Raw genomic sequence first — 67,753 nt, 5'->3', positions numbered from 1 at the left:
GTGTTGCATGTCTCTGCTTCTGTATAGGATTGTGTGTTGCTTGTCTCTGCTTCTGTGTGGATGGTGTGTTGCTTGTCTCTGCTTCTGTGGGATTGTGTGTTGCTTGTCTCTGCTTCTGTGGGATTGTGTGTTGCTTGTCTCTGCTTCTGTATAGGATTGTGTGTTGCATGTCTCTGCTTCTGTATAGGATTGTGTGTTGCTTGTCTCTGCTTCTGTATAGGATTGTGTGTTGCTTGTTTCTGCTTCTGTATAGGATTGTGTGTTGCTTGTCTCTGATTCTGTATATGATTGTGTGTTGCTTGTCACTGCTTCTGTATAGGATTGTGTGTTGTTTGTCTCTGCTTCTGTACAGGATTGGTGTTGCTTGTCTCTGCTTCTGTGGGATTGTGTGTTGTTTGTCTCTGCTTCTGTAGAAATGGGTACTACTTGTCCCTGCATTTGTAGAATTAAATACTGCTTGTCCCTGCATCTGTAAGATTGGCTACTGCTTGTCCCTATAGCTGTAAGATTAAACACTGCATGTCCCTGCATCTGTAAAATTGAATGCTGCTTATCTCTGCTTCAGAATCTGTAAAATAAACAAGAGGCCCATGGGCCTTATAGGTCACCTGAGCATTATGCAACAACTTTCCAGTGATTGAATTTGATTCGTGTTTTAAGCCAGATGCTATGGCATTCACAATTTTGAAAGAGGCATCATTGATCATCATAACTAAACACTTAGCAGTTGCTTAGTTTGGTTACTTAATACCCATAGACAAGGCAGAGGAACAAAAAATACATTTCAACTAATTATTCATATTCAGCAGTAATCAGTAATGCCCCTATCACACATGAACTCCTGACCCTTAGGCCTAGATCCACACATTGCACAATTTTTGAAAAGGTATCCTTATTTTTCAAAAATATTTGATTAATACTAAGAAGCAGAATTCAAACAATTCATTCATTTTCAGTCTATAAGTACAGCCCCCCCCCCCCCTCTATGGTACCCCTGACCCTGGGTCCTTAAAATTCACAAATCTGGAAGCTAACGGTCCTTGTTCGTAACTATATAGGTAATTCAACTGCTTAAAACCCAGGAGCAGAGAAGAAAATTTTCAAAGATTTTATGTATTTCACTATAATCAATAGAGCCCCCCCCTAACACCAGAACCCTGACCCTAGGGCCCTAAAATTCACAATTGTGGTAGAGGCACTCTTGCTCATTATAACTATATATTTAGTTAGTTTATTTAATACCTAGGAGCAGAGAAGAAGATTTTCAAAGAATTCATGAATTTTCACTACATAATCAATAGAGCCCCCCCCCCAACACAAGAACTCCTGACCCTGAGGTCCTAAAATTCACAATTTCGGCAGAGGCACTCATGCTCATTATAACTATGCACTTAGTTAGTTTATTTATTACCTAGAAGCAAAGAAGAAGATTTTCAAAGAATTCATGTATTTTCACTATATAATCAATAGCCCCCCCCCCCCCTGAACACAAGAACCTCTGACCCTGGGGCTGTAAAATTCACAATTTTGGTAGAGGCACTCTTGCTCATTATAACTATGCACTTCAATAGTTTATTTGATACCTAGGAGCAAAGAAGAAGATTTTCAAAGAATTCATGTATTTTCACTATATAATCAATAGAGCCCCCCCCCCACACACACACACCAGAACCCCTGACCTTGAGGTCCTAAAAATCACAATTTTGGTAAAGGAACTCTTACTCATCATAACTATGCACCTACTAAATCTATTGAATAACCGGGAGCAGAGAAGAAGATTTTCAAAGAATTCATGTATTTTTACTCTATAATCAATACACCCCCCCCCTAACACAAGAACCCCTGACCCTGGGGCTTTAAAATTCACAATTTTGGTAGAGGCACTCTTGCTCATTATAAATATGCACTTCGATAGTTTAATTAATTAATACCCAGGAGTAGAGAAGAAAACTTTCAAAGAATTCATGTATTTTAACTATATAATCAATTGAGCCCCCCCCCCCCCCCCCAACACCAGAACCCCTGACCCTGGGGCCATAAAACTCACAATTTTGGTAGAGGCACTTCGATAGTTTAATTAATTAATACCCAGGAGTAGAGAAGAAAACTTTCAAAGAATTCATGTATTTTCACTTTATAATCAATAGAGCCCCCCCCAACACCAGAACCCCTGACCCTGGGGCCATAAAATTCACAATTTTGGTAGAGGCACTCTTGCTCATCATAACTATGTGCTTAGTTAGTTTATTTAATGACCAGGAGCAGAGAAGAAGATTTTCAAAGAAATAATGCATTTTCACTATATACTTATTTAGCCCCGCCCTAGCACTAGAACCCCTGACCCCAGGGCCATGAATTTCACAATTTTGCTAGAAGACTCAATGCTGATTACAATCATGCAAACAGTTTGACTGCTTGATGTCCAGGAGTAAAGAAGAAGATTTTTAAAGATTGCATTAATTTTAGTGGTTTTGGCCCCACCCCTCAGGCCCCAGGGGTGCAGGGATCATGAAATTCACAATTTTTGTTCCCCTTCACCCATAGATGCTTTGTGCCAAATTTGGTTGAAATTGGTTGAGTAGTTGCAGAGAAGAAGCTTAAAATGTTCAAATGTTAACGCACAACGCACGACGCACGACGACGGACAAAAACAGATAGCAATAGGTCACCTGAGTTTACTCAGGTGACCTAAAAATGTTTGTCCCTGCATCCATAAGATAGCTTACTGCTTGTCCCTGCATCCCTAAGATTTCACACTGCCTGCCCCTGCTTCTGTAAGATTAAATAAAGCTTGTCCATAAAATTAAATACTGCTTATCCCTGCTTCTGTAAGATTAAATAAAGCTTGTCCGTTAGATTAAATACTGCTTGTCCCTACTTCTGTCAGATTTCTTCCTGCTTTTCCAAGTGCTTCTGCAAGATTAAATAAAGCTTGTTTGCTAGATTAAATACTCAGCTTGTCCCTGTTTCTGTCATATTTCTTACTGCTTCTTACTGCTTTTCCTAGTGCATCTGTAAGATTAAATAAAGCTTGTCCATTAAATTAAATACTGCTTATCCCTGCTTATCTGTCAGATTTCCTACTGCTTGTCCCTGCATCTGTAAGATTAAATAAAGCTTTTCCCTGCATCTGTAAGATTAAATAAATGTATATACATTAATATCTATACTGCCAAACCTCATAATCTCGAACTCATAGGGATAATGACATTTTTAAAAAATAAGTCGGGATTCCAAATACTAGCATTCAGGGAACAATACTTTAAGAATAGAGGTCATAAAGGACTTAATTCCAAATCACTTAAACTTATCCATGATATTCAAGATATTAATGTTCGAGATACCAAAGTTCAACTGCATATCTAATTTTTTTTGGTTTTTGTATTTTTTTTTTTTTTTTTTTTTTTTTTTTTTTTTTGTATTTTTTTTTTTTTTTTTTTGTATTTTTCCCCATATAAGATGAATCCCAACAGCATGATGCTATATATACACCTTAACATCAATGAGTTGGTGCCCATCTCAAAGGGCCTCGCTCTACCTAAAGGACATCAGGATGAGAGGGCATTGTAAAGGACCTTGACATTTGACTTGCACCTTTAATCCAAAGGCACCCTGGAAGATGTATGAGATGAAGCTCAAGGGAACACAAAATAATGACCATGATTTCACACGTCTCCTATGTCCTTGAAACCTGACCAAAGACTTGGTTTGTAGCTAAAGTACACTATTAACATATTGGAGTTCTATGGGTTACTGAGTAAATATAGGCTGAATAGAGCCATTAAGGCGTGGTTTAAAAAAACACAAACCTTAGGTTAAAAATTATATCCAACCATAAACCCTGGGAGGTTTTATAAGGTAAACATAAGTGTTGTTTACTGCTGACCTTTAGTTCAAGAACTCTGCAGAGGGGAGAGAAATATGCTCACAATGATAAAGATGACAAGACCTTGACTTCTGACCTAGAAGCTGTTCATTACTGCAAATCCTTTACCACTTGACACTATATATATCAAACATATAAAGATGACAAGACCTTGACTTCTGACCTAGAAGCTGTTCATTACTGCAAATCCTTTACCACTTGATGCTATATATATATATATATATCAGCAGAGGGGAGAGAAATATGCTCACAATGATAAAGATGATAAGACCTTGACTTTTGACCTAGAAGCTGTTCGTTACTGCACATCCTTTACCAATTAACGCTATATATAGGTGAAACAGAAGCCAGAAAGGGCTAAATGAAAGAAAATATGCACATTTAGTTCAAGGACTCTACACAGAGGAAAGAAATATGCTCAAGCTCACTAATGATCGATGAAGATGACAAGACCTTGACTTTTGAACTAGAAGCTGTTTGTTACTGCACATCCTATACCACTTGACACTATATATAGGGGAAACATAAGCCAGAAAGGGCTAATGAAAGAAAATATGCTCCAGATAAGGATTACATGCAGATGTGCTTTTTCCTTTGACCTTTTACTTAGAAAACTGGTTCATTGCAGGCAGCTGCAGTTTGAACCAGATTAAGCCAAGGGGAGATATTCTGGTAACCAAAATCAGACAGACGGACAAACTGATCATTATCAAAGCGAGGCCCCAAATATTGAAAACAAAACCACTCACTTTACATCTACGTCTGGACAGAGCTGCTGAGGCAAGGCGAAGGTTGTGGTGGACGAAAAAAACATAAATATGCATGTGTGCAGATGGGACATTCAAACATTATATTGAAAACAATAAACATTGAAAATCAGACATTGAACACAAAACAAATACATGCAAAATACAAAAAATGCACTTGACAGAGATGAAAAATACAAAAATTGTAGAACACTGTACATACATTCAAACAATGTATAGAGAATTCTTTTTATGTAAAAAGAAAAAAAAGCACCTAAACCTTATCTTTCTCCTGATAACACCTGAAATGTAGGTTAAATATAGTATTCAATGTATATGCAGCAGATGCAACATTGTAAGAGGTAGCATGAGAGCAGTCCAGGAGGCTGTGCCAGGAATAGGCAATACACTGTACAAGTGTAAAATGTAGGTCAGGTGCAGCATCCAACGTAAGCATCAGAGTCAACATCCTAAGATACACGATAAAGAACTAGATCAGTTTGGAACCAATCTAAATAATGAAAATAATCTGAGCTCTGAGCCAGAAAAACAAGAAATAATGGCATATAGCAAAAAATAAGCATCAGAGTCAAATCCTAAGATACAGCATCAGTTTAGAACTAATCTAAATAATGAAAATAATCTGAGCCAGTAAAGCTATAAATGTAGGTCAGGTGCAGCATTCAACTTAAGAATCAGAGTCAGCATCCAAAGAAGCATGGTAAAGAACTAGATCAGTTTGGAACCAATCTAAAAAATGAAAATAATCTGAGCTCTGAGCCAGTAAAGCTATAAATGTAGGTCAGGTGCAGCATCGAAAGTAAGCATTGGAGTCAGCATCCAAATATACACAATAAAGAACTAGATCAGTTTGGAACCAATCTAAATAATGAAAATAATCTGAGCTCTGAGCCAGTAAAGCAAGAAATAACGGGCATATGTAGCATCCAAAGCATCAGAGTCAGCATCCTAAGATACACGATAAAGAACTAGATCAGTTTGGAACCAATCTAAATAATGAAAATAATCTGAGCTCTGAGCCAGTAAAGCAAGAAATAATGGTCATATGTAGCATCCAAAGCATCAGAGTCAACATCCTAAGATACACGATAAAGAACTAGATCAGTTTGGAACCAATCTAATAATGAAAATATTCTGAGCTCTGAGCAAGTAAGGCAAGAAATGTAGGTCATATGCAGCATCAATAGTTTGTAACTAATCTAAATAATGAAAATAATCTGAGTCAATAAATCAAGACATGTAGGTCAGATACAGCATCAAAACATCAATAGAAGCATCAAGTACAAATTTGGTTTGATCATTGCTTGTGAGAAGCTGAGATAAATCAAAATTTAAGTTCATTAACCAAAGTCACTAAAGCATGAAATTACAGTTCATATATACATAAGCAAATGCATCAAATGAAGGATTGGTAAGGACTCAGACTCCACAGACAGACACAGTGATCATAATGTTACACATCAGGAATACATAAATACAAGTGTTGAACAATATGGAAATTTTCTGAATTGATCATCGCTTATAATCAGTAGATTTAAATTGATCAAGGATATGAAGCGTCAGAATTCATGGAAAATTCATGGCAAGCGAGCGCGATGCTGTGAGCAAATTGAAAGTACGAATTGTGTCTATTTTGGGAAAACAGGAACAAAACAACGCGTAAAGAAGTATTCATTATGCAAAGTATGGACACTAAATTTCGAATCAGTAAGCGCATGTCAATGGTCTAGCAAACAATTATCAGCGACAATCTTTACATAAATAATCAAAATTAACTCAATACAAAATACATCAACTACAATTAAATCAAAAGTGAAAAGAAATGGGACCCCATCTGCAATCATTAACATTTAAATTTATTTAACTTTTACAGTAACCTTACTCCTAATAAAAAGATTCTATAAGGGATATTTAATTATGAAATTTATTTTCTGAAATTTATTATTGATGTCTAATAGACTTATTTACACAAAGAAAAAAGAACTTTTTTAATTCCGTTGAGCTTTACTTAAATCATAGATAACAGTAAAGAGAGGGAAACTGAAACCTGTTTATATTTAAACAATGACAAAATACTTATAATTACTTAAATCTTACAAAAATAATTAATTATCTCATTTAAACAATAAGTTTCAAATTTGAACTGAACCTTGGGGATAAGAAAACTTTATAAACTATAAATTATATATGGAAAATATAATGAAGAAATTAAATTGAGTAAAAATTAGAAATTAGATTTAAATAACTTATAATTCTAAGATTTTAATTACTCTCACGAATGCATGTGGCTAAATAACGGTGTGTGCATGAGTTGAGATATTTAGCCACTAGCCTTCATGAGAAATTCGCGATAGAGAAAAGGGGCCTTATTTTTATCTTAATTAATTATAGATATCAAATCTAAAAAATTAAGGAACTGAAATAAGGAGAGGAAAAATCAGAATACTGCATGCATTTAAGAAATATGAAATTTTAATCTAATTATTTTCACAATTACAAGATCACAAGTCCTACTTAATAAACCAACAAAATACTTAGATTAACAGGGGATATACATAAAATGAATATACAGTACAAAATAACAAATTACAAAATGTCCACACAAAAAAATTGAACCCATCATGCACACACAGTTAGTAATGAAAACAGAAAAGAACGTACCTTCTTTGGAATGAGAACAGATTTTACCTCTTTATAATATTTAAAGAATTTTAATTTAACTTTTAAGAAGATTTGAATAATTTTAATAACTTTACCATCTGAAAAATTTTAATTAATGGAAATTTAACCCTATTTATCAATGAAAATAAGAAAGGGGGGGGCTTAATCTTAAAATCAATATAAGCTTTGTTATTTACTTTTATCTTTCAAGCAAATTTAAATGATTTTAATTATTAATAACTTTATGTTTACCCTCTGAAATATTGAAATTAATGGGAAATTAACCCTATTTATCAACTATTTAACAAGAAAGAGGGGAGACTTAGTCTTGAAATGAATATAAGTTTTGATATTTACTTTTATATTTTAAGAAAATTTAGATAATTTTAATTATTTACATTATTTTTAAATTACCATTTAAAAAAATGAAACTAATGGACATTTAATGTACCTATATTTATCAATGAAAACAAGAAAAAGGGGAGAGAATATAAGTTTTAATATTTACTTTATTTATTAAATGTCTTAATTTACAGGAAAATTTCAAACTAATCACTAGTTTCTATACTTTTAGTGAAAATCAAGCTTATCACTTAAATAATTAAATATTTTTGCTTAAGGCAAATTTTTAAACAAACTACTTAGTAATTGTAAGTTTAATTTAAACCTAGTAACTCTATCAGTCAAGGTCTTATCATCTATCAGTTTTTTAGTTGCAGAAAAATTTAAACTTTAATCACAAGTTATTGTAATTTAGGAAAACTCAAAATTTAATTAACCTCTCATTTAATTTTTATTATTTTTTTTAGTCTTATTTTTTAATTTTAGATTTGTTTATATTTTTACATAAGTTTTAGATTTGATTCGAATTAAAGTTTATAGAGAAATGAATTTGAAGCCCTCATCCCTATTTATATACCAGTACTAAATTAAACCTTAACATTTACTCTTAATTACTCTCTTGAATAACAACGTCTAAATAACGGTGTGTGCTTGCATTGAGATATTTAGACGAAGTATCCATGAGAAAATAAGGACAAATTTATTTAACTTATTTAAACTCTACTTAATATGGTTTTTAACAAAAGAAAATTGTAAAAAGTGTTTATATTTATGTTATTTACAAAATTCAGATTAACTTATTCCTTAATTATTATGTGTACCAAGATTCCTAGATGCATTAAATTACAATATGACTTAATTATCTAACAATATATTAAGTAATTAAGTTTTATTCAAGTTTTATCCTATAGAAATTGAACTGAAAGGGGATGAATGTTTACATTTATAGTAACAAAATTTAGGAAATTTAGAGATAAATTAATCCTATTTAAACTTTAGTTTTATATTCACAAGAAACTTAGAGAAAAGGGGGATTTAAATTAGAGAAGAGAAAATAGGGAAAATAATACCACCTACTAAAGTGGCCTCCACATTCCTAAACAAATGCCACACCACCCCTTCTCCTAACGCTGCAAAGCCTCGCCTCAGAGGGTCCCTCATAGGTGATGGCTGCCTCACAGGTGATGGCTGCGGTGATGGCTGCCTCACAGGTGATGGCTGCTCAGGAGGGATCTCTGCCACTGGTGACCCAACGCTAGAAAGCCGAGGATGCTCAACAACAACCTGAGGAGACGGTAGTTCCACCTCCTCAGTCTGTCCAGCCTCCTCCTCAACTAGAACCTGAGCAGGCTGAGGTGATGGCAGTGCCATCTCCACAGTCTGGTCAAATTCTGGCCAAGGAAGGGCTATGACAGGCTCAGGGGATGGCAGACACTCTTCCTCAAGCTGAACAAGCTCTACCTCTGGATTGGCCATCACAGGTTGAGGAGATGACACAGTCACCTCTTCAGCCTGCCTTAGCCTCTCCACAGGCAGCTCCTGTAAAGGCTCAGGAAGAGGCAGCACTGCCACCTTCTCAGGCTGCTGAGGAACATCATCAGCCTTCAACATCGGCTTCACCCTGGACTTTCGCACCTAAAAGAAAAAAAAAAGATCACATCAAAACCTACAATAGAAATGATAAATATTTTTGAGATTTTAATGACATTTTCTGGATGAGTAACTACCAGGTAGTTTGAGGTTTTTAGATTAGTCCATTCCAAAGTAACTGCAAGCCTTATTAGACCAAAATTGCCTAAATGTTGCATCTAGGGTGTAGAGAGTCTAGATCTCACAAATATTCAATGCGCCACAAAAGACATTTTTAAAATAAATAATGTCTTTCTAAATTCATGCAATACAATGCATTTAATTTTAAAACAAGAGGCCCAGGGGCCACAGCGCTCACCTGAGCACATCGGGCTTGAATTTAGTTTGAAAAACTAGAATCTACACTACCTGAGGATGATTCCATATAAATATCACTAATCATAGCTTTGAAGTACTTGAAAAGAAGATTTTAAAAGGTTTCCCTATATATCCCTATGTAAAACTTGGTACGCATTTTGGCCTCAAGCCCTGGGGGTCATGATTTGAACAAATTTGAATCTACACTACCTGAGGATGATTCCACATGAGTTTCATCTTTCCTGACCCAGTGGTTCTGGAGAAGGATTTTTAAAGATATTTCCCTTTATATTCCTATGTAAAACTCGGCCATTTTGGCCCCAATCATTTGAACAAACTTGAATCTACACTACCTGAGGATGATTCCACATTTTATCTTTCCTGGACCAGTGGTTCTGGAGAAGATTTTTAAAGAATTCCTTTATATAATGTAAAACTTGGGTGGCCATTTTGGCCCCACCCTTGCCCCGGGGGTCATCATTCATATTTGAATCTACACTACCTGTGATTCCACATGAGTTTCATCTTTCCTGGCCTAGTGGTTCTTGAGAAGAAGATTTTTAAAGATTTTTCTCATATATTCCTATGTAAAACTTGGGTCGGCCATTTTGGCCCCACCCTTGCCCCGGGGGTCATGATTTGAACAAATTTCAATCTACACTACTTGAGGATGATTCAAAATCTTTCCTGGAAGTGGTTCTGGTGAAAAAGATTTTTAAAGATTTTTCCTATATATTACTATGTAAAACTTGGGTCAGCCATTTTGGCCCCACCCTTGCCCCGGGGGTCATCATTTGAACAAACTTGAATCTACACTACCTGAGGATGATTTCACAAGAGTTTCATCTTTCCTGGCCATGTGGTTCTGGAGTAGAAGATTTTAAAAGATTTTTCCTATATTTATGTAAAACTTGGGTCGGCCATTTTGGCCCCGCCCTTGCCCCGGGGGTCATCATTTGAACAAAATTGAATCTACACTACCTGAGGATGATTCCACATGAGTTTCATCTTTCCTGGACCAGTGGTTCTGGAGAAGAAGATTTTTAAAGATTTTTCCAATATATTCCTATGTAAAACTTGGGTCGGCCATTTTGGCCCCAGTTGCCCCGGGGTCATGATTTGAACAAGCTTGAATCTACTACATGAGTTTCATTTTTAGTGGTAGTCCATTCCAATATATTCCTATGTAAAACTTGCGGCCTTATTTAACCAAAATTTGAACAAATTTGAATCTACACTACCTGAGCCTTAACGAGTTTCATCTTTCCTGGCCCAGTGGTGTCTTGAGATTTTTCCTATAATTCCTACGTATTGGGTCCATTTTGGCCCCACCCTTGCCCCGGGGGTCATGATTTGAACAAACTTTAATCCTCACTACCTGAGGATGATTCCACATGAGTTTCATCTTTCCTGGCCCAGCGGTTCTGGAGAAGAAGATTTTTTAAAAATGCATTAATTTTTAACAAATTCATGATTATCTCCCCTTGGAAAAGGACATTTTTTGAAAATAAATATACCCAAGGATACTTTGTACCAAGTTTGGTTGAAATAAGAAGAAGATGAAAATGTGAAAAGTTTACGACATGCAATACAATACGTATTTAATTTTTTAAAAAAGACAGAAAATCTAGATCTGAGAGATATTTAGAAGTGTGAAAATGGTGCAATCAGGTTGTCTTGTTTTCAGTAACATACCGGTAGTTAGTCAAGTAATTCTCCCTATATTTTAGGGCTTGCACAATAAAAATATTCCTAGATTCTCATCCCCGCCCACCCTGATTTATTTTGACAGTTAAAAAGACAGTTATTGCTGCAATATATATTAAACAAGGGTCATCGGTTGTGAAAGATTGGTGATGATGTGAAGTACGTAAGAGATAAATGGACCTCTACTATGACTTTTATTCAGGAATTATAGATAAATCTACACCAATTGACCAGGTCAATAAAAAATATGCTAAAATAGAAAAATATAAAATAAAAGCCGCCTGCCCGCCTTGATTTTTAAAAAAATTTGGATGAGAATCTAGGAATTTTTTATTATGGCCTAATCGGACATACATGTACATCATTCTTCAAAGTACACAATTAATTTTCCCTTAATTAATGTGTCTACAAGTTTTTCTAAAAACCCTCATACATTACACAAATTCTTTTGAATTTCTTTTATTCAGTTGAACTTGCAATGACATTATCTACATTATCTACAGTAGGTGAAGAGTAAAGGGAGACAACTTCTCTCAGTAGAATAAAAATAGGGTCCTGCTGTCAATCATGAGACCACTTCACCAAGTGGTCCAAAATTTGTATAGTACAGTCGAAAGAGAGTGTAATTATCACAAAATTCTATCTTGCTATAAAAAGTTTAAAGTAATTTTTTTCAGAGAGGGAGATGTAAATCAAAGAGCAGTTTTATCCCAGCCTCTATCTTTCTCCTTCCTTTCTTATAAAATTTGTTACAAGTGAATCTTTTATGACTTACAGGAAAGTCCACGACGTAGTCGGTGAACCACCGGGGGCGCTGTCGAACTCGTGTAGATCGTCTAGGCTCCATTCTATAATAATAAAAAAAAACTTTATTACAAATCAAAGTTAACTTCATTGAATTTCAAAATACAGTAAAACAATTTACCTTATTGCAAACTACCATATATTAAAATAAGTGGAAATTTTAGCGAGATACAAAGAACTATATGGGGTATATTGAATATCTTTGCCCCTACGAAAGTCAAATTTAGAAAAATTCGTGAAATGTGCTGAATTCTATAAATTTTATGAGAAATATAAATTAACAGAACATACTATAGTTTCCTAGTAGTTTATTGACAATTTTTTTGTTTTTATGACGTCACAAACTAGTCTGATTTTATGCCATTTTTTAGAATGACGACAAAATGGACAAAAATTCAACAATTTTAGCTTTAACATTTATAGAGCGCAAGTTTGCTCAGGAACAATATTTACATATTTCATCAATATTATCATTCTACAAATTATATCAAAATATTGAGTCTGATCAGACCTGCGCACTGTGACTTTTACTCAAAATATTGACAAATACATTTTTGTGTAGAAATCATGGAAATTTTAAATTTAAGTCATTTTCGTGACATCATTTCAAATATATGACGTCATTGCTTATATGAAAATATTCAGTACTTTGAAGTCAGCATATATTCCCCTGTTTAAGAACATACAATGAAGCGCATTGAAGTGGTAAAATTTTCCGTTTGGATGAAACTTTCTGAGTCATATTTTCAACGTCAATTATAACATAATGACACGCCCATTTCTTTAGGAACGAAAAAGAAATATTCGTCTTAATGTTTATAACGCACCATTCTTCGCAACAAGCAACATGAGTTACACCAAAACTGAGATTTATATAAGTTATAAGAAAGAGAGTTAGAGAGTACCGCTTCTGTAAAACACGTATTGCAACGAATTTGTCCATAATTATGAATTTATCATGTTTATTGGAGTTACCATAACACATATATCGGTCGAACACGTGCTTGCTCTGTGTTTATGTAGACCGTCAATTTGATTGGCTATTTTATTTTTAGAATACCTGTTCTACGGGTATTCCAGTGAACCATTTAACCGATTTTTCTTTTCTAAAGAAATGGGCGTGTCATTGTATGACAATCATCATTCTAAAGATAGCTCAAAACGTTCCAGTCAAACAGAAAATTTTACCACTTCAATGCGCTTCATTGTAATTAAATATTTCTCTGTCATAGTTTGATTTGGGGGGCAAATATTGGTTATTACCGTAAAGTTTAGCAATTTGTCCTTAAAAATTGGTATTTTATTTTTAGCGAGTTGAATTTTAGCAATTTAAAAAAAAATCACTAAAGAAGCTATTACAATTAAAGAGCAATCAATTTTTATTATTAGTGATATTCAATTTTAGCGATCTTGGCACCCTCGCTAATAACATGCCAAAATTAAATCCTCGCTAAAAATTCTGCTTATACGGTAAAAACAATGAATTGATGTTTACAAGTTCTTATTCCCCACTGCTTTGAAATGTTTTTTTTTGTCCCCCGCTTTCACGAAAGCAAGGGGACATTAAATCTCATTTGTCTGTCCATCACAAAAATTTAACCTTGCCCATAACTTTTGATTTAGTGAAGCTATCACTTTCATATTTCACATGTGTATTCCTTGTGATATGACCTTTTCTTGGGTACCACCAAATTTGACCTTTTGACCTTGACCTTGGAGTTTGACCCACTTTTACAAAAAAATTCCAGACTTTTACTTTGGCCTTAACTTTTGAATGGAAGATACTAGGACTTTCATATTTCACACATATATTCTTTGTGATAAGACCTTTCATTGGATACCAACAACTTTGACCTTTTGACCTTGACCATGGAGATTTCCGTACTTATGAAAAAACTTTAACCTTGACCATAACTTTTGTAAGGTAAGGGCTGGGGCTTTCATACTTCTTGTAATTCTCGTGAGACCTTTCATTGCATACCAAGAACTTTGACCCTTTGACCTTGACCTTTGAATTTGACCTACTTTTCAAAAAATTTTACCTTGGCCACAACTCTTGAACAGTAGATACTAGGACTTTCATATTTCACACATGTATTCTTTGTGGCAAGACCTTTCATTTGATATCAACAACCTTGACCTTTTGACCTTGACCTTTCAGATTTTTTGTACTTATAAAAAACTTTAACCTTGGCCATAACTTTTGAATGGTAAGGGCTAGGGCTCTCATACTTCACATATGTAATCTTTGTGAGAAGACTTTTCATTGGGTACCAAAAAACTTTAACTCTTTGACCTTGACCTTGAAGTTCAGTGATAATTTCTAAATAAATGACATATGATAGGGTGTTCATATTACACACAATATGTCATAAAAAATGACATCTCCGTACCCACAAAGACACCGAAAGCGGGGGACCACAATTCCTTGAATTTGCTTGTTCAACTTAAGGCTACAATGAAGCCTTATACATTTATAATGAAGGGAAATCTGCCTTAGTACTTGGACTCATTATAAGCCTGTCTTGTTGCATATCTGAGGTGATTTTCTTTGATCTTTCTGTGGTGATATATCCCATATCACATATGCTATATATAATACTTTCCACGCTCCTTCATATATCCCTGCAGGAGGCAGAAATCATGTCAACACTTTTTTATTGAATTTTGACACTCTGAATGAAATCTATGTCATCAGACATGCAACAAGTTGCTTATATCATAGTTTGCCTCATACTATTGATTATATTGTTTTCATGGGGCGTGGAAATCGAGGGAGCGGAGCTCCATCGATTTCCACGCCCCACGAAAACGATATAAACAATACTACTCGGCATCTATGATTTAACCTATACTAATACCACATGTATATATATATTGCAACATCAAACTTATACATGTATATACAAAGTTTTACCCTTGACTCCACACTTTTAGTGAAAGAACACAGATATAGCAATGTCATGAACGTTAAGTAACCTTTTTTTGCAGCATTGTTAACTTGACCTTTGACCTACATTTCAAAGAATCCTGTTGTCCCTTAACTGGTTTCTGAAGCTTGAGGTGCAGAGCCTATATATATTACACATAAAATCCATATCATGACTATAGATCTTTACTTTACACAGTATGATTACAGTTACCATAAAATGAACTTTAAATACTTTGAAAATGTATATACAAAAATTGGAGCTCTTTCAAAAAAGTTGTAAAAGATATTTGACTGAAGTAAAGGCTGTAATTTAAAGTCTCCTTTTGAACAGCTATATGCATAAGAAAAGTTAATTATATCAATATCAGGTAAAAAGAAAGGTCGAGATCAAAAAATATTATTGTTGAGTGCACATGGCTATATTATCATCAATTTGACAATATATATGTATCAGTATATGATGTTTGTCAGACACACCTTTTTTTCTAAGCATAACCATTTACTAGCTGTTAAACATGTATTTGAAAAAGCTGGTTACTTCCCTTCCTCACTTTCTGTAGCAGTATTTTAAGTCAATTAATGCTCAGAGGGCAATTTTGATTGCAATTTTCAAGATTACTCTTCTTTTCTTATGCCCTGTTCACACGGAGAGTTTAATTCGCAGTAAATTAATGCGAAGTAAACTAATGCGAATTAAAATAACGCGAATTAAATTGCGTTCACATGACAGCTAGAGCGAAGTAAACTAATGCGAATTAAGGTGGCTCATTACATCCACAGTTTATTTTAGATTTCATTACAGCACCACTTATTATGTAGATGTCAAATATCCAGAACGAGGTATTGATATCATAAATATTTTTTAGAGAATTTTTTAGCTTTTGTCTAATTTTAGTGAAATGTTTTATTTCAAGTTTATTGTTACCAGAATTTCAGAACTTTCAGTGTCAAATGATGGGCATCTTCTTAAGACAAGTAGAAACAGTGAAAATATCTCATAATACCTAATATTAATTTTATTAGAAAAAATAATTTTCTCCTAAAAAACAATATCATTATCTTTTTAATCTGTGCACAAAACATGAAGAAAATGAGTTCTGAAGAGACAAGGAATGTATTTCAATGAATTAAATGTGACAAATTGAATGAAAAATGTTTAAACGAAATGAAAATGCCAATTTAAAAAATATTTGGTATAAAAAGTCCGCTTTCAAGAGTTATCTTTCCTAATAAGCCAAGACCCAAAACACTAAGGAAGTAAAGGAACGTTTGTACATTACATCTAAAATTCAGAAAAAAGCTTTAAATTGCCAGAGTATATATTTAAATCAATAAAGCAAATATATAAATTAACACCAACACAGTAAATAGTGCAAGTAAATAACTTTTTTAATTTCAGTAAGGTTGTAGATTTAAACTCGAATTTCCTCCATGCAAATTAACATGTCATTGATATATAGCTCACTGCATGCATCGCTATGAAATTGCACAATACTTGTTTGGCGAATATTTGGCTGTTGATTTCTTTTGTTTCTGCTTAAAAGCAATCCTTCTTTGTCCATGCATAATGAATCCGTTACTTTGTTTTCACTGTTTATAACACCGCTTGTTTCATCTATTTTTAAAGCGCTTTAAAGGTCAGGGTCATATTATAGAGGTACCTGTACAAATCGTCCCCAGAGGGAAACGGTCGAAACAATGGAGGTTTATTTTTTTGTGTAGTACGTCATCAAAAAGTGGTGTAATGAGCCTCCTTAAAATTTTATTTCTACAAAAAGACTTTTCAGTAAGACTACAGGTGACTCTCGATGGCTCGAACTCCGATCTCTCGAAGTTCTCGATCTCTCGAAGTTAACCTCCGGTCCCGTTTTTTTCCTCTATATAACTAAGCAAATTTACTCCTGATCTCTCGAACTTCTATTTCTCGAAGTTCTCTATCTCTCGAACCAAAACCTGGGTCCCGTTACACATATTTCATTGAATTTTACTCTCTATCTCTCGAAGTTTTGATTGCGCATGTATACACGCCGATCAAGCGTGAAATTGAGCCTGGACTTACCTGGAAAAACAGTTAACGCCTGGGCTGGCGTGGAGGTGTTAATTGGGTGTTTACATAGATGACACTACACCTGTGGGTCGTCCGTGTATTGATATAATTCATTGGTTATTATTGGTAAATTATAAACGAACTCAGAACTTATTTTGACTTGAAACCGAGATGACATTTTTTAGAAAAAAATAAATTGATAGACGTTCGTTTCAATGAATTCCCATAGACTATGAACTTTTATTAGTGTCTACATAATCCCAGTATGGCAAATATTGCACAAGAAATTCCTTTCTCAAGGACTGAATACCGATTAAGAAAAATCTGTTGAACACTGGTGAATGACCCAATCAAGCCGCGGAATAGCCAAACCGACAATTGCTTGTATTCGGGTTTCATGTTATCATGAAATAAGAACAAATAAATATTGAAACTTCAGGAATTCGTTATATTTATTCGAAATACGATCAGTGTTGTAGATAACAAGTATATTACCTGTAAAATACGATTGAAAACGTGCAATAACTTTATTTACATATACTTCCGGTATCTATAATAGTAGAACATCGATGATCGGAACGGAAAATTCCGGATTTTGTTAACATTCTATCTCTCGAACCCCTCGATCTCTCGAACTTTTTTTGCGGTCCCTTGAACTTCGAGAGATCGAGATTCACCTGTATTATGACGTCATTTGTAAATCACGTCATGTATGCAGATCGAGCCATCTACTTGATATATAATAATCACAGTGGCTACAGGTATACATTTAGTGCATAATTACCATACTTTTCCTTGATTTTTAAACCAAACATACCACGGATACCTAAATCTAACCACCAACATGTGTCCTGTGACTTAATTTTCGCCTTACGATACAATATAGCTAGGGAATCAAATTTTATATACATTGAAATCTTTGAAAATCTCCTTAAGAACCACTAGGGACAGAAAAAATATGTGGATATCTATGGCAAACCAAATTTTATTGCGATTTGATGAAAGCAAACAACATGCATATTTATAATATAGAGTCATAATGCAACAATATTGGAAATTTTCACCGCATTCCAATTACCAATAAGGTTACACGAGCCTTCTGAAAATGGATAGCTGTGAAACCCGGGGGAGACTTCGACGTAACGTCAAGCTAGATATGTCACATCACGTTATAGAAGCATCTCACCCTAATGTTAGATACTAAATACATGTATATGTATAAAAATGCTGCCCTCTTCACCATTTTTTTTCTCAAGAAAAGCCTGGGTATCTTCTCGCACCAAATTTTCTTCATTTTATCACTCAGGCCATTCCAAGTTTTTTCTCTGTTTAGCGTCCACTCTTCTTTCAAAAACTATACCTACCTATTCGCAAAAAACACACAAGCCAAAACATAAAACATAAGCTTAAAAGTCATAAAAATGATGTCCTTCAAATGATTTGATCTAACTAAACTGCTTTAATAGAAGAAATGTCTATTAATTCGTAAGCAAAAACAACGGATTAAATGCGTACAATACACCCAATAGATTAACTTAATTACTGTACAGAATTACTTGAAGAAATTAGCAAAATTCAAAAATTTCAATTGAATTGATCAATTTCAGGACTTCTGTTATTGTCTGTTGTTTCTCATAAGGGGCGTCAAAAACCAAGGCACACGCGGACGCTAAACATAGAAAAAACTTGGAATGGCCTCATATTTCAAAATACTCCTCGCCTTGCCATATGATGTACGCGTACGTTCCAAAATTAGTAGCAATGTCAAGAACAGTTTGTCAGCTGACACTTCCATTAACACTTTTCATTTGTCTAGGGAGATAAACACTTAAAACAAAGCCTCCAAAAGGTAGCCATGCACACCTTTAATCAACGTCTATGGAAGTTCTATTTTTCTTAAATTTCTAAGGCCACTGAAAAACTAGTAATTAACTTAATTAAAGCATTTTCCCCCAGCTAATGTCAGTAATATATGCATTTCAGATAGAGTGATCCCGGGATTTTCACAAAACTTTTCACTTGACCGAAATTTGACTTTGTCTAACAGCTTAAAGATGAATAATAAATCATCAACTAATAAACTATAAATATACAGTAAATCAGTAAAACTCTCACACAAAGGTTTATAAAAGATCAAGCAATCGTAATAATGACATAATTTTCATTTTATATACCACATAGGGCCGTTGTATTCTCATTTTGCATATTAAGAATTAAAATGATGATAAACGCATTAATGTCTCCCCCGCATTCCCAAACAACCGTTTCTATGGCAACTGCCATAGAGTTACTATCATAAATATTTGAAACTTTTTTTTATTAAAAATATTCAAAAAGTGTCTATATATTCTCATTTGTAATTTTCAACCGTTTTCACCTATAAATAAATAAAATATGAAGAAATTCCATGAACTTTTGGATCAACCCTCGTATATATAAAATTTCGTATGGGATTTAATTTCATTGATAATTGTTAACAATGAAATAATCGAAATTTATTCCCCCCATATTTTTGCTTTTACAGTAGTATAGTACAGATTCTAAATTGTTCACATTAAAAAATATTAATGCCATATTGATGATGTCTTTTTTTGTGGAAAAAAGGATTTCATGAATGTTTTTTTTTTTTTTTGAAAACTGAGATTTAAAAAAAAAATAAGAAAAGTAGGGTCAAAGGAAAAGCACTAATTTGAATTGCTTCTTTAAAGCTGAACTAAACACTAATTTGAGAATAGTGAGGTCAAGGTAAAAGGAAAGGTCAAGGTAAAAAAATGTTGATACAGTTGCAAATTTACATCAGTATGCACCAGGATTTAAAGTTGGATTACACAACCTTGAATTGTTTCTTTAAAAAACTGAACTAAACACTAGTTTAAGAAAAAAGAGGTCAAGGTCAAATAAAATGTCAAGGTCAAAATATTGATTCAGTTGAGTAGTTCTATTAAGTATCTATCAGCATAGGAAGCATGATAAAAATATTTTGAATAGTTTCTTTGAAACTAAGCTTTGAAATAAGCTAAACACAAAGGACAAGGAAGGACAGACAGAGGGACAGAAGACAATGGGTGCGTTCACAGTTCTACCATTAGTACCAACTCTCAATATACCATTGGTGCAATAATTTGACAATGGTACCAACTGTACCAATAAACCCTGAACGGATATTGGCATACAAATGTTACGATTTTACCAATGTTACCAATGGGAGTCCAATGGAAACATTGGTAATACTGAATTGCAGATTTCTTTGTCTTCTAAGTTATTGGCACATACCAGAATCGCAAGAAAATCATAGCAGCCTCATAGCCGAGAAACAAACCACATCAGGATCACACTTCTTTAGTTGCAATATCTATGAGTTAAATATAATCCATTTAATTGATCATGTCTAAATCGTACTTTAAAAACGTGAATTTAAGTGTTTGATATGATTTTTATGTGATTTTGGCATGATTTGTTAAAAAGGCTTGGAGGAAAAATCTTTAATATCATTGTGAACCCGGGATCCAAGTCTTTCTAGCTTGTTGCCATGTCGATAACTAGCTGTGACGTCATTTACCAACATTAACCACACTCTAGACTGTCTGCAGAAAAATATACCATTGGCAAAAAACATTGGTACCAGTGGCATGCCAATGGTAATTAATTTTACAAAAGGCAACTTTTGTCTACCAACGACAGAACTGTGAACGCACCCAATGACAAACTCTGTATGCCCTGGTCATTTCATGGCTGCATGGGCATAAAATTTTTCTTCTCTAGAACCACTGGGACAGAAAAGATGTAACTTATGGAGTAGCATCCTGGGGTAGTTTAGATTCTAAATTGTTGAAATCATGGCTCCAAGGGGTACATGTAAGATAGGGCCAAAAGAGGGGGGGGGGGTCTGTTGAAGAACAGCAGGATCAAAGTACACAGATAAGCATTGTGGTACATAGGCCTCTTTTATTTATTCATATGTTTATTTTTCTGTAGAATTACTGTTGTTTTTTACTTTTTATCAAGAAAGTTTTCTCTATTTTTTTTTCTTGCCCCCATCCTTTTCCACGATAATCTTCATAAGTTCATATCCCCCAGGCCCCATGGGCATGCGCAGTCAAAATTATGAACATTTCCCGCTATAATTGCACCTTTATTTAAACTGTATAAATAACAAACTTACAAATATTTAACAATGTAAACAGATATTTCATATACCAATCTAGTGACCTGAAATGGCGGCAAGAACGAGTACTCACCGATGTTCAGGTTTTCAACAAAAACGTATAAAGTAAAAAAAAAAAAAACAAACAAACAAATACAACAAAAATGAACTTACCTCAGTCTGATGTAGTCTTCTTCTGTATCTTTGGTGATGAAAGAACGCTTTGATAGATCGTTTGGAAGGCTTTGCAAGAGCAATGCGAAAACACTGCTATTCGATGGAAATCAAATATCAGTGTGGTGAATTCTCATCAAGGGTCAGGTCACGTGATCATTCTGGTCGACAGAGCATGAAAACTGTGGAGAGAGAGAGAGAGAAAGAGAGAGAGAGAGAGAGAGAGAGAGAGGGTAAATTGTTTTTAATAATTACTGTATTATATATTGCAAACTTAAAAAAGAGCAAATTTTTAATTCTTTGAAATATAATGAGGGGTTGGACATGTTGGAGACAAAGTTTTTGGAGACACGCCTTTATCCATAGAGCTCAGTATTAAACTAAACTCAACTAATCTAAAACACTTCTTACTTTTAAAAAATATCATCATGAACTCAGCATCCCTGTAAACTTCGAACGGAAAGAAAAAGAGGACCGTCCGACGGGAACAAAGAATTCAAATAAACAATGTGAAAATAAAGGAAAGGGGTATTGTATTGTTTATTACCAAGAACCATACAGGTTTAACGTATATACATAAATCAGTTCGTACAATATACATGTTTGTACAATTGCAAACTATTCATTCTAAGTTCATAAAACTTACAAACTATTCATTCTAAGTTCATAAAACAGGCAAAGCATCGTAATTTAAATTTGGTAATATGGTAGTAGTGAGGATAAATTCGTTATATCAATGTCAATTAACTTCAAAAATAAAAATGTAAAAGAATAGGGAGGAAGTATGCAAATATTTTATAAGTAGGTCTAGATCTATATTGAATTTATCCCCAAACCGATTTCATGAGTCATTTGAAAACCACTTGGAAGCAAATCATAGAAGTGTACGGAGATGGCCGGGGGGGGGGGGTAACTTCGTTAATGAGTGTACCAATTTGTTAGTTTTTTTTTTTTTTAATTTAAGCACTTGTGCGGAGTTTAAAAAACGTCTATGGTTATCTATTATTGTCCATATGAGTATTTTCTGTATGGACAGAGTGGTAGATCTGTACCAGAGGTGCGTGCTTAAACAGTCACTCTACCGCTCGTACAGAAAGTAGGATTAGGACTGGAAACTTTTTTCACCACAAACTTCTTTCAGTATCGAAATTTTTTCATACAATTGCTACATCACCCTTATATCACTTTACTTTAGCCAAAGGGGGGGGCACTCTTTCAATGAATATTTCAATAGTAGAAGTTATGCTTGAAAAAAAGTTGCTGTTGCTCCGTGCCTGCACATACATATATAAATTAATTATAGTTTGTTATTCTTTCAATCTTATTCATAAGTATAAAGAGATAATAAATTTATATTCAGACGAACGAAATACGGAGGGATATAATAGTATATTTTTCTGTCCCTTCTTTGCAAGATATTTTTCTAGAAAATATTAGAAAATAATGTGTACATACAACAAAAATGTGTCATCATGAAACATACCTAGTTTGGCATGCAAGATAAATATAATCAATAGAAAAAAAGAGAAAACTTGTCCAAAATTAGTTTGCCCATACATGACTTCCAAAATATTAGATGCAACATACTGTGTTTACAAGTTGTTGACATACAACTTTATTTTGACATGCTAAATAAATATGTTGACAAGCACTTTGTCTGCATGAACTTGCAATTAACTTATCCATATGGACATGCATTTTATTTGTGTTGACATACAAGATAATGCATAATTGTGCACATACCGGTATATAACACAAACTTTAGTACCAGTAGATGCACAGTTTGTCTTCGGATATGAATTTTGTGTCAGAACATCCCGTACTCTTCAGTATCAGATTCCTTTAATACAATAAGAAAAGTCAAAGATTCGGGTGTATAGTTTTTACCCTGTCTGTCCGTCTATCTGTCTGTTTGTCCGCAAATTAAAACTTTTAACTTAGGCAATAACTTTTGAGTGGCTAGGGCGCTATGGCTTTCATATTTCAAAGATGTATTCCTTGCGTTGTAGTAAAAGAGTGTAAATAATTTTAAATCTGTAGTCAAAAGAATGTATTTAGATAAGTTTTGTTTATTCTGGCTTGTTCAGTTTGTTTTTTTTTTTTTAAATGATTTTATATACATATAAGCCCACCCACCCCCTTTTTAAGAGTACCTTTGCCCATAGACCTGGTTGTGGCCAACAATTATGACGACCATTCGAAAATAAAACGAATTAATCTTTCAATGCTACACATGCACTTAATTTAATTTAATTTAATCAATATATTATTATGTAAAATTACATAATTGGATTGGACATCAGGCATGGCCTATATAAGTCCTCTCCAAGGTCAAGGTTACACATGCACTTCAGGAAAAAGCACAGGCGAGCTAAAATTACACGAATCCAAGGTAAACTTCACCACAGGCACGTAGTATTGCCGGGGGCGAGGGGCACACTTTTTGTTACAGTAAGGTCAAATAAGGGCAATGTAGTTAGTCTCGTTCAACCAGACCCTCGGCTGTCTCCGCAAATCTACGACCAGCCAGAGGTGGAGTTTACAGACAGCCGAGCGTCTGGTTGAACGAGAGTACAACCTCATCTACTGAACAATTTCAATCGGGTTCGACCTACTTAAAATTAATTCAAAGATTGCACAAATCTTGAAATAACAGTTTGCCTTGTTTTTAAAATTATTTTATAAGTTTTATTTTAATTGTAAAGCAGAAAAGGATGAAATTAAGACATCCAATTATTGATCAGTGAAATAACAGGTAAATTTGAATTGATTTAAATCACCTAACGACAACACATAATCTTATAGCAGAGGGCCTGTATCATGAGTGTATGCAAAGGATTTCCCCGCTTTTATTTTACTTTCAATTTCATTAAATAGGCTAATCTGTCTTTTTTTAAGGAGAAAATTCCAGTACTTACAAAAAGGCAAGGAATTGGTAAGATAATCTACATGAAATATTGCCTGATGCAGTGAAGTAAGAAGAAAATGACACTGCGTCAACAAAAATTTGCAGAGGATGTCAATAGTGCTATTGCACTCTGTGAGAAATATAAGTGGCCATTTACAGGTAATGTATCAAGAGTTCTCATAATTTTTATGGCTACATAATAATTATTCAGTGAAGTCCTAAAACTTCACAAAGATATAAAATATTTAAATGATGATATTAATCAGCAGTGAAAAAAAAGATAAAATTTCCAACTGCTTGAAATTCTGCATTTCTTCTTCTGCCATTGGAATTTAACTCTAGGTAGAGCGTTATACTTGCATTTGGCCTACCCATTGGCTTGCAAGTTTTCAAGAAAAATATTAACCTCAATTCATATCACTGAAGTCTTGAAAATTATCTAAAAGGATGGAATTTACCATTTAAATTTTGTTTGCAAATATGAAATTATTGAGAATGGGGAGATCATTGTGTGTGTGTTTTTTTTAATGATAATTGTACTTCCAACATTTTATATTCAAAAATAGGAGAGACTGATAAGGTTTGTGTTCCTTTCTTTGCAGACTTTCATCAGACAGATAATTCCTTGTCATTTGTTCAGATAAAAAACAACTGTAAACAACCAGTCACCATCTGCATTTCTGAAGACTATCCAGGTTATGACCATTTAACTTTTTCTGATTCATTTATCAGAGATAGAAACATTGTAGCTTGTTTGTAAGCGTTTGTTCTTTTTTTTATTCTTGAACAGAAAACACTTTAATAACAAGACCAGATAACCCGGACCATTCCGAGCATAGTAATGACACTGTTAAAAACATCATTATGGCCCTAAACAGAGGTACGAAACAAATAAGAGTCCTTCGTGAAACATATTTACGACTCTAAACAGAAGATAAACATATCTTCAGTGTCATTTTCTCTTTTATGTTACTAAGAGATTAGTGATTATAGGTTTGTAAACATTTCAGTTTTAAACAATAATTTGGAGAGATCAGAGAGCATTGAAACAGATGATTCTTGCTATGAAGATTGTCAGGCCGAGCTTAACTCTGACTGCGATGATGATGATGATGAAGATGCCATAGATGATTACTATCAGTTGTTGGAGGTACTGAAGCAATTTAAGGTTCAGTTAACATCTGAGAAGAGAGATAACTGTCACTGTTACAAATATCTATAATTATTCTTTTTCAGTCAAATTTTTACAATGTATGCTAAAATTGTGTACATTATAATTATGAAATACATGTTTATATAGATTTGTATTGGAAATCATTAGCTCTTAGTAAAGTTAGTTTTATGTAAATAGATAGAGGGACAAAGAAACTTAATACAAATGATACACAACTCACTCCTCTTACATTCCAACTCCTTGGAATGCCATTTAATCCCTTCCTGCTTTTTGTATTTTCGTAATTACATTTTATTGTCTTTTATAATTTAATTCTGAAGTTTTTCCTTACAGGACAGAAATGAAGATGTGGAGATAAACCCTGTGCTTGCTCTAGATATGGAAAAACTGACAGGATGTTATGGTGATCATGTGATGGACTACAGGTTTGTACAAAAAAACTCCTCAGAAGTGGTGTAGAAACTACAGTCTGATGCAATGCCAATTTTTTGATTATATTTTTCAGAGTACATGTAAGGAAAAAAATGTTTCCTGGAGGTTAAAAATTCAGGTTAAAAAAAGGAAGTTTTGTCAGATCATTTTTAACCAATCAATTGGCAGGGCTCGACATTAACAATTGTCTGCTTGTCTGCTTGTCCGCTTGTCCCGTACCAATGAAAAAAAAATACGGACAAGTGAATATTGCTGGGCACTTGTCCGATTGGACAAGTGATTACTCTATGTAAAGAAGTCTTCAAATAATAATAATGAAAAAAAAGTTTATCGAATAAAAATGGAAGCAGTACACAAACCTGAATTTTGATCCCGATATCAATCGCTATGTAAGTTCACACTTGATCGGGATTGATGTTCACTAATTGCAGCCATACTATTGCATGGCGTGGATCTTACGACGTTTGCGGGTTTGAAATATATTTGATTGTTATTACAAATTCAGTTGCGAACATTTATGTTGTTGTCAGGACAGGAAGTCTAGATAAAATTTTATTTTATAGGTGTTTGTCTTATTTATCAATAACAACACTAATAAATCAAGCACGTGTAATTTTTTAAGTATTTATTTTCAAGTTGACAGAAGAATTAAGATAATCATATTCATTGAAAAATTTTTGGACAAGTGAAGTTGAAGTTCGGACAAGTAAATATCTTGGTCACTTGTCCGAATGGACGAGTAGGAAAAAAAGTTAATGTCGAGCCCTGATTGGGACAGGACAACCAAACAATTTTTTTTTTTAAAAAGGCCTGGAATATTATACATTTATTGTATGATAGTGAGGGAAATATGAAGACTTATTCAGCCAAGAAAAATCATATTCCCCGAGGGCTTCGCCCGAGGGGAATATGATATTTCTTGGCTGAATAAGTCTTCATGTTTCCCTCACTATCATGCAATGAATTGTTTATTATACCGAAACAAGTAAAACCTTTGCAATAAACTTAAACTTTCAAATTCGGCACCACTCTCAAATTCACTTTCATTTTTAACGTAAAGTTACTAAAACCCTTTGGTCATTTTTGTGACGTAAACCAGGCTATTGTGACGTCTACTTCTCTCGGGAGTTTTATTTAAATGAACGATAATTATTGCGGGAAATGCAGTATCCGAAGAGGTGGAATATGATGAAAAGCATGCCGACGGCCGTGAAATATGAAGTTTTACGGCCCGATCACATGATAAGCTAGAACAAATCAGATAACATGTTGTGTAGAATATTTATAATAAGTTATAATAATATTTTGTGGAAGTGGGATATTATTTTGTTAGCTCCCTCATAGAATGAGCTCACAAAACTTTAGTTTGTATTGGGGACAGTGGGATTTATAATTGAGATTGACTTCATTTTCCTTTTTAGAACCTTTGAATCCATAAATGAGATAGACATTGAAATAAAAATTTGCCTTACTTCATTATTAGAGGTAAGATAAAAGGGTTTTCCATTCTGTAGATAAAAAGTGTGTTTTACAATATTTTATAATATTCTTGGTCACTCAGACAACTTTGCATCAGTCATAAATTTTTGAACATTTTTGGAAAGTCTATCAGGTAAATTATTTCAAAGTGCTGATGATCTGAATACTTGTTTATAGTTTGTTTTATGTTACAGAGAGAAGTTATAGATGCCTGGAATTTGGATTGTTCGCAGCCCTTGGTAATTAGGTTAAACCTGTCAATGTCAGCCTACCTGGACGTACCCAGTATGTTATTGTCTGAGATAAACCAAATTTCTTACCTGGTGAAGTTTTGTTAGAACAGAGAAATTGTCAAAGTTTCATGAATTAAAAGTCAATAACCCACATCAAATATAAAAACAATGTTGGATTGAAAAATGTTGTGGCTAAAAACAATTGTTTACCATGTTTCAATTAAACTTACCTTTGTAGAAAGTAATTGCTTTTAATGTTAAATGAATTACGAAAAATCCAAAGTACCAGTACATATACATTGCTTTTCTGATTATTGCATTTAACATTTGAGGCACAGGAAATGTTTTTGTGTTTTTCATTGAATTCTTTTATTCTTTTAATTCACTTATACATCTACAGTTTCATTACTTAAGGCACTAGGTACATTAAAAAAAGTACCATAATTAAATGGCAATTTATTTACTAGAATGTGTTCAATTTTTTTGTTTGTCCACTGATTTCCTCTGCAATCCTATAAAAAAGAGTTTCAGAATATTGATATTTGTCAGAATCTGCTGAATATTTAGACTCTATAACACCACTAAGAAAATATTTAAATTATATATGTATTATATTTTTATTTGTTGAACTTTATATAGATTTGCTCAATTTTCAGGCCCTCCAAAATTACAGGTGTTGCATTCATCAAAAAGTGGCATCGTGAGCCAGTTGCAGAAGTAAGTTTCCCTCTCACTAAAATTGTTGAGATTGACATTAATGTGAAGTTTATAAGTCATGTATACAGAGAGATTGGTGTACACATATATACTGACCATTGCTGATTTGTAGGATCTTGACAAGCTTTGTCAATGAGCAGTGGCCCAGAGTCAGTAATGCCTTATTACAACAGATGTTTGAGGAGGCAGAGCAAAAATCACAAGCCACAAGGTACAATCTACAGTCTGTAAGGCATTCAAAAGCTATCTATCACAATTTACAGCCACTACATCACTACTATTTGAAAGAGGGGGATGGGTAACTCTCTTTCACCTGATAAATTTTAAGGTAAGTAGATTTACATAGAAAAGTACAATCAAAATGATTTTTGATACACTGACTGCATGAATGTGCATCAAGGCAAATGTTTTATTGTCCAAAAGAAAAACTTAAAACAGAGCACATACATATTAATTACATGGTTATCTCAAATCTGATGGAACCAAGGAAAAAAATTGAGATTTGAAATATTGAATGTACATCCATTTGACATATCCGTAGTATTCAAGATATCAGCATTCAAGATACAGAAGTTCATCTATATCTTTGGGCATGTTGTTTGACTCCTAATTGAGCGGATTTTTTCTGCCAGAAATAAAGTTACTTAAAATCAATGTCATGATTTTTTTAGTTTGAAAGTTTTTTATAAATGAAAGAATGTTATTTGTGAAGATACCAGTACTTACATGTACAGTAAAACATGTTTAGTACGAACACGGATATAGTGAATTCACGGATATAACAAAGTGTTTCTGGGTCCCCGGCAAAATTCTTAACAAATCTTTGTAAAATTTTACGGTTATAACGAATTCTGATATAACGAATTTACGGATATAGCGAACTGATTTTGAGTCCCGTTGAGGTTAAATATAATGAATTTTACATCTTTTATAACGAACTTTCAAAGATTTCAAAATTTGAATAATTGAATTGACTTTATTTTCTCTCAGCATTTGTATATAAAATTCAATTCATAATAAAACCTTAGTTATCGAAGGTATGTTTTGTAATATTTGCTTCCCTAACATATTTGATAGTAACACTTGAAGGAAAACATGCATATTGCGAATTCGCTATATATGGTTATACGAATTCGTTATACGGATATAACGAATTACGGATATAGCGAATTAAATTAACAGGTCCCCAGGACTTCGCTATAACCGTGTTTTACTGTACTTACATACATATAAAGTAATTATATAATTATAAGGTTCTCTGTTCTGCCTTCAGTGCTGACAATTTAGCGGTGACAAGCAATGATAAGAACATTGCCCGTCTGATGGAGATGGGGTTTAATGCTGACCAGGCCAGCATGTCTCTACTACACAATAACGGGGACATTGTACGGGCACTAGAGTTCCTAATGGACAACAAAGGCAGAGTTGATGGGTAAGAAAAAAGGTTCTGGTTCCAGGATGTGTGTATTTATAAATGTGTTTAAGACTGTATTAGCGAAGTACTGTAAAGACGATTCTTTAAACTTTTTATGTCATTTATTATTCAGGTTTAATATAGACTGTTCAGGTTTAGTATAGACAGCACTATAAACATTTTGATCTCATTTATCGTACATTTTATTATTTTGTTTAGACAATGCTATAAACATGTTGATGCTATTTTCTATCGTACAGATTGACAAATCAGGCTCCAGGGGATGAGTGTTCCACATTTTCAGCTTCAAGTAAAAATCTTCTCTACAATCGTCAGGCATCAGTCCCTCTCAGCAAAAAACGCATTAAAAAGTTCAGTCGACTGCACTCCGTGGAGTCCAGAAGCTTGACCAGTAGTGACCAAGAAGTCATCGATCTGACTGAGGATGAAGATGGCCTAACCCAAGTGGCCACGTCCTCTTGGTTTGGGAAAAACTCCAAAAGAATTCCTAGTCCAAATCTGGGTTTTCTAATCCAGGTAAGAGGAAAAAAATATACCTCCTGCAAACAAAATTTGGAGATGTGAAGCAATCACATTGTCTGTCTGTCTTTTTGAGAAGTTATGTTCTTGCCATTACTTTGAATTAGAGAAAAATATTTTTTGGTGTCTTGTTTATAAATTTGTAAGAGAGAAGCTCTGGGAACTTTGAATTCAACTCTGAACAAATATTTGGGGACATTGTTGTTCTACCTATTTTTCCAATCTGAGAGAATCTTAATGAAACTACTCGGTAAAAATAAGCACCTTCTGAGTTAGACATGTACCATACCCCAGTGGATATTGAGGAAGCTAGGTCTAATAAATTTGAAGACTTCTTACATGTCTAATACTTTCGGAGCAAAGAATACATGTTAAAACATATAAAGTATAAGTAGGACTGATCAAATCTAATGTTAATAAATTTGTTGAAAAGACTGGTTCAATTTACATACTTGTATTACATTTACATACCGGTAAGTAATTACTGTTATACAGTCATGTAAAAAAAAAAACAAAACAAAAAAAAATGCAGGTTACATGTAAATGGATTTTTTTTCAGGTCTATCAGTATGCCAGGCAGAGATTACCGACATTAAATGAGTTCTGTGTTGTTTGTGATGATGCGCATGTCTTTCAGAATGGAGCAATGTTAAAGGTTAGTAGAATGGGACATTTTTCTAGTACAGGTAACTCAACTACTAAAACAGGTCGTCAATTTCTCTGCAAATTGCAATCTCTAACAGTATCTCCTACTTCAATGACATTGTATCATTTTTAATATCTTAGCTATTCATGATAAAGCGGTGAAGCCTGAATGTCAAATTTGTGTTTGGAGAATCTTATTCTGCCATTTCTTCTTTCAGCCATCCGTATGTTCACGGGAGCTCTGTGTTTTTGCATTCCAAACGCTGGGTGTCATGGCTGATGCTGCAGAATCTGTAGCAACTGGGGCACAAGTAGATATTTAAAGCATTGAATGACATTTAAATTCTCCATTTTAACCTTGTGTTAGGTATTTTTATTTGTGGATTCTTCTTATAATTTAGGTAGTAGATTTGCTGATTGCCATGACCCGAGCTGCATGTAATTCTCCAAGAAAAAATGCTATATTCAGTCCATATCCAACAGTGGTAGACCCCACCCGCTCCACTGAGTTAGCCCTCAATCCAAAGGTAAGATTAGGACGACACTGCTTGTTCACTTATTCAGCAGAAAAGCATTTACACTACTTCATAATTCTCAACCCCTGAAGGCTTTGATAAGACTAAGTAAAGAGCAAAAGCAACTTTTTATTTTGATTTATAGAGTAAATAAAATCCTGTTCCCATAATTAGGGTCATGCATGAAATGCTGTATTTATATAAGAATCAAACAAATTCCATCTCAGTATTTTTAGCTCACCTGAGCTGAAAAGTTAAGTAAGTTTTTCTGAACACATTTTGTCTGTCATCTGTCTGTCCATGTGTCTATGTTTTACAGTATATCTCTGCGTATATTTAGTGGGACATAATTGAAAACAAGTTTTCAGTTTAACATATTTATACACATCTTTTTATTTTGTGATCAGATTTTTTGTGTGAATGTTTGTCCATTGTATAGATAGATATTGGTAATTTTAACACATGCTATACTGCATGGTATAAATATTGTTAAATACACTAAACTGGAACACATCATTGTTTAGCTGCAGAAATGTAACCCCTCTCCTTTTTTTTTTGGGGGGGGGGGGGGGGGGGGGGAGAAATATCAGATTTAAAAAAAATCGGAGAGGGCTACATTATTGCAGCTAATCATTGTTTTAGTCCAAGGATTATGATATGGTGAAGAGGATCTTGGATTGCATCCCTCCCACTGAACAACTAGTTAGAACTGACTCCTCTAATATAAAGAAGGGCCTGGATGTTCAAAACAAACTGGCCTATCCTTTACTCCAGTGGTAAGTCCTTTCTCTCTGTGTATCTTTTGTAGTAAAGCTAATACCTACATGTATCTTCAGTTATAATACAAGTCTTCAGTGGTAAGACTAGTGGTATGGTACTTATATTAAGACAAATTACAGCTTACTCCACTAATATTGAAATCGCTTATTTTGAAATTCCACTTATTTTGAAATAAAAATAAATCCCCAGTTTCAGCCTCTCATATTCTTTGCATTAAAATAACGGTTATATTGAAATCGGCTATATTGAAATATCGCTTATATGGAAGCCACTGATCAGTCCCGAAAGGTGATTATGAGTTGTTTTCATAACGGTTATATTGAAGTACTCCCTGGCGGCTGTCGTTGCGGTTGGTGGCAGTACTCGTAATTATACCTGACTGACTGACTGATATACAAAGGTGTGAATTAATAAGTTTCACCTAACTTGTTTTTATACTGCCTTTACAAAATAAAATTAATCACTGTTAAATTCTTTGTTTTTCATGTATGCCAATATATTGAGGTTTTAAAACATAATCGAAGAACCCCACAGAAAAAGAAAAACTTAAACTTTAAAACTTATTGTACAAACTAGTTATGGCTATTGAAGAGCCTAAATTCGAAAAGCTAAGAATTTTGAGATTAACTTGAGTACACATTCGATGATATACAGGCAGCATACAGCAGTAATTGATCCGTTTGAGTCCAGTGATTTTTCTCCAAAACGCAAAAGAATGCGATCAGGGAATTTTATAATGATGTTGAAGCTTGTCTTGTCAATGCAACAGAAAGAAATAATTTTATCAAAAACTAATATTCCATGTAATCTGCATTTTGTTCACTATTATAGATAAGCGATGACCATCATGTATTATTTTGTTTGGTTGACCAAATTAATTATTTTGGGTTTGTTATTTTTATTTTAACAGCTGTAAACTAATTTCTTCTAAAACGTTCACAATGAATAATAGCTTGAATTAAATCCATTGTATCTTCAATTAATACTACTACAAAACAACGATATTATGTTTAATTTTTACGCAAGAAAAACGTTATGGTTGTTGCAATGATTTCGAGAGGGTGTGTCGAATATATTGAATTTTTGGGACCGATGAATGTAATACAAACAATCTTAAATACGGTAAAGTGATTACAAAATAAACACGAATACAACAAGACTATAAAGATTGAATTTCTTAATCTTAGCTTTATTTTCAATATATCCGACGAAATTGAGTAGTAATGCCAGTATTACTATATATTTGTTTACTGCGCCCTATCGTAAGTCGATCGTATAACATTAGGTCATGGTTGTAATTAAGTACTATACAAAGAACAATATCAAAATGGCAGTTAATTAAAATAATTTATGAAACCCTTTATCCTCATTTCTGACGAGTGTTATATATCAGGCCTTTGTATTTCTGTTAAGACTATTTTTTAAAAATTTTATTATTATGTTACTGGAGTCACTCACTTGACCTCTATTTTGTTGTTTTTCTTGTTCGATCTTTGGAGAGATAACTTTTCAAAATGGCTACTGTATATTGAAATAATTTGCATGTTTTGAATGATATATTAACTATGGTTAATGTATAAAGATTATCAAAAGATTTTCTTGATCCTCAGTGTTATATAACCTTTGGTGTCTATTTTGCTCTTCATGTAGTTGGAAAATAGCTCTTCAGATCTAATGTTCTTTGTTGATGTACCCGACTTTAAATAAATATTATCTTATCTTATCCTGATCTTATGATAGATATTATGATTTACCGGTATTTGAAAAACTGATTAACCAGAAGTCTACTTTACAGGATAATTTCAAGTAACAGATCACACATTGTAAAGCTTCCAAAAGAAAGGGTAAGATAGATCAGTAGAATGAGAAATAATGAAAATAGATAAAGCTTCCAAAAGAAAGGGTAAGATAGATCAGTGGAATGAGAAATAATGAAAATAGATAAAGCTTCCAAAAGAAAGGGTAAGATAGATCAGTGGAATGAGAAATAATAAAAGTAGATATCATTATATATACTCACATCCATTGACTTACGGTTGAGGACCTTTTAATTTGATCAAATGTATTGCCTAGTTTTATATTTATATGTATTTAAATATGTATAGTTTATTCCATGATTTCCCATTCTGTTTGTATTGCTTTATTGATTACTTCTATGATAAAGTGAACATTTAGACAGATTGCTTAATTTTGATTTGCGTTTGACAGTGCCTGGAATTCATGAAAACCCCTCATCAGTATCTGCTGTTAAACAGTCCTCCAGCCAAGGAAAAGGTCTTCAGAGAGCTAAAGAAGAATCATGGCAGTACATTTGCTTTCCAGTGAGTTGTATACACATCCCCTTAAAATCATATGTACACCATTGGTCTAATGTACTCACTATATTTACATTGAATTGAGTAATAAGATATCTCATTTGGATCATTTCAGTGGGTCAAGTATAGAAAATTGGCACTCCATCATCAGAGAGGGCCTGATAGTGGCATCAGGAACAAGGCTTCAGGTATTAAAATACACATGTATCTTTAAAATAACAATAGCATTATGAACAAGGCTACAGGTGGATTTAGGTAATACACATGTATCTTGATAACAGCTTCAGAAACAAAGCTATGGACCCTAGAACTACATGCATCTTGATACATAATCCTTACATCCAAAACTGTGTTCGGAATCACTTTCAATTTGATGATTAATTTCATTGATTTGGGATAATTGATTAAAATTTAAATCATTTTCAGGCATTTATTTTTAAGTATAAGAGAGTTCATCACGACAATAATTTGGATCTCTATACTTATGACAATATTTGATCAGTTTTGTTATGTTAGAAATAATTATTCTGCATTTATTTTGGCTTTTAAGTTGATCCTAGTTGAGAATGAATAGATTTGCCCAAGCCCAGAAGTGGGTCATGAGAGTGTCAAGTAATAATCTGGGTAGACACAATACCATAGTGTAGGATGCCTTTCCTTGTAAGTGGAAATCAAGAATAACCAATTCCCAGAGATGTAATTTCATGGGCAACTTTATATATAGAAGATTTAATCAGAGCAACATGTATATACAGAAGATTTTTAATCAGGCAATACATTAACAAAACTATTGTCTGTAGGGATGCTAATTTGTTGTTAAGGATGACCCCGTTAAAGAACATTATGACGTCATGAAATGTGTCAATTTACTCATACTCTGAAAAAGTCTACAAAAAAGGCCCATTTTTAAAGCTATTTTACGATATTTGATATAGAGCGCAACCTCTGATCTAAAATATGCAACTACTAAATGATAGAACTGTTTCTGGGGATTAAAAGACATGTTTTATTTTTTAGATCAGAGAGTGCGCTGATATTACCGGTAATTTCTTCACTGAAAGTACTCAATTATTTCTGTTTACATTAAAATTCAAGAACATTGCAATTTCAGAAAACCAGTTCTCCAAGACCTTACTTTTAGGAGAAAATTTTTAATAGGAAATCAAAGTACTAAGTCTCTATTTTTTTATTTTAATCCTTCAAATCAAAAATCAACTGTTAATCAATCAATTGGTATATCTACAGAGCCGTTTTATGCATAAAGTGAACCATTAATTGGTCTCCCAGGAACAATCTTGATTCAGGATATTCAGTTGAGCCTTGTACAGTGAATTCTCTATAAACCGCCACCTTTTGTAATTTAGAAATCATGGCGGTATAACGAATTTGGCGATGAATTGAATTTCCCATCGTTTAGGAAACCAGAAGTAGAGTTACCGTTCTTAGAAATACAATTTAGCGTTTCTATTCTCATTATTACATGTACATGTACATATTAAAACATATTTCTAAGTTTTAAAATACTTTCAAGTAATTTTTTATGTACAATTTCGCTAAAACAAAATGTGCAGATATGAAATAAAGACAAGCACATGTGGATGAATGTAAATCTGCACGACTGATATTGAAAAAAAAATGCTGGGTCGATCGTCGTGATGTATTGCCGATAATATGTAAAATGAATTCTTGAATAAATTCATTGTTTAAGGCATCATTGTTAATAAAACGTTCACAATTTATACCGTATAATTATTTTTTAAGCAAATTTTGCATTGTTTAACGCAGAGATCATCAAAATAATATCGTTATCTGTGTTCTTAAACAACGACCGCCTTCGTGGCAAAGCCGTCACTAAATGATATTTATTAAACAGAAAACAAAATTATCATAACAGTTCATGTTAAAATCATTGTTTATTTAATTCTTATTTAATTATTTAATTGCATGTACCTTGCCTGGCTTTGCATGCTTTACAACAGGGATAGCGTCAACCAATTAGCCGCGCTTCACTGACCACATGCACCTGAGGCGGTATATCGAGATAATTGACACTTAAAAATGGACGTTTGTTGTGAAAACAGGGTGGCGGATGGCGGTATGCGAATTTGGCGTTATAAAGAGAATTTTATATAGCAGGAAAAACGTTCTTGGCAAATCATGGCGGTATAGCGAAAATGGCGATGAATCGAATGGCGATAATTCGAGAATTGACTGTACATATGTTTATCTTTGTTTAACCTTTAGGTGAATGGAGCTGCCTATGGAAAGGGGATTTATCTGAGCCCACACTCCAGTACCTCTTTTGGTTATTCAAGAATGGGCTATGGCTACCAAAAAACCAAGTCATCAGTGGTGAGTTATTCCTCTTTGTCCATTGTGTACAGTTTTACTCATGCTAGAATGCAGCATTAACAGGCTTTCCTAGCAGAGCTTCAGTTGAATATAGGTGTGTAAATGTACATGTATTATTATTAGACAGCATTACAGATAGACTTATTCAGTACATTGTGTCATGTAGCAATGATGAGACTGGTAAGAATAGGACAGATTTTTTATGCCCCCTTCGAAGGAGGTAGCGCATATTGCTTTGATGCTGTCTGTCTGTTGGTCGGTCGGTTTGTCTGTCGGTCCACCATCAGTTTCCGTTCATTTTCTTTGCAAAGGTTGCATATATTGAGATGAAATTTGGTATACAGATTTATCATAACAATATCTAAGTCAAGTTCTGTTTTAGGTACGACCAGACCATTTTGGACAGAGTTATGTCCCTTGGTTTTAGAAAATTCCAATTATTTGAAGTTTTCGTTCATTTTCTTTGCAGGGGTTGCACATATTGAAATGAAATTTGGTATACAGATTTATCATAACAATATCTAGGTCTAGATTTGTTTTTGGTACGATCAGACCATTTTGGACAGAGTTATGTCCCTTGGACTTAGAAAATTCCAATTATTTGGGGGGGAGGGGGGTATAAGTGTTTTACAAACATCTCATGTTTTATCTGTATTTTACTAGTTATACATGTATATGTATTAGTATTGCAGAATTTTGAGGAACAAAATCATGTTTAATAAAATTTCATATTGTTTTACATGTATTTCATAATTGTTATTAGTCTGGGGGTTTTTCTGCCAAGATGTTTTTTTTTTATATTAAGTTATTTACATGTACAATGTCTATATACAGTTACAATTTGTTTCATTATATGAATTTGTGAATTAAGCATTTTTAGCTCTACTGGTCAGAGACCAGGAGAGCTTATGCGATAGTAATTCGTCCGGCGTCCGTCCGTCTGTCTATAAAACAATTTTTCAAAATGCTACTCCTCCTACAGTTTTGGTCTAATTTCAATATAACTTGGCACACAAGTAGACTACACTAAGATATATAATTCTGTGTATCGGTTTTTGATTTCGATGAACGGTGTTGTCGTGGTTACTAAAAATAGAAATTTCTGTGAAATTCTTTCAAAATGCTACTCCTCCTACAGTTTTGGTCTGATTTCAGTATAACTTGGCACACAAGTAGAATACACTAAGATACATAATTCTGTATATCGGTTTTAGATTTCGATGAACGGTGTTGCTGTGGTTACTAAAAATAGAAATTTCTGTGAAATTCTTTCAAAATGCTACTCCTCCTACAGTTTTGGTCTGATTTCAGTATAACTTGGCACACAAGTAGACTACACTAAGATACATATTTCTGTATATCGGTTTTTGATTTCGATGAACGGTGTTGCCGTGGTTACTAAAAATAGAAATTTCTGTGAATTTTTTTCAAAATGCTACTCCTCCTACAGTTTTGGTCTGATTTCAGTATAACTTGGCAAACAAGTACAATACACTAAGATACATAATTCTGTATATCGGTTTTTGATTTCGATGAACGGTGTTGCCGTGGTTACTAAAAATAGAAATTTCTGTGAAATTCTTTCAAAATGCTACTCCTTCTACACTTTTGGTCTGATTTCAGTATAACTTGGCACACAAGTAGACTACACTCAGATACATAATTCTGTTTATCGGTTTTTGATTTCGATGAACGGTGTTGCCGTGGTTGCTAAAAATAGAAATATCTGTAAAATTGTTTCAAAATGCTACTCCTCCTACAGTTTTGGTCTGATTTCAGTATAACTTGGCACACAAGTAGAATACACTAAGATACATAATTCTGTATATTGGTTTTTGATTTCGATGAACGGTGTTGCCTTGGTTACTAAAAATAGAAATGTCTGTAAAATTGTTTCAAAATGCTACTCCCCCTACAGTTTTGGTCTGATTTCAGTATAACTTGGCACACAAGTAGACTACACTAAGAACATAAAGAGACTTTATCAACGATCATTATTCTATTTAGTTTCAAATCCCAGCTGCTTAAGTACTTTTCTCTTCCTTTGCTATAAGTTCAAACCAGTAGAGCTTCAGTCTCGACAGAGACTTCTGGTTTATCTTTCTTGCACTCTAGAAATGAAGGAGAAAATATAAGAAACTTAAGTACATATTCACTTATCATGCCATATGGTCATTCTTTTCCTGCTATACATGCTCAAGATGTTATTTCTGAACATGTCAGCATGTAACATGTGGCATATTTGGAAACTTTCCTTTTTCCTTTGTGACTGATGGGTTTGCATTTTACACCATTCACAAGGTTACAAACCAAAGAAAATATAAGGATCCCATGTTCATGGGCATGTTTATACATTTGGAATATCCCTTAATAAGAGTTGACCAGACAGTACAACTGATTGATACAACATGATAGGCCAGTTAGTCTAATTATGAAATGTCTGATATCTTGTATTTTCATTTTAATGGTGTAATAAAGTCCACTTTTGTATCAATATAAAACCATAATGATCCATTGTTTTATGTGGTAATACACAATACACTATACTTTTATTTTAATCCACATGCAAGCTTTATTAAATCCTGGAGATTAATTGACAGTGCATTCAGTGTGATTCTGTAGGCCTGTTAGAGATTAGACCATACTGGCCTCATGTTCATTCTTGATAAAGTTTCCATTTGTGTCTACTTATGAGAAATGTACTTGTTAATATTTTGCAGTCCCAGTCCCGTTTTCTGGACCATGGAGTGAGCATGACTTGTATTGCATTGTGTGAAGGTAAATTCATGCATATTGTTCAGGCCATAATAAGACAAATCCTTTTTGAGTAAACTTGTTAGTACATATGCCAGTAAACACTTTATATTTCTTGATGATGTTATTGTAAACTTCATTTTCACCAAATTTGTTCAGTTCTGATTTTTAGCTCACCTGAGCCGAAGGCTCAAGTGAGCGTTTCTGATCAAAATTTGTCCGTCGTCTGTCGTTGTCGTTGTTGTCGTTGTTGTCGTAAACTTTTCACATTTTCATCTTCTTATATTACTGGGCCAATTTCAACCAAACTTGCTACAAATCATCCTTGGGTAAAGGGGATTCAAGCTTATTCAAATGAAGGGCCACGCCCTTTTACAAGGGGAGATAATTATGAATAAATGAAAAATTAATGGCATTTTAAAAAAATCTTATATTCAAGAACCTCGGGGCCAGGATAGATGAAACTCATGTGAAATCATCCTCAGGTAGTGTAGATTCAAGTTTGTTCAAATCATGACCCCTGGGGCTAGGGTGGGGCCAAAATGGCCGATCAAAGTTTTACATAGGAAAAATCTTTAAAAATCTTCTTCTCAAGAACCACTGGGCCAGGAAAGATGAAACTCATGTGGAATCATCCTCAGGTAGTGTAAATTCAAGTTTGTCCAAATTTTGACCCCCGGGGGTAGGGTGGGGCCAAAATGGCTGATCAAACTTTTACATAGGAATATGTAGGAAACATCTTTAAAAATCTTTTTCTCAAGAACCACTGGGCCAGGAAAGATGAAACTCATGTGGAATAATCCTCAGGTAGTGTAGATTCAAGTTTGTTCAAGTCATGACCCCAGGGGGTAGGGTGGGGACAAAATGGCCGTTCAAAGTTTTATATAGGAATATATAGGAAAACTCTTTAAAAATCTTCTTCTCAAGAACCACTGGGCCAGGAAAGATGAAACTCATGTGGAATCATCCTCAGGTAGTGTAGATTCAAGTTTGTCCAAATTATGACCCGGGGAGGTAGGGTGGGGCCAAAATGGCCGATTAAACTTTTACATAGGAATATGTAGGAAAAATCTTTAAAAATCTTCTTCTCAAGAACCACTGGGCCAGGAAAGATGAAACTCATGTGGAATCACCCTCAGGTAGTGTAGATTCAAGTTTGTTCAAATCATGACCCCCGGGGGTAGGGTGGGGACAAAATGGCCGATCAAAGTTTTACATAGGAGTGTATAGGAAAAGTCTTCTCAAGAACCATTGAGACAGGAAAGATGAAACTCATGTGGAATCAACGGATTTAACCTTGCCCATATTTTTTAAGTGGATTGGGCTATACACATGTCTTCAGGTAGTGTAGATTCAAGTTTGTTCAAATCATGACCCCCAGGGGTAGGGTGGGGCCAAAATGGCCAATCAAAGTTTTACATAGGAATATATAGGAAAAATATTCTTCTCAAGAACCATTGAGACAGGAAAGATGAAACTCATGTGGAATCATCCCCAGGTAGTGCAGATTCGACTTTGTTCAAATCATGACCCCCGGGGGTAGGGTGGGGCCAAATGGCCGATAAAAGTTTTATATAGGAATATATAGGGAAACCTCTTAAAATCTTCTTTTCAAGCACTTCAAAGCCATGCTTAGTGATATTTATAGGGAATCATCCTCAGGTAGTGTAGATTCTAGTTTGTTCAAATCATGACCCACTGGTGGGTTAAAATTCAAGCCCCCTTTCCCCCCCCCCCAGTGAAACTTTCAGTTCTGATCTGATATGTGCTTTTTCCTAGATAATTGCTCAGGTGAGCGATGTGGCCCCTGGGCCTCTTGTTTTCTTTTCAATTTGATTTTTGTAGTGATCACACATCCCTCTCTGAAGAGGTCTGGATCTATCTGGGTATCCCCTGAGTCGGACTATGTCTGTACACGCTTCTTTTTTGTGTAAGTATTCTATGTACATGTTTATATCCCGTAGTCTGACTATGTCTGTACATGCTTCTTTTTTGCGTAAGTATTCAAGTTTTTTAGAAATTACTTTTAGCTTTTATTATCATTTATTTATGTTTTAATTTACCTGAGCTCCAAGATACATGATCAGCAATATGATCAGTGTGCAATATTTTGCTCTATTTCAGATTTGCATTATTTTGCTGTAGTTTAAGCGTATAGTGTTATGTTCTTGTTTAAGTTTGCAGCAATTTTCTCTAGTTTGTGTAGTATTTTGCTCTATTTTAAGTGGGCTGTATTTTGCATATGGCCCATTTAAAAAAAAAAAAACAATCTCAATCGAAAACTCTGAATAAATTGTTATTTTTCTCTGTAAGGTATGAGTCTGGTCAGAAAGGAGAAGATATTGACACTCAGAAGAAGGAATACATGGGTCTCATTATGGCAGCCGTAAACTACAGAGCATGAAGTGTACAATGGAGAATAGAGGTGTCTGATGTATACAGATTACGGACATCAAAGTTGATAGGCTGAGTCTACCATTGCGGACCACTGCATGTACTACAACAGAGAGGACATTTAGAACAAATTCTCCTGTAGTGTACTTGACTGATGCAGTCCTGTTATCATTTTAAGAATTTTCCAGTCAGTTTTTAAAATTTTATTTTGGGACTCAAGTGGATTTAATATGCTTATACTTATACTAATGTTTTGCCAGGTGATTATATTACATTTTGAATTGAGTTTTATCAATAAAACATATGTTATCTCTTTGAAAATAATAATGCATGATATTTTAGAGCATACAGGTTTGATATATGTCAGTAATGAATAAGGACCACATACTTTAATGATACATTCCAGTAATGAATAATTAACATACATGCACTGGTATGTTTACTGTGAAATCACAAATTTTCGTGGGGGTTTAATTTTCGTTGTTTTCGTGGTATGACGAGACCCACGAATTTATGTCCACCACGAAATGTAAAATTTCACACACATAAGTACTCAATAATTCTTGATCCACGAAATCAAATCCCCACGAACCAACAAATTTTCCTCAAACCACGAAAATTTGACCCCACGAAATTATGTGATTTTACAGTATATATCTTGTTTTTTATTAAAAAAAACACACATTTGTATTTTCACCCAATATTCATTTATATACATGTACTTGTACATGTAAGTGATTGGGGGAAAATATTACAGGCAAAAATAGTCGCGTATACAGTAAAACAACAAATTCAATGAGCATTAATTGATGGTATCCAAAAATACCAGCCATTAAAACTTCAATAAAACATGCATTCCACTTTCATTTATTTTATCATAATGTTCATCACAATCATTTTTAAAGTATTTTAGATGAGTTTTTTACTGTACGAGCACGTAGAATTAATTTGTAAAACACCATTATTGTCATCGTAGCAAGCCATGGGTTTTGTGTCCATTCTATTCCCACCAGGCTTGCGACAATGCATTATTAGATACTGTATAATTTATATTACCTGATTTTCTAGTATTGCCTGTTTTGAACAGCATTCTCTTGTTTTGACTTTTAAATACAGTTTTGGCATTTTTTTTTGACTGGTGATCAATTGCCTGGCAAGCAGTTGTTTAAACCAATGATGTCATACCAATGTCAGTAGCATGCTGACATCATAGGAATTCACCTTATTATCACGGCATTAAATCTTACTTCAAATACTGCTGGTAGTTCATAACTTTATAAATATCCTTTCATATTTTGTTTGTAAAACTGTTATACACTGTATATAGAGAATAATACATACCCTTTTCCATATCACATCCTGTATCAGCCCGAGACACCAATATCAGCCAGAGGGCCGAAGGCCCGAGGGCTGATATTGGTCGAGGGCTGATACAGGATGTGATGTGGAAAAAGGTATGTATTAATATATTTATTACATACTTAGTAATAAAATACAGCATACATTAAGTTGAGAAGAAAATATTAAGTAAATAATCATGCATGAACTTCTTACATACATGTACATGGTCTGTTGTCTTATACGATATGGGTTTGTTTCTACATATATTTCAATGCACTCGATCCGTAATTTGAAAATAACCTATTACAAGTATTTGTTGATTAAGATTAACCTTATTTTCAAAAAGTTAAAATTAAGAGAATATGAACCCACCAAAAGTTGTGTATGATCAAAAGTACTGTTTTTGTGGTTTAATTTACTAAGGGTGTGATATTGATGTCACAATAGCCGTATCAGCCCTGCAGGGCTGATATGGATTTGCGGGGCTGATATAGGTTATCAGCCCCGCAAATCCATATCAGCCCTGCAGGGCTGATACGGCTATTGTGACGTCAGCCATATCGCATATGCAAAAAACCCGTATTTATTACTAAGTATGTAATAAAAGGCAATAAAACAGTTATCTATGCCTAATCAAGCATAAAATTTCAATATATTTCCCTGACAGACATATTGTGTGCCAATGTGATGCACTTTTTTGGTTCGCTTACAACATTGATGGTACATTGTGTTACGTAGTTAATTATACTTGAATACCCTAAATATTTTGTGAGTGTTTCATGGAGTCATGATGACTCTATAGTTTTGAAGAATTTTTGTAATTGGATAAAAAGGTTCCATGATTTGTTTTTCTTAGTCACTGGCTTTAACATTTAAATTTTTGGGGCAAGCCTTTGTGTTTTTCATGGACAAAAAGCTAAGGAGCAGGAGTTTGAAAAAAAAAAAAAAGAAACTGGACACAGGTAACAAACATGGACTACTGGTAGTTATGGAACCTGTATATTTACACACTTCAGCAGTGCAGAGATAGTATTTTTGAGTGGAATAAAAGTGTAAACTTTGTTATATATATGATAAAAATTGGTATACATGTATTTGCAAAATTTCTCCTATGTATAATATGTATAATAATTATTTATATATGTATATGTAGATATAGTGGTAGGGAGATGCACATAGATTTTTATTTGTAAACTTTCCAATTAAATTTTAATTGTTAATTTGAAATATTTAACAGGCTCACTCTGCAAAATCTGAATATGTTCATGTATACATTTTATACAAGTAGTACATTGTGATGTTCATTAAGACTTGTAGCTTACATAAATTTCTTTTTCATTTAACTATTGCTCAGTTTTATTGTTATAGTTCATTGCAGTGATGAACCATGTTTATGTTTGAAAGTTGAACTGCTGGATCAGATTTTTTTTTTTTTTTTTTACAAATGAAATTTATTAATTTAAAAAAAAATGGTTTAATGTTTTCTATTTAGTTCACCTAAGCTGGTGTACTGGTACTGTATTAACTTTGAAGGTCACGTTGCTATGGGGGGTGGGGGGTTGAAGGTCAACTGGCTATGCAGCAGTGCATCCAGGAATTTCATCATGGGAGGGGGCAGTAGAAGGTCAGGGATCTGGGGGCTGCATGGAAGCCCCTAGTGGGTCCAGTGCAAAGCCTTGTTGGGTGTCCGGGGGCAAAGCCCTTGAAAAAAATGAGGAAATTCTAACAAATAATAGGTTGTTTTTTGTTTTCCTCTTCAATGTTAAGATAGTACAAGCAAAATTTCTAAAAAAAAAAAAATAAATTCAAACGGGAGCTGGGTTCCTGTCTGTCGAAGTGTTCACTAAATCTTTTCTGATATTTATAAACAAATATAATCTCATCTGCAACCAAGTTTGTCCTGAAAAAATCAACAAATACCCCCGGTATTGCGAATTTCAAAAAAAAAAAAAAAAAGAAGAAAACTTTTATCCTCTGGATGCCCTAATGCTAGAAGGAAATTTAAGGTCAGATAACTCAGATTTGAAATTAATCATCCTTAGACATATCTTTAACACTATTAACATAAAACAAATGAAACGGTTTTAAACACACCACACCCACAAACAAAGTGGGGGGGGGGGGTATATATTGCAATCACCATGTCTTTATTGATGTTTTTCATACTTATTGTTAGGCCATTAATATTTATATAAATTACGTGTATTGTCAACAGATTTTAATTTTCATCACTTCCTGATCTTGACAATTAAGGAATTAACACATAGTGGGTGTGACTGGTTGGCAGGGGATGCTTACTCCTCCAATGGCACCTGATCAAACCTCATATGTTTTAGAGGTCTGTGTTTGCTCTGCTCCTGATTTGTATTGATTGAATGGACTTTTGTTAAATTTAAGAAAAATATATTAAAAGCCACGGTTAGCCATTTTTTTCAGTTTTTATAAAGGAAGCATCCTAAAGTTAATGATTATAGATTATTCTGCAAATTATGCCTCTGTCCTGTCTGTCGTAGGGGAGATTCAGTTTCTGTAGAGAGTTGGAGTCATTATCATGATTATAGGGTGCTGTATAACATTTACAATGCTCTAAAATGTTATGATAAGAATATGTATAGATTATTAAAACTTGGAACAATTCAGATATAACTTCTTCAGTCTCACACTAATGAGGAATTTCTTATTAATATGTACGGGTTCTTTCTATTTTGTTACGTGTTTTAATGAAGTAACACGAATCATTTCACGTACAAGTTATCAAGATACCCAATGAATTCCGGGTACGTAGCACGGACTTCCGCAACACGTCGCAACAAGAAAAACACCAACCTAGGCTAGCGTGTTGACGGGACACACGTTCTAAACACTTATGGCTGCAAACGCTAGAGGGACCATGAGACCACAGTCGAGATCACCCCCATTTCTGATTACGGGTCTCGTTGTCGCACTGGTTATTCTGGGGGCAAATTACTGGAACCTGTCATCCAGCAATGCCTCGCTTTCAGCTGAAGTGGCAGACCTGCAGGACCAGATACGGATTCTCTCCTCCAAAAAAATTAACTCGGAGAGAAAGAATGAAAATGCTATGCTCCGAATCAGAGATTTTGAGAAGAATATTAACTCGAAAGAGCAAGAGTTGACGAAACTAAAAACAGACCTTGGTGAATTAGGCACGTCAAAGGAGGCATGCATCAGCAAACTGGTTAGTATATCACGATTCAAAACGCACATATTATAAATATTACATTGTTTTTTAAGTAAAGAAATTACGAATAGGTACATTTCATTCTATGCAGCGATATCAGGTGGTATGTTTCTGCACAGGCCTTGGACTTTCTACATTAAAAGTTAAACTAAACCATATTCTATGAGCAGGTCCAGTCCAAAGACTATTTCTACCTACGTAGCTATTGGTATAGCTATGTAGGTATTTAAACCTACCCAAAGTAGCTATTATTACCTACTTTTTGTATTATCTACAATTTGTGGCCAACTGAACGGGGCAACATGGTGAATACCATATTTTTTTATACTGTCACACTAATGTCTTAAGATGAATACGACAAAATTTTGGCCAAATAATGATTACTTCCGGAATCTGCAATTTTACATTAGTTTCTATGCAAAACTGATTATATACGAAGTTATCATTTCTTGGCCAAATTTTTGTCATATCCATCATCAGTGTGACTGTATCAAGAAATTCATTGATCACCACGTTACGCCATTCCTGCGTTAAGCCGCAAAATGCAAGTAAAGCAGAAAGTAGGTAAAAATAGCTACTTTGGGTAGATTTAAATACCTATGTAGCTATTAATAGCTACGTAGGTAGAAATAGTCTTTGGACTGGACCTGATGAGGACAATAGCAAATTTATAATCCCCCAAGACAGCAACTATTTCTCGAGGCACAGGCCGCACAGCTGAGGGAAGTAGTTGCTGTTGAGGAGGCAATAAACTTGCTATTGTCCAGACAAAAGTAAAGTCAGCTTCGGTATAATAAAATAATACTCTCCCTATACCCCAGTATATTGATATATCAAGTTTATTTATATAGAGGGGGACAGGAGTAAATACTGTGATCAGTCATGTAATATGCTTATTTATGGAAATTCAGAGGCCTGTGGTTCATGTCTGAAATGAAAAAGGTGAAGATAATGAAGAAGGATCAATCGTGTAAAATCAACGAACAATATAAATCTGTGAACAAATTAAAACATTGTACCGCACAGCAATGTTATTAAGAAACTTGACCAATCTGTTGTTTTAGTTGTTACTTTAATAGTCTTTGCTTTTTGGTTTTTTTTTAATCTAAGTGAATGCTCAACAATTTCTTGTGAAAAGCTAGATATAGATGAAATGTAATTTGTGATTTTTTTTTTTTAAATTTTGTATGTATTGTTTTTGTTGCTCACAGAAACAAAGTGAAGACAATATGAATGGCATTCAGCAAGAACTAACAACATACAAAGGTAAGGCTATAATAAAAACAAAAATTACATCATTCCGATAGCAAGTTTATTGTCCCCCTAAATTTGAACCACATTCACAAGAATTGTCTGTTTGTCTGTTAAACTTTTCATGGCAGTTTTCTCAACAACTACTCATTATAGATGCTTGAAATTTTAACATACTCTCTGTGTAGGCATGCCATATAGTGAGATTCAATTTTGTATTGCTCGGATGCCAAATTCCTGTTTATCTGTGCATCTGTTTATACTAAATTAACATCACAGTTTTCTCAGCAACTTATCAATGTAATCAAGACATGTCCTTGAAATTTTAGCACACCTTTTGTTGAGGCATGCCATATGGGGGAATTTATTTATATAAGAATCTGATGTCAACTTCCTGTCTATCCTTGCATCTTTTTGTAGCAAGTGTATGTCGCATCTGAACCAGTGTATATTCTCATGAGAACATATATTCAGATTGGGGGTATTACTAGACAGTGAATATTGGCTCACAGACATCTTGTTTTATATCTACAGAGAAGTTACAGAAGTATCAAAGTGAAAAGTCTTCCACTGCCACTGGACTGAAACAAGATTGTAGTTTGTAAGTATCAGGCTGACTTCACATACTGTAAATGTATTATATTTAGCGTGTACGATATTTGGACAAGTTAGCATAGATTTGATTTAGCACATTCCTCAATGTTCTTATCTATGTGTATATGTGGAAGACATTAAGCGATGTACTTGAATTAGCGGAAGTTTCTCTCTGCCAAAAGCGCTAAAAAGAATACGCAGGCAAATGTAATATGTTTACAGTACTTTTGTATCATGCATAGTCCAGAGTTTGATTATTAATATATTCAAGACATTTAGAGAAAGAAAACACGTTGACATATCAAACACATAAAGAATGGAGGCATAAAAGGGTAGAGACAATGAATAATAATCATTTACCTGTTGAATTATGTATTGAAATCAAATTGAAGTACATGTATTTACGGGGTAGAAGTAGATATTTCAAATGAAGTTGATTATTCTGGCCAAATTGAACCACAAGGACAAAGTTACTAGTTCCTCCCCCTTACATGTGTTTTATAATGTTACATGAGCTGATACACACATGAAGATCAGAGACTTCATCTGAAAATCTTAATCTATCGGTGATTTAATTAACTCCTACACTTGTTAATCTGTCATCAATCATACTACTATCTAACTGATTACTCTCAAGGAAAATTATCAAATTTAACTGTACAACTGTTTAATAATTGTTCCTAAAATATGCTTGCACTTTTACAAGTGTTAAACATATATATATATATATATACAGAGGTAACTTTGTGTGGAGAGGGCTTATATAGACTATGCCTCCTGCCCAATCCAATTATATTTCAGTACATAATAAAATGTGTTCAAATCAAATCATACATGTAACCATAATAAGTTTTGTTTTTCAGAGAATGCACAGAAAAGAAGAGGGAGTTATTAGCCATTTTGGGAAAATTACATTATTACCAAGCCTTGCAGGCTCTGAGTCAAAATGGAGTGGATATCCTGGAGTTTAAGGACAAAATCAGTTCTGTGTAAGGCAGTCAATATACACGGCTGTAATTAAATAATAAAATATTGGTCATTTGATTAATTAGATAAGTCAAAGATAAATCTATTAAACTGTACAAGCTTATTCATTTATATAGACAAGGAAGAGAGGGTGAACAGTCTCAAAGTGGCCAGCAACAGCAACAAATTCCACAGTCAGGGGCAGCCCAGCAAAATGAGCAACAACAAGCAGGAGGGATGAAAGACAAAGCACCAACAGTTCAGCCAAGTCAAAAACAAACTACAAAGAAACCGGGAAAGCCTGCAACTGGCTCCATAATGAATATAAAGATGGGAGATGGATCCAGAAAATCTGCAAATCAAACTGCTGGACAGAATACTAACATCAATAAAAACATGGATACATCAAAAGGGAACACGACCCTGAACCCCAAACAGTCTTTGTCTGGTGTAGGCAGAGCACAGAGCCAGAACTCAACGACCGCAGGAAAAGGTAATTCTACAAATCACTCTCTAAATAATATCTCCCACTCATCTCAGCCGAAAATAGTTGTTATATCTAATGGTAAGGAATACATTAATTGATCTACTTAAGTCTACAGGTTTTTAGCTCTTCTGAGCCTATTTTAAAAATTTTATGGCTGTATTCAAGTATTTTAGGTCCTGAATTGCTTAGAATCATCAATCTTTGTCAATTATTGCATCTTGAGTCCTCAGAAAATTTCAGCCAAAAAAGTAGTTCCCCGTAACCTACTTAAGGCATTTTATGGTTATATTTAAATATCTTCAGTCCTAACTGGTTAAGAATCATCAGACTTTGTCAGTTGATGCATCTTGGGTCTTCAGAGAAGGTCAACTGAAACGTAGGTCATGGTGACCTTCTTTTGAAATTCTTTAGAAATTTTAAAATATTTTAGGTACTTTTAAGCTAAGAAACTATGTTTCAGTTGAAGCATCTTGGTTCCACAGAATGTGTTAAATAAAAAGATGGTCATGGTGACCTACTTTTGGAATTTCTAGGCATTGTTTGAATATTTCGAATAATAAGAGTCTTTAAGTAATCAAACTGTCATTTGAGGCATTTTGGGGTCTCAGAGTATGTTTACCAAAAAAGTAGGTCATTGTGACCTACTTTAAAAATCTCATGGCTATATCTTTATATTTCAGATAATAAGGGGCTTAGAATCATCACACTTTGTTAGTTGATTATCCTGAGCTCTCAGAGTGTTTTAACCAAAATGTATGTCATGATGACCTAATTTTGCAATTTCAAGGCTCTATTTATACATGTATGTACAGGATACTTAAAGGCTTTGAATAGAAGTGATAGATTGTACATTTATCAGAAGAGCGATTCAAGGCCCTTGGGCCTCTTGTTTAAATTGTATCAGTTTTTAAGCAGGGATATTATGTATACCAACAAGAATATCTGTTATTTTCTTCAGATGTGCCTAGGACCCGAGGCAGGCAGTTACCAGCTTCAGGTCTGGTTATGTTTAATCAAAGAGATAATTCAATAGTGGGTGATGGTATTAAAAATGTCCTTCCTTCTGCAAAAGTTAGATTAATGAAAGGTGGTGATAGTGTAGTAGAATGGCAGCAGAACGGAAGAAAAATTGATGATGCTGAAAAGCTGCAAACACCAAAAGCACAAGGAAAATTGGAAGAGAAAAAGTATGACATTGGGGAGGAGGAAGATTACATTGATGACAAAGCCAGAGAAAACAATCCTAAGTCTAAGATACAGAGCCCAAACAAAGTCGGTGAAAAACAGAATAAGGTAAATCAGGTACAGGCAAAAACAGATTACCAAATATATGTATTGTAACTCTCCTTTAAAGATGTACAGTGTGTAGAGTGCATGTGTATCCACTATGCTGAAAAAAAGTATCCTTAATGATTACTTCAGTAACCATTAGGATAGTTAAAGTGTCCTTTAGGATAAACTATGGTACCATATTAATGTATCCATTAGGATAGTTAAAGTGTCCTGTAGGATAAACTGTGGTACCATATCAATGTATCAATTAGGATAGTCAAAGTGTCCTTTAGGATAAACTGTGGTACCATATTAATGTATCCATTAGGATAGTTAAAGTATCCTGTAGGATAAACTGGTAGCATATCAATGTATCCATTAGGATAGTTAAAGTGTCCTTTAGGATAAACTGTGGTACTACTGTATAGGGGATTAATTTCACGGGTTGTAATTTTCACGGATTTCCCTCATCGGACACGATATTCATATCCGTTTAATCCATAGCTACATGAAAACGACATTCATCATTGTTGTTGTGTCTTTATATTTCACGAACAAACAGGGTAGGTTAACATTAAATAGTGAGACTTAATAAATAAACAGGTGCAGTTATCAAAAGTCCTTGACTATTAACGTCAAATAACTTTCCTATATTCTATAACGTTGAGTGCATGTACACGAAATAATATCCTTCCAAATCTTCAGTAAGTTTGATAGTTATTTCATTTTGAATGATTTTTTAAAATCAAAATGTCCATAAAAACTATAATATGCATGATAATGCAGGTAATGCACACACTGTGCGTGGTAACATTAGTTACGCAAGGATAATCAAATCTCATGTCCCACGTGTTTTGATGAAACGTAGCGTTGGCTATTAAAAAGCCTTTTATCAAATACAGGTTATTATCCGTTGACTTCAATTCATGTAAAGCGTGCTAATTAAAATAATTGAATGACAAGTACTACTCGTAATTACTGAAATGACCATGTACTGTGGTACACGTCCTATCGTAGTCTATTCTCAACTTTCCAAATAAAACATCGAGATTATTGAAAAAATTATTCACTGTTTCTTGAATTCACGGATTTATTATCACCGTGAATATAGCGAATATTAACACCGCGAGTTATTTTCCCCCTATACAGTATATCAATGTATTCATTAGGAGAGTTAAAGTATCCTGTAGGATAAACTGTGGTATCATATCAATGTATCCATTAGGATAGTTAAAGTACCCTGTAGTATAAACTGTGGTACCATGTCAATGTATCCATTAGGATAGTTAAAATATCCTATAGGATAAACTGTGGTACCATATCATTGTATTCATTTGGATAGTTAAAGTATCCTGTAGGATAAACTGGTGCCATATCAATGTATCCATTAGGAGAGTTAAAGTATCCTGTAAGATAAACTGTGGTACCATATCATTGTATCCATTTGGATAGTTAAAGTATCCTGTAGGATAAACTGTGGTACCATATCAATGTATCCTTTAGGATAGTTAAAGTGTCGTGTAGGATAAACTGTGGTACCATATCAATGTAGAACTGAAGGCAAGGATATCTTAACTGTAAGACAGAATAAATGATTCTATAATGCTAAGTCAATCTAAGAAAGTACACTAATTATACCCCACGCAACAAGTTTGCGGGAGGTATGTTTTTGACTCGTTCGTCAGTCAGTAAGTCCTTCAGTCCTTTTTTTTTTTTTTTGTCAGTGCAACTCCTCATAAACTGTTGCACAGAATTTGGTCAAACTTTGCAGATATTTAGAACACAATGTGTAAATGTGCTTATTACCAAGGAATTCTGATTCCTTTATTTTTTCTGGGAATTTCAACACTTTTCAACTTAGATGTTTGCCCATATCTTGATTATAGAAATGAACAGTTTGTCAGTGTAGCTCCTCATAAACCGTTGCACAGAGTTTGGTCAAACTTTGCACATATTTAGGACACGTATGTGTAAATTCCTTTATTTTTACTGGAAATTTTGGTACTTTTCAACTTAGAATTTTGGCCGTACCTTGTATTTAAGGATGAACAGTTTGGCAGCGCAACTCCTCTTAAACAGCTGCACAGAATTTGGTCAAACTTAGCACATATTTAGTAAACAATGTGTAGATGTGCATACTACCAGGAAATTCTGATTCCTTTTTTTCTGGGAAATTCAGAACTTTTGGGCATACCTTGAAATATAGAAATGAACAGTTTGTCAGTGCAACTCCTCATAAACCGCTGCACAGATTTTGTCAAACTTCGTATACATTTAGGACACAATATGTAGATGTGCATATTACCAGGAAATTCCAGTTCCTTTACTTTTCCCAGGATTTTCAGCACTTTGAGTTTTAGGGGAGCGTGGGGTATGTGAGCTTCAAGCTCACTCCTCTTTCATTCCTACAGAAAGGTCATTTAATTCTTCCCTTGCTTATTTTCAATACAAACAGGAAGAGATTCAAATAAAATGTAATTATATTGATTTAGTTTTATGGCAAAGGAGGAGTTACATAAAGCTTTTACAACAGCATGAGGTGCATGGTTTGAAGGTGGTTGAGAATTAGCATGCAGACCAGTTCATTTTTGTTGATATTTGGTGTTCAGTGTGTGTTTTTTTTTTAGTATTTTGCATGCCATTAGGTTTACCTGGTGTGTTATAGACCCATGATATAATATGTTTATGTTAAGCAACAATATTTTTATACCCCCGCTCCAAAGGAGAGGGAGGTATACTGTTTTACCCTTGTGTGTCTGTCCGTGTGTCTGTGTCCTCCAGAAAGGTCAAATTTTCCCTTGCTTATTTTCAAACTACAAACAGTAAGAGATTGAAATAACACAATCTAATGCCATATTGATTTAGTTTCTCTCAAAGGATATCAACTTCCTGTTTGTCTGTTAGGGCTGGGCAATATTAGGTCATATTTCAATATATTGCAATACAATGACAAAAAATATCGTATCGCAATACGATTTTTGTAATATATATATTGGCAATGTGTGTTTTTTTAAGGAATTTTGTCATTGCCATATAATTATATAAAAATGGTGTGTTATTAAGCCAAACAGTAATATACAGAAGTTGTTTGTGGGCAACTTTTTTATAACTTTAATGAAATCAACAGTTTTTTGTGTGTTGGTTACTTGTCATAGTTATGTACATTTTGCATGTAAATTGAATTGAATATAGTAAGAAAATGCCATTTAAATTACATTTAAAATATTTTCAAGGCATGCCATACAGTTACAAATATCGCAATATATCGCAATACGAAATCTCGGGCCAATACCCAGCCCTATTGTCTGTGAGTCTGTCCGTTTCATATATAACAAATTTTTGTCACAGTTTTCTCAGCAACTACTCGTTGTAGATGCTTGAAATTTCAACACAATCTTCTCTGAGGCATGCCATATGGTGGGATACATTTTCGCTCAAATCTGATGTCAACTTCCTGTTTGTCTGTGCGTCTGTCCGTTTCATACATAACAAATTTTCGTCGCAGTTTACTCAGCAACTACTTATTTGTAGATGCTTGAAATTTTAACACAATCTTCTCTGAGGCATGCCATATGGTGGGATACATTTTCGCTCAAATCCGATGTCAACTTCCTGTTTGTCTGTGCGTCTGTCCATTTCATACATAACAAATTTTCGTCACAGTTTTCTCTGCAACTACTCGTTGTAGATGCTTGAAATTTTAACAAAATCTTCTCTGAGGTATGCCATATCTTGGGATACATTTTTTTTTCAAATCGGATATCAACTTCCTGTTTGTCTGTGTGTCTGTCTGTTTCACACATAGCAAATTTTCGTCCCAGTTTTCTCATTAGCTATTCATAGCGGATGCTTGAAATTTTATTACACCCTTTGTTGAGGCATGCCATATGGTGGGATTAATTTTGATATGAATCTGATGTCAACTTCAAATTTTTCTGTGCATCTGCCTGTAATTGAACTTGTGTATATATATTAACATGATAGTGCTTATTTACATCAGAGCGGGGGTATTACTAGTGAGCATTGGCTCACAGATTTCTTGTTCAAGTTCAATTAGTGTCAGTTGCCAGTTTTTATATATTGTTTGATGCAATATTTGATATGACAAAATTTCGTATTTATACACTAGTATAAATTTTAAAAAATGAACCTTAAAAGCATGAGATGTTCTCATTTGTTCATTATCAAGTTGTCTCTCTTCATTTAAAAATTCATTAGTACATTGAAATGTTGCTGAAATATGGACACAAAAAATATGTCATATTTATACCCCCCACAAACGAAGTTTGGGGGGGTAAATAGGAATCACCTTGTCCGTCCAGCTGTCCGTCTGTCTGTGCAATCGTGTCCGGTCCATATCTTTCTTACGGAGGAACATTAGAATCTACCACTCCACACAAAGATTGCCCATGACCTAAGGGTGTGTCATGACCTTGACCCAAGGTCATTTGGGGAAGTTTAAGGTCACTGGAAGAAAAAAATCATAATTCGTGTCTGGTCCATATCTTTCTTATAGGTAAACTTGGTAGGTTCTAATTTCACACAAAGATTGCTCATAACCTAAGGGTGTGTCATGACCTTGACCCAAGGTCATTGGGGGAAGTTCAAGGTCACTGAAAGAAAAATTTCATAATTCGTGTCCGGACCATATCTTTCTTATGGATAAACTTATGGATAAACTTGGTAGGTTCTCATTTCACACAAAGATTCCTCCTGACTTAAGGATGTGTTGTGACCTTGGGTCAAGGTCATTTGGGGAAGTTCAAGGTCACTGGAAGAAAAATTTCATAATTCGTGTCTGGTCCATATCTTTCTTATGGATATAAACTTGGAAAGTTCTCATTTCACACTAAGATTGCTCACTATAATTTGTGTCCGGTCCATATCTTTCTTTATTATGGAAAAACTTGAATCTACTACCTCACACAAACATTGCTTATGACCTGAGGTTGTGTCATGACTTTGAACCAAGGTCATTTATGCAAGTTCAAGGTCACTGACAGAAAAAGTTCATAATTCGTGTCTGGTCCATATATTTAGTCTAATTTTATTTATTAGGTTGCGCCTTCATTTCATTTATAAAAAATATAATGAGCAATTACATTTGCACTAAAAATGTTTTAGCATTTCTCTCTTCTCTCAGATCCATAAAATATTCATGATTTAGCACTTCTGAAAAACCCAGCGGGGAGTATTTTGTCCCGTTTGGACAGTTCTAGTTTAATAATACCACTGTGTTTTGAGATTTTGATGTGCAGTGATCTGATTTTTTGTGTCTGATTCACAGGACCCCACAGCCGACTATGAAGATGAAGATGATGAGGAAATAGCAGGAAATGGACAGGTATAAGCAATGGGCGCAATATATTGGGTGTAGTTTTGCTCCCCCTGGCATGTGACCAGCCAAGTAAAAGATGTGAAATCGAACAATTAGAACAATCTTTTTAAGCTCAACTTCACCAAAGGCTCAAGTGAAAGGGGGGGATGCGTGGGTTGTAAGTCACCTGACTGTAACTGTGCATTCATTAAAGTTCAAAATTGAGAGAAATTATTGTCAACTGTTGCGTCATTAGGTTCACAATGACTTTCAAATCTTCTTGGAATAAAGTTATTAAATGATCATTTATGGATAGGGTGAGGCCACAATTTTTTCATGAGAGTAGAAGGGGAAAAAATCTTGAGAACATCAGTGTTGGTGTGACTGATGTGAGCTTTGTGGTCCCTAGGCCTTTTGTCTTGAATTTAACTAAAAATCTTGGCTTACTGAGAAAATTAATTCCTGTTTGTTGAGTTATAGATTATTGGAATTTTTCATTTTTTTTTACAGAAGGAAAAAAATGACCAAAAAGTAGACAGCCTAGATCAGCTGCAGAGAAATCTGGGTACGATATAAGGAAAATAAACAACAGATTGGAAAACATTAACATCCTTCTCAGATATAAGTTTATACATCTACTTATATGTACATTATTATTGTTCAAGTTGTTTTTGAGCCGTTTGGTCCATATTCATTCGATTTTTTTATTCTTTTTGTATTAATTTTCAAGTAATTTTAAATATTACACCAAGTCATTGTATCAATTATATTCTTTAAAAAGTCTGCCTTAATTCACCAATTATGACTCTGTCACTCAATAATTAGAATATACATCACATCTTATTTGTGTGTAATTGTCGTAAAATTTAACAACCGAGAAAATTTTATAATATTGAACAAATGGATTTAAAGATATTGATTGAAGTGAAATGATATCCTGGAAGTATTCAAGAAATAGCACACCATAAATGGAGCATAATGTGTGAAAACATGAAGCCTATAAATATAGGTACACATTCAGTTTATTCAAACTTGAAAGCAACTTAAAAAGAAACACAATATTATTGGTGTATATGTACTATTATTTCTCAAAATGAGTATTTAGGATGTAATAAGAAATATATTCCTTTGTAACTAATTTATTTGATTGACAGTATCAGATAGTTCATGTACCATATTACTTATTTTTATAATGTACTTTAATTTCTGTTAAGGGTTTTGTCTTTCTTATTTAGCCTCCTGTTGTGTTCAGTGCCTATATATTGGCATATTGAGTGTAGGGTCTGCTGACTCTGTTTCATTTATCATTACCTCTCTCATCCTCACTGTTCATTGATATGCCTATATGTAAATTATGAATGCCATGTGGATGTACAGTAACTAGAAAGACAACGTCTACATATCCTTGTCATTACATTCCAGGACCTCTGATCTCTGGACCTGAAATATTCCAATTACAAACTGTCATATTCATATGTACATGTATCTTTTCAAAGCATAATACATTTGGTACTGATACTTGTTACCGTATAATCCCTATTAACCGCCCCTTCCCCTATAAGCGCCCCCTTAGGTCTTTTTTAATTGTCAGGAAATAAGGGCCCCCTCTACAGTGATTAAAATCAACGAGAATCATATCAAAATATTGAAGAAAGTGTTATTATCCAATTTTTCAATGGAAAATGAATAATTTAGCATAATTTGGGTGGATTATCTTCACTTTAAGTAAAGTTAGACATTATTTTATTGGTTCCTTGAATTTATTTTTTTTTTCAAAAGATTTTTTGAACTTCAAGTATGACATTGAATATCATAAATAGCGTACCAAAATAACCGCCCCCTTTTTACAATTTTCTAAGCGCCCGGGGCGGTTAATAGGGATTATATGGTATTGGGTGTATATATGAGTTTGGTACTTAGATATATTTTACTTACATGCTGTAATCAAATGCTTATTGGTGTAATGTGTAGTTTATGCTAACATAAGGTTCTTTTTCAACGTACGAAGCTTCTAAAATGTAATACATAAAAGTTAAAAGACTTTTTTTTATTAATGATAATTTGAATGGAAATATCACACATGCATGATGTGTGTTTTTACACCATTTTGAATGATATAAAGATGAAAGTTTGATATATTGAGTCCCATCTTACTGAATAATTTATTTATGATAATTTGAAAAAAAAAATCAGTATATATGAAATATCACACATGCATGATGTGTTTTTTTTAAGCATCATTTTTAGGTTCTAACAATAAAATCCATTTTGAATGATATAAAAGGTAGGGATATATTTTGTGGCGGAGTTTTTTAGATATATTTTTTCCATTTGAACTATAACAGTACAATTTTGAGAATTGTTGCACACAAAGCTGTTTTTTGCAGTGAAATATGTTATGCTGGTTCTGAAATATCTATTAAATTATTTCTTATGAATTCATTGTTTAGTTATATTCTTCCGGGGAAAAACTGAGCCAATTTTAACAAAATTCACACTTTTTTAGGATGTTCACATATACCCCCACTTTTGATGTTCCACGCTTAAAATCAGAAAAAGTTTAAGACTTTAAAATAATTTTCTTGCCTATCTTAACATTTTATTAGTGCAGAAAGGTCATATAATATCTTTTTCTTAGTCACAATTTTTAAGGATTTTCATTTTGTTTCATGCTTTAATTTGATAAAAATATTGGAGGGAAAACGACGAAGATGTAATGTTTAATTAAGACACAAATTTCAGTGCAGAAAGGTCATATTAAATGTAATGTAGCCCAAAAAAAATTTTAATTAAGCTAGTATATATGAAATTTATATAAATATCTTCGTTAAAGGGGCATGGACACAGTTTAAGCTAAAAATTTTCTAATTTATTTCTCAATTTTTACCAAATTATTTACTAGTCTTACTAATGATCATCAAAAGTTTGAACTTCGGTTGTTGAGATACAAGACAGATTTAGAGCTCCAAACCTTTGTTATGTAAACATGGTCCGTGTAATGTTTTGTTTACATAATGTTAATATACTAATACATGTATATGTTCATACAAAGCAGATAATTTCAATAAAAAAAATTAATTATAATTTCAATTAGTCAGTTTCTACTAACTAAATCGTACTAAACATTTGTTTTTGGTTATAAGAACGTACATAATAAGACTATGTATGTATTTATTTAATAGTTCCTCTTTTTGTCTTTCCTACTTTTTTTTTGTAAAACCCTATTGACATGTGGTTTGTGATACAATATTATGCATTTGTTGTTGTGGCCTCTCTAATTTATGATAATAATGTTTGTTCAATCAACTTTTTATTTATAGATCTCTTGTTTTCATACACGATTGTTTTAAATTGTTGAGGGGATTACTGTTAAAGCACAAATATTTGTGGGGGATTAAATTTCCTTTATTTCGTTGTTAACAATTATCAACAAAGTTAAATCCCACACGAAATTTTATATGACTATATACTGAGTAGGCTTACTCTCAAAACGACGAATTTAAATGCCCATGAAACTGTTTTTGATGACGAATCAACGAAATTTTATCCCCACGAAAATCTGTGCTTCTACAGTATGTTATTTATGCATGTCAATCAGTGTGTTAAAACAAAGGTAGGTTTTTGAGAATGTTTGTGATTTTTCCCCATTAGATTGCACATTTTTTATGACATAATTTACAAGACATTTTTTTGAAAATAAAAATACTCTCTTTGTGTCTGCTTTTGTTACTTCTAATACAGTGTGAGCAGAGAGTGAAACATCAGTAGATTTTTGATGTTGAAAATTTGGAATTGACTGTTTATTGATGCAATTCTTTTTCGATTGGCTTTTGAATAACTACATGTAAGGCCAACTTTAAAATAATGTTTGTTTGCCATCTCCTGATTCATAATAAAAATATTGGGTGGGTAGGTAGGTGAAAAAAATATTCTCAGAAATTTTCAACATCAATGCTTAAGTTTTAAAATCTAGTATTTTGGAGTGCATAATAACATAAGTTTCCTGAAAGTCACAAAAAAAGTTTTTCCATGGGCTGTTTTTAGCTGATTGGTTGGAAAATGGCAAACCATTTTTTTGTCAAGATAAAAAGTAAAGGAGGAAACCTATTTGTGTAGGGTTATGCAATCAAGATCAAATAAAAGGTGGAGACCTGTTGTTCCATGGTCTTGTAATCAAGGTCAAATTAGAAGGTGGCAACCTGTTGGTAAGGGTCATGTGATCAAGATCAAAAGGTGGAGACCTGTTGTTTTAAGGCCATGGTATCAAGGTCAAAAGTAAAGGATGAGACCTGTGGACTTAGGGTCATGTACACAAGGTCAAAAGTAAAGGATATTTGTTTGACTGGGGTCAAGCTATCAATATCAAATGTTAAGTTGGACACTGTTTAATGTCTTTTAATCAAGAGACCTACTGGTTTAGGGTCGTGTACACAAGGTCAAATGTAAACTTAGAGATCCATTGGTTAAGGGTCAAGTAATCAAGACAAAAATTAAAGAGGGAGACCCATTGGTTTAGGGTCAAGAATTGAAGGTCAAAAGTAAAAGAGACCTGTTGGTTTAAGGACGTAAACAAGACTAAATTTATAAGTTGGGTTCCATTAGTTTAGGGTCATGTAATCAAGGTCAAAATTAAAGAATGAGACTTGTTCATTAAGGGTCACGTCATCTAGATCAAAAGTAAATTAGGATAGTTGTTTGTTTAGGACACCTGTTTGTTTAAGGTAATGTAATCCAAGTCAACAGTAAGTGTCGAGTTCTGTTGGTTAAGGGTCTACTGGCATAGGGTCATGTGATCAAGGTCAAAGGTAAAAGAGGAAACCTTGTTTATTTAGGGTCATGTAAAAAGACTAGAATTCAAAGTGGAGATCTCTTTGTTAAGGGTTATGTAATCGAGACCAAAATTTAAGGCGAGACCTGTTGGATTAAAGTGTCATACATGTATTATCAAGGTCAAATGTAAAGAAAGAGACATGTTTGTGTAGGGTCATGTAATTAAATTCAAAAGTAAAGGTGTAGACCTGTTGGTTTAGGGTCATATAATCAAAATTAAAAGTGGAGACCTTATTTGTTGCTTTAGAGTCATATTAATATCAAGGTCAAAAGTAAAGGAGGATATTATGAGGTTGCTCCCAGTAACTGAGCATTTTTTGGCTATTTTTAAAAATTAATTTTCCAATTCATTCTCATGTAAATATTTGGTCTCAATCCTGATATGGCCCTGTCCCAACTCCAGGGGTTATAACTAAATTATTGATCTCCTGTTGTGACATAGCCCAACTCTTTAGTATTTTGGCATACGAAAGCATGGCTTAAACAATTTAGACTTTAAACAACAATTTTTTTTAGCCTTTTTTGACCCATTGGTTCTTGAGAAGAATATGGTTTAATGACCCTGATCTTTATTTTCTCTTTTTAATATCTCACCTAGGAAGGGGGTGTAATATATACTTTCAACCAAATAATTCTGTCTAAATTCCTGAATCCAAAGATGCTTATATATTTGAAAAAAATGTCTCCAAAATAACAAAGCCATGTTTGTCATAAAGACAGAATCCCAAAAAGTGAATTCAAATCTGGTTAAGTCTTGACACAAGAAGCTTTAAAGGTGGGGCAAAATATTTCTTGGGAATGCAGGTTAGCTTTGCCTCTCATGGGCCTCTCGTCTACAGAATATTAAAAGAAGTTAATGTATTGTCTAGCACTTATACCACCTCATAGCAAAGACTTTCTAGGCCAGATTCTTGCATAAGCAACCTGTTTGATAAGTTTGAATATTGACTTTGGGGTAGGCGGCAGAAATATACTTTCATTCACATGCAGTCTTTCTGCACACCTGTATGTGATAATTATATGCACTGTAATTATTTTGATACCAGTGGATCATATCTTTTCTCAATGGCAATTTGACATTTAGTTTTGAGGACATCAAGTATTTATTCTTTCTTTTGTTTATATATCCTATAATTTAATTAATTTGATACACTGTATTAAATATTTTGGCTCATGGCCCTATGCTATATGCCACTGCATTTCATTTCCGGAAATATGCACAGCATTTCCGACATTTTTTTAATTTCATTTCCGACATATTTTTTTTCATTTCCGGAATTTACCTGTACGGCAATTCAATGTTTTCTAAGTAAAAGAAAATGGAATTTTAAAAGTATTTACGTATACCAAAATATCAATAAAAAAATAATAATAATAATAAACATCTGTACATATATGCATACATGTATGTAGCACTAAGTCTAGGTTAATTGTTCAATGAGCATAAACTTTTTTACCACATTTAATGTGCACTAAATTAAATGTCAGTGACAGCACCATACTTATGTCCATGTCACTGATAGATTTACAAAATTGGATTTCAATGATTTATGTATGATTTATTCCTTTAAATTTTTCACAAGTAAAGTTATCAAATGTTACTATAGGTACTACATGTACTTATGTAATTAAAAAATGTTGGATATGAAAACAAAAAAATGTCGGAAATGAAAAGTTGATAATTACCAAAAATTCAGCCATATATGCACTTCATAAACTTTTCAACTTTTTTAACAGAACCACATTAATGGCAAACAATTTTAGTGCAGCTTAAGTGATTTTACACACAAGTACTCTGAAGATGATATTAAAAAGAGTTTCTGATTTACAATATCTTAAGAGTTTGTGTTTTTTTTGGAGACCAGGTCTTCCAACAATTTGTTGGAATTTCCATGGATAACGATTGTGCCCCATTATAAGCAGACCTATTTTTGTATTCATATGAAGTACAATTATTCAAGATCATATACAAATTGAAAACTGAAAAGAATAAAACACTTGCTGTGGCCTTTAACTCCACACTTATATATCTCAACAATTTATTGTCAATTAACAATGCTCATTCCCATACGAGATATCCTAGTGAGTTTGAAATATAAGATACCACAGAATGTGACACATCTGTTCATATTTGAACATTTATCTTAAAAAAGATGACTTAATGGTAATCTAATGACCAAGCTCTATGATCAACATGATAACTTTCACTTTTCAATTGTCAACTTCCCTTACTTACCGCTAAGCAGCAATATACCTTCATCACCTGCGTATGGAGTTTATATATCCTAGTCGATACGCAAGAGCATGCTCTATATATGAACAATTTTTCAAAGGAGGTTAATTACTGACAAACAAGTTGATGAAACAAAAATATCAGCAGTCTCACTCAAAGTATTAATTTTTTAAGTTCTAGTTGATACAATGACCTTGACAGCAAATACAATTTATCATTAAGTCAAATGCTGACTGACGTTTTTCATACTAATCATAAAGCCAATATTTAGACACAGAACTGTCGACATATTTTTTTCCATTATTTCTCAATCATGACAAGAGCACAAGACTGGTATGACTGTTTGGGAGGGGATGCTCACTCCTACATAGCAGCTGATCCAACCTATGATGTTTGGAGGTCTGTGTTTGCTCTGCTCCATTTTGTATTGAGCTTGAATACTGTTAGTTAATATCTTCATATATTTCATGTACCATTCTATGAATCAAGGGGAAAATTTATCAAGATCAAAGCCACCCTGGAGCCAGAGGGAACCAGGGTACAGCTATCAAAGTCATAAATCTCTTCTTCTCCTGATCATTTAGTAACTCAACAGTTTGCAAAAGCTTATTAGAGCTCTGTTAATCCTTAGAAACTTGCCAATATTTCATAATATTTAAGTACAAACACACAATGATAAATTTATTCAAACACAGAAAAAGATGCAAAGTTTTGTCTTAGTTTATTAATAATTGTCTTTGGCTTCTGGAGATATCTTCTACAGCAATAGAAGATTTTCTTATTGAAATATGGAAGGAGATATAACAATGTACTATTCCTGTGAAGGACATCAGTTTCATTTACTGAAGAAGATTGAATTTTCAACTTATTAAACTTCTTAATGCCCAAGTATGTGTTCAGTGCTTTACATAGACAATAGCTGGAGAATTAACTATCTACTGAAACACTTTCCTATGTGGGCACTGTTGACTATAGTAGCAGAATTTTTTTTTTAATGTCTGTTGTTCTCTACAATGAAGACTAATCTACAGAGACTGTGGGATATCTTTGTATAATATCAGTCCAGGCCTGAGCTCTCCTGAACTCGGCAGAATGCTTCAGGCCAACCTCAGCAGCTAGAAAATGTCAAAACAACTCAATTTTAAAATACTGAAATATAATAGTGTTAAAACGTTTTTAAAAATCAGGTGTCTATGCAATTAAAGAATTAAGAACTCAAAACTTAACCTTAAATGTGGTATTCTAGTTTTAGCTCACCTGATAGAGATTGTAAGGTGGAATTCTGCCTGCGCTGCATTAAAGCTAGCCAGTCCAGAACCTGAAACATGTTATACACAATATACTCCTGTATACTGATCAGGATATACTGCTATTCTAAAAATAGTGAATATACATTAACTAGATACAGTGATTTAGAGGTCCCAATACCGTAAACCAACTTTTATTCCTGATGACTTTATTTCGGGATTTACTGGGATTAAACTAGTTCGCGAAGATTAATTTTTGCGATCAGGCCTTTTTTGATCTGTTGTTTATAGATGCAGAGACTTTAAGGACTGGTTCGCGGCGAGAAATATTCGCGATGACAAGGCTCTCGCGAACTTCGCGAAAATTTCTCTCACGAGAATAAAAGTTGGTTTACAGTAACTTATTCTTTAAGTATTTTACACTCGATATCTCAAATCATTGGATATCTCAAAGTTTTTCCTGTCCCATTCAGTTTGAGATGAGATTTGACTGTATATGTTTAAAACTTGTCATCTTGAACTCAATAGGACTGAGATTAAACTTTAAGATATGTGTGAATTTGAGATTATGAATAAAAACATAAAAAGTAGATATTATGTTTCCCTAGTAACTTTCATTTATCTCTGTATTCTGAGAGGACAAGAAATTTAAATGCAAAAATTATCAATAATACTGTAAGGAATGGTCTGAACCCTCATTGTCACTGACCTTTAGTGAAATCTGATTCCATGGCTCGTGTTCCAGTCCAGATATGTAGGATGGTAATAAATGTATAGGACTCTGCTGGCACCTGCCCAAGGTCAAGTCATGACCTTCCTGGAAAGGACTGATGGGATAGCGCTCCATTAAGAACTGTGGGTTTATATTGTACACAGAGGCAGTGGAGGCTGACGTCCACATACTGATGGCTGCTGCAACCAAGCGAACCCCAAACTCTACAACCTGAAAAATACAGCATTAGGTCTAGATAATTAATGGGATAGGACTGCTGCAACCAATCAAACCCAAAACTCTACAAGCTGAAAATACAACATTAAGTCTAAACAAGTAATGGAATAGGACTGATGCAACCAACCAAACCCAAAACTCTTCAGCCTCATACAGCAAGTCAGGACAATTAATGGAATAAAACCACAGGCCAGGGAGGGTGTTAAAAGTATGACAATTGTTAAAACAACACAACCATTCCCCATCTTTGGAGAGATTACTATGATCTACTTTTCACATTTATTATGTGGGAACATTCTTGCATTTTACAATATAAAGAGTATGTTATTTATTAACAGGTAAAAACTCTTATCATTCATATTTTACTTGTCTGTATTTTTAAAAGTCAGAACCCTCACAAGTTCACAACTCAGTATACATGGTATAACAATACATGTATAAGGGTGAGGAATCAATCCAATTAATGTCATACTAGGGCATCATATTTCATAATTTTGAACAGAGCACATTTGCTCATCATTATTCTGTACTCACTTTTCCTATGTCTCAGGAGCAAAGACAAAAATTTTCAAAGATTTAATGTGTTTTCAATACATGTATATAAATAATTGACAGATTCTGAAAACCCAACAGTGTGGCAACAACAAATATGGAAGGGTCACTTAATTTTGCTCATCATAATTTCTGCTAAATAAATAAAGGTGAAGGTATATTTTAAAGATTTTTTGCATTTTCACTATAAACCTTAGAGCCCAATCCCAAATCAGAACCCATGAACATGAATGTTTTTGTTATTGTTGTCTTTCCTTTCTTTCTTTTTTTTTTTTTTTTTTTTGGTCAATAGATGTTCGGTTTCGTTTTTTTTTCAACAACATGGCCATGAATTTCAAAATTTTAGCAGAGGGCTTTATACTTGTTACAATATGGCATCAGAAGTTTGACTACATAATGTCTAGAAGTAAAGAAGATAGTCATACTAATTTTGATGTGTTTAGGCTCATCCCTCAGGCCCAATGGGAGCAGGGACCATGAATTTCACAATTATATTTGTTCCCCTTCACCTACTGATGCAATATGCCAAAATTGGTTGAAACTGGTTCAGCACTGTTTCAAAAGAAGAAACTGATAATGTTCAAAAGTTTATATAGGATGATGGATGATGACACAGAAAAACAGATAACAGTAGGCCGTTAAAAGTCCACATTAACAGAGCTTCAATTTAATAGAGACTTGTAGTTTTAATGTAATAAGAGTACATGCAGATGAAATGAAAGTAGGAAAGTGCAAAAAAGTGAAAGCTAAGTGAACAATGACTGAACAGACAGCAACAGGTGAATGAACAGTGGTTGAACTTGGACAGTTTGCTGTAAGTGATAAATAATCAGGGTTCTGTCATTAAATTGTATTCAGCAATTTGAATGATAACTGAACAACTCATGTTTAGAAGATATGAAACCAACAAGAAGTCTCTGACAAGACTGTAGCTCTTGTGGTTTATTTTCATTTTGAGAAAATTAAGAAAAGAAGCACATGTTTGCCATGGCAAAAAAGATGTTGAAAGTTTATAGAATTTTAAGGAAGAACAAATAAAATGGACAGATGCAGAAGGAAAAGTCAAAATTTGATTTCATGACATAAAAATTCAATCCAACAACATACAAACACACAATAAAATTTAACAAAGTAAAGTATTATACAGTCAACTGTTTAATCTCTGAAAAGACAATAATAAAAGCAAAACCTGGCTCCAAGACAGACCTAAGTAATTTTTTTATTTTTGATATCGTGAGTTTTATTTAGTGAATTTGCATAACATTTTGCAGCTTTGTATACACGATTCTTTTTCACGTTTTACAGAGTTATCGCGCTTTGTCACATGGCGGCGTTGTCGTCGGCCGCCATTACGGTGCTGACAGTGTGATAAGAGTGACAGTAAGCACTACGAGTAAACGGGTGATAAATACATTGTTTTCTTTGTTTTCCACAGTCAGACATGCTGAG

General features: G+C 33.8%; 4 protein-coding genes and 1 long non-coding RNA gene across 7 annotated transcripts in view; 3 read left to right on the top strand and 2 right to left on the bottom strand.

Moving 5' to 3' along the window:
* Positions 1-8,691: 8,691 nt before the first annotated feature.
* LOC134252293 (magnetosome-associated protein MamJ-like) lies at positions 8,692-21,507 on the bottom strand. The gene is made up of 3 exons (XM_062734733.1): positions 21,412-21,507; positions 12,086-12,158; positions 8,692-9,291 (listed from the first exon to the last, which is right to left on the bottom strand). The coding sequence occupies exons 2-3, from the start codon at positions 12,155-12,157 to the stop codon at positions 8,692-8,694; spliced, it is 672 nt and encodes a 223-aa protein (XP_062590717.1). The 5' UTR covers position 12,158; positions 21,412-21,507.
* Positions 21,508-24,077: 2,570 nt separating this feature from the next.
* LOC134252291 (protein mono-ADP-ribosyltransferase PARP6-like) lies at positions 24,078-42,499 on the top strand. Its single transcript, XM_062734732.1, has 23 exons — positions 24,078-24,166; positions 24,310-24,478; positions 24,922-25,014; positions 25,110-25,199; positions 25,330-25,469; positions 25,827-25,918; positions 27,347-27,410; positions 27,599-27,689; positions 28,294-28,354; positions 28,467-28,565; positions 29,628-29,786; positions 30,029-30,305; positions 30,868-30,963; positions 31,172-31,264; positions 31,355-31,480; positions 32,111-32,244; positions 34,044-34,092; positions 34,457-34,569; positions 34,679-34,751; positions 36,808-36,915; positions 39,636-39,693; positions 41,515-41,599; positions 41,983-42,499. The coding sequence occupies exons 2-23, from the start codon at positions 24,397-24,399 to the stop codon at positions 42,071-42,073; spliced, it is 2,274 nt and encodes a 757-aa protein (XP_062590716.1). The 5' UTR covers positions 24,078-24,166; positions 24,310-24,396; the 3' UTR covers positions 42,074-42,499.
* Positions 42,500-42,719: 220 nt separating this feature from the next.
* On the top strand, positions 42,720-44,747 carry LOC134252292 (uncharacterized). Its single transcript, XR_009988946.1, has 2 exons — positions 42,720-43,382; positions 44,012-44,747. It is a non-coding gene; the product is annotated as an uncharacterized LOC134252292 (long non-coding RNA).
* Positions 44,748-46,154: 1,407 nt separating this feature from the next.
* On the top strand, positions 46,155-57,206 carry LOC134252289 (protein GOLM2-like). 2 transcript variants are annotated; one of them, XM_062734729.1, is made up of 8 exons: positions 46,155-46,603; positions 47,818-47,872; positions 48,392-48,458; positions 49,315-49,440; positions 49,555-49,910; positions 50,863-51,197; positions 56,464-56,520; positions 57,004-57,206. In XM_062734729.1, the coding sequence occupies exons 1-8, from the start codon at positions 46,271-46,273 to the stop codon at positions 57,067-57,069; spliced, it is 1,395 nt and encodes a 464-aa protein (XP_062590713.1). In that variant the 5' UTR covers positions 46,155-46,270; the 3' UTR covers positions 57,070-57,206. The 2 variants fall into 2 exon arrangements, with proteins under 2 accessions (XP_062590713.1, XP_062590711.1); XM_062734727.1 differs by having other exon boundaries at positions 46,156-46,603; positions 50,863-51,206; positions 57,004-57,203.
* A 7,054-nt stretch (positions 57,207-64,260) lies between these two features.
* LOC134252290 (focadhesin-like) overlaps positions 64,261-67,753 on the bottom strand; it is a 20,247-nt gene continuing 16,754 nt past the window's right edge. For both annotated transcript variants that reach the window (XM_062734730.1, XM_062734731.1), the window contains 3 exons: positions 65,513-65,746; positions 64,814-64,874; positions 64,261-64,671 (listed from right to left, as the gene is read on the bottom strand). In XM_062734730.1, the coding sequence (XP_062590714.1) occupies positions 64,577-64,671; positions 64,814-64,874; positions 65,513-65,746 (390 nt within the window). In that variant the 3' untranslated portion in view covers positions 64,261-64,576. The remainder of the gene's footprint in view (positions 64,672-64,813; positions 64,875-65,512; positions 65,747-67,753) is intronic.

This window comes from Saccostrea cucullata, unplaced genomic scaffold, assembly GCF_032062105.1.
Source record: "Saccostrea cucullata isolate Sc308-1 unplaced genomic scaffold, CSIRO_AGI_Scuc_v1 ctg2551, whole genome shotgun sequence".
Lineage (NCBI taxonomy): Eukaryota > Metazoa > Mollusca > Bivalvia > Ostreida > Ostreidae > Saccostrea > Saccostrea cuccullata.
This window is presented reverse-complemented; position numbering and strand designations above follow the sequence as displayed.

Bases quoted from the DNA above. Each gene is read 5' to 3' on its own strand.
- LOC134252289 (XM_062734727.1), top strand. From the start codon at position 46,271: ATGGCTGCAAACGCTAGAGGGACCATGAGACCACAGTCGAGATCACCC. The intron at 49,911-50,862 runs GTAATTCTACAA...TATTTTCTTCAG, and splicing joins CTCAACGACCGCAGGAAAAG to ATGTGCCTAGGACCCGAGGC. The intron at 51,207-56,463 runs GTACAGGCAAAA...TCTGATTCACAG, and splicing joins AACAGAATAAGGTAAATCAG to GACCCCACAGCCGACTATGA.
- LOC134252293 (XM_062734733.1), bottom strand. From the start codon at position 12,157: ATGGAGCCTAGACGATCTACACGAGTTCGACAGCGCCCCCGGTGGTTC. The intron at 9,292-12,085 runs GTAAGTCATAAA...TTTTTCTTTTAG, and splicing joins ACTACGTCGTGGACTTTCCT to GTGCGAAAGTCCAGGGTGAA.
- LOC134252291 (XM_062734732.1), top strand. From the start codon at position 24,397: ATGACACTGCGTCAACAAAAATTTGCAGAGGATGTCAATAGTGCTATT. The intron at 27,411-27,598 runs GTAAGATAAAAG...TTTATGTTACAG, and splicing joins GCCTTACTTCATTATTAGAG to AGAGAAGTTATAGATGCCTG. The intron at 29,787-30,028 runs GTAAGAAAAAAG...TCTATCGTACAG, and splicing joins AACAAAGGCAGAGTTGATGG to ATTGACAAATCAGGCTCCAG.